The 72089-nt window shown below is 35.9% G+C and overlaps 2 protein-coding genes across 4 annotated transcripts; one reads left to right on the top strand and one right to left on the bottom strand.

Moving 5' to 3' along the window:
* Window positions 1-16234: 16234 nt before the first annotated feature.
* LOC113296922 (probable serine/threonine-protein kinase WNK6) lies at window positions 16235-19943 on the bottom strand. The gene is made up of 8 exons (XM_026545287.1): window positions 19754-19943; window positions 19407-19557; window positions 19263-19300; window positions 18905-19132; window positions 18589-18809; window positions 17791-17948; window positions 17290-17719; window positions 16235-17184 (listed from the first exon to the last, which is right to left on the bottom strand). Exons 2-8 carry the CDS (start codon window positions 19500-19502, stop codon window positions 16418-16420), a joined length of 1938 nt encoding a protein of 645 aa, XP_026401072.1. The 5' UTR covers window positions 19503-19557; window positions 19754-19943; the 3' UTR covers window positions 16235-16417.
* Window positions 19944-61859: 41916 nt separating this feature from the next.
* On the top strand, window positions 61860-64400 carry LOC113296921 (F-box/LRR-repeat protein At4g14103-like). Of its 3 annotated transcripts, XM_026545286.1 has the most exons (5): window positions 61861-62058; window positions 62619-62790; window positions 62896-63574; window positions 63714-63869; window positions 63971-64400. In XM_026545286.1, exons 2-5 carry the CDS (start codon window positions 62633-62635, stop codon window positions 64121-64123), a joined length of 1146 nt encoding a protein of 381 aa, XP_026401071.1. In that variant the 5' UTR covers window positions 61861-62058; window positions 62619-62632; the 3' UTR covers window positions 64124-64400. The 3 variants fall into 3 exon arrangements, with proteins under 3 accessions (XP_026401070.1, XP_026401071.1, XP_026401068.1); XM_026545285.1 differs by having other exon boundaries at window positions 61860-62058; window positions 62629-63574; XM_026545283.1 differs by having other exon boundaries at window positions 62619-63574.
* Window positions 64401-72089: the final 7689 nt, after the last annotated feature.

The following is a 72089-nucleotide window of genomic DNA, read 5'->3' as shown; positions in this document are numbered from 1 at the left end:
CCCTGTGGTGATTTGGCTTTAAAATTCTTTCGTAGGGTTTCGATTTTGTGATTTGAATCGATTTAAAATCTTAGTGGCATAAAATGAAAAATGAAATTGATGGCTACAACTATGAATCACCAGTAATCTGAATAAGAAAAGAAAAAGATAGCACGAGAGTATGATTTTTGTCTGAAAAACTAGGGCTCATCCCGAACAAGAAATAGGAGAGAGAAAGAGTTATTTTTCTGGAATGACCTATTTTCAAATTTATATGGTCATAGTTTTTTGCGATTACGTTGCGGCATTAGTTTAGGATATACACGGTACTAATAAGAAAGATACTACCCGGTTTGGGAAATATTCAAAGCTCGTGGTATTTATGTAACTTCATTGAAGTCGTGGTATTGGACATAAATATACCCCCAAATGTGCCTTCCAAACATAATTTAAACCGCCTGCAATCACAATACACAATGACAGAATAAAAATAGGAAGAAGATAAATGAGAATCAAGATATTTTCTTATTGAAACTCAATACTCAGTTCGATCTTCTGAGAACTGGTGACCCTACCTTATATAGGTGTTTACAGAACTAACTAATCTAGCCAGTAGAAACAATAAGAAATTGACTGCTACTAATACTCCTAGTCTATTGGAACGTCTACTGACTAAGAAACAGAATTATTCAAAACAATGAACGGTAAACTTATATGTTGGGTTTGGCTTAAACTCCAACATCCTCCCTTAAGCTCAAACACAACACTTCTCATAGCTATAGACTCTCAACAACTTCTTGAGACTGAAAAAAATATCTGCTTTCAATGGCTTGGTAAATATATCTGCAATCTGCTGACTTGCAAAATTCCAATCCAATTTCACCACTCTTGACAAGATCGCGAATTTTGTGAAATTTAACTGAAAAAGCGGGGTCTAACAACACCACCCAATATTTCGCTTAGCAATCTGTATGGACTAACTCCGAAATACTTTGCTAGAGAATCAACTAAACAGTCAGACTCAATCTAGATAAAAGTATCTCAAGAAGTTAATATCTCTCTCTTGCTTTGATTTTTACTCAAGCTAAAAACAATAACGAGTCTTTATCAAATACAAGGAATAACTTGGACATTACCAAAGACCAATGTCCAAGGATCAATCAATATCAATCAACAACCAAAGGTTGGATTTCCAATTGATGATCACGAACGCACAACCTGTATTATTTCAATTATATAAAATATAATGCGGAAAAGAAATAAAACAGACACCGGAAGTTTTGTTAACGAGGAAACCGCAAATGCAGAAAAAACCCTAGACCTAGTCCAGATTGAATACACACTGTATTAAGCCGCTACAGACACTAGCCTACTCCAAGCTAACTTCGGACTGGACTATAGTTGAACCCCAATCGATCTCCCACCGGTCCAAGGTACAGTTGTACTCCTACGCCTCTGATCCCAGCAGGATACTGCGCACTTGATTCCCTTAGCTGATCTCACCCACAACCAAGAGTTTCTGTAACCCAAAATCACAGACTTGATAATAAACTGATCTGTCTCACACAGAAAAGTCTATCAAAGGATAAATCTGTCTCCCACAGATAAACCCTAGGTTTTGTTCCGTCTTAAGATATAAAATAAAGGTGAACATGAACCAATTGATAATCCGGTCTTATATTCCCGAAGAACAACCTAGATTAATCAATCACCTCTCTACAATCCTTCCTGACTACACAGGCGGTTTGTCGAGGAATTACAAACAGTGAGACGAAGAGGTTTGTGACTTCTTTATCTTCCCTATCGAAGAACTCTCACGATCTCAAACCAATCAATAGATTGTACTCATACGATAGAAGATGCAAGATCAGATCACACAACTACGATAAAAGTAGTTTCGGTCTGGCTTCACAATCCCAATGAAGTTTTTAAGTCATTAACCTGGTTTTAGAGAAGAAAACCAAAGGTTAAAGGAGAATCGACTCTAGCGAGCGCACTAGTATCACACAGACGTGTGGGGATTAGTTTTGCACAATGCTAGATGTCTCCTTTATATAGCCTTCAAATAAAGGTTTTGCCTTAGTTACAAAGCAATCCATATTCACCGTTAGATGAAAACCTGATTTAGGTTCAATCTAATATTTCTCAACCGTTAGATCGAAAACTTAGCTTGTCACACACACTTGGTAGACGTTTGGGTTTGTGAAAACCATGCCCAAACGTGTACGTGTATGTTGGTTCAACATAGTAACCCAAAAGGTTAACCATATGAGCATTTCATATTAACCTTGTTCTTCTTCACCATAACTAGTTCGATTGACTCAAATGAACTAGTTAGAGAGTTGTTCAATTGCTATGAGATCTTATGTAACTACACAAGACACAATTGAAACAAAGATGATTCGATTCGACTGAATCGGCTCATGAACTTTATAGCCACGGTTTGCATACAACATTCCTTAGTAAATTAAGTTTCATGTTCAGAGCATATCTTTAGATCATAACCACTTAAGCTCACAAACAAGTTCGCAGACTTAAGACAACCGGTGGAGTTTTCCAAACTCAGTAGAAAATCTCGGCAAAGCCAATTCCTCCGGTTTCTCTTCAATCAACAAAGTTCGAAAACTTCGAATTAAGGAATACATGGTTATGGAATCTAAACTCTCATTCCAATCATTGAGACATTCTCAAAGGACGTTATATAGCCGTTATTCACAGACCATTTCGCGTCAGAGCAATTCTCAAAGTAATTGAAACTTTTCATGACTTTCGTCACTAGGTGAAGATAAACTTGGTCAAAGTGAAACGCTTTACCAACACATGATTTCGAGATATATATATGCGAGATATACTCGGCTCGAAATATCAAATGTGTATGATCCAGTCTATATAGCATACGACTTTTGTCTCATAAGAAGTAGGAGATAGAAGAGATAGACTTTTGAGTGATAGATAAGTTCAAGTCTCCACATACCTTTTTGTTGATGAAGTTCCACGGTTCCTTGAGTAAATCAAAACTATGAGTCTTGATTTCTAGCCTATGATGAATCGCCATGAAGTCCTTGAGATCAACTACACTTTTCTATCCTAGTCCGAGACTTAGCTATATAGGCTAGAAATCAAGACTCATAGTTTTGATCACTAACATTGAAAAACATGCTTGAGATAGCAACGCATGCGAGGTCGACCGAGCTATGCTCTAACAATCTCCCCCTTTGTCAATTTTAGTGACAAAACTATTAATACATATGGAATACAAAAAAGATAAACTTTAGTGGCTCCTATTTCATAGTCTAATCTTCAACGTTCCCTGAAATCTTCGTCCTTTCAAGTACTCCAATGATCCCAAAGGTTGTAAGTTTAGCATCACCGTTGTTGAAGATACGTAGCTATAACAATGATAGAAATCGAGATTCTCGATCATCATTATACAGTGACATAGTATTATTATGTAACATCAAAGTCCAATTGCATCACGACATTAACAATAATACTACGGTGATATGTATCACTCCCCCTTAGTCAATACTCCATCTCGATTATGGAAACCACTCCCCCTTACACAATGACCCGAAAACCATATGTATTTGTAGTGTGAACTACATTATTTCTCCCCCTTTTTGTCAATAAAATTGGCAAAGGTACAAGAACGGGATCATAATGAAATTTCCACAAGAGACATTTCATATACTAAAAGAAAAATACATAACAACTTAATTTAGATGCAATCATAAAGACGAAGCTAAATGCATTCATCAAGGAGTTTTAAGATACAAGATAACCCCTATAAAATTCCACAACCGCACACCCCGCAAGATATTACCATTAAGCACTAGTTCAAAAGAATTCTCTCCCATTTGATGTCATTCCCGAAAGAACAACAAGAGCGACCTTAATTTCGAAAGAAAAGAAGGATTTTTTAATTGGATACCAAAAACCATAGAAATGATTTTCTATATCCAAAACTCAACCAAATTGATCACAAGAAAACCCATGATTAATTTAATTGGAATACACAACTAAATCACACCACAAAAGTGATCAATTTAATTGAAAGTGCTCAACATAAGTAAACTTACGGATCTACGACTAAGGTAATCATACGGAGATGACTAACTTAATCGTTTACATACTCAACATAAGGAAAACCTTACGGAATATACGACTACATTAACCAATAGAACATGATTTGTATAGCCGTTCATATACTCAACACAAGAAATTGTGGAATATATGAAAACTCAACTAGACTAATTACAAGAGAACCCATGATTAATCTAATTGGAAAACAAATAACCAAACTAATCACAAAAGTAATCAGTTTAATTATCAAAAGATTTTCTCGACAAAAGAAGACTTTCGGAGCAAATAACTAAATAACCAACCAAGATGATTAATTTAGTTTATGATGCTCAACATATATCATCTTATGGAACAACCAACAAAGCCAATAAGAATAATCGACTTAGTTGTATCGTGATCAACATAAGACACACAATGGAGCCCTCACGGTAAAACATAACAAAATGGATCAATGAAGATAAATACCATGGATAACATACAAGGATCTATTCTATTTTCCATCATAATGACATAATAGACTTTATCCTTGTCAAACAAAAGATTTTATCCTATTTTCCATCAAATACATGACTGCATAGGCATAACTTTTGTAATTGTCAAAAGTTCATTCGTCATTTCATCAATATGAATACCAATTCATGAACGACTTTACTTTTGACAGCATATGGGACCTTCAAGTTCACGGACGCAAACAATACATATCCCATAATCAAATTGCAATATCACAAAATTCATAACGATCAATACTGCAATAACATCATCCTCCAAATATTTTTAGAATTTAAAAACCAATAAACCTAAAAAATAACATAAGAAGATGAAAACAAAAATAGTTATGCGTAGTCACAATCATCGCTATTGAAAGCACTAGTTATTTTTCCAACTAAACCAAAAAGAACACATACTAGGCAACAAAAACAAAAACAGACTCTTAGGCCAAAACCCAGACACTAAAAATCAGATGGACGGTTTTGGAGACTCATGAGCCTTGTGATCATCGAGCTTATGAGTGACAACAACCTCATCAACCTTTGAGGAAAAATCCTTTTTGAGAGTTTCTTTAACGCGGTTCTTCATGAGAGCAAGGTTATAGTTAACCTTTTTCAACTCAGCTTTTACAGCATCAAGACACTTCATAGTTCCAACAAGTTGTTGTGAATCAATGATCACTTTAGTTGGAATCTTCTCCCCAGTATCTGAGTAAGAAACAGGAGATTGAAGAAAAGATCCTTTAACTTCAACAAGAGTTACCTTTTCTTTATCAAACTCAAAGTATATACCATTATCAACAAAGTCTTCAGGAAAATCCCACGAAGAAGAAGTCATTTGACGAGAGACCTAGAGTGGAAGATTTAACTTAATAAGAAGGGTATATAAACGTTTTTGAGGAAATTAGGGTTTAAAAAGTAGGTATAAGAAACTCAGTCTAAAACTGTACATATACCCTTACGAGGGCCCAACACAAAACGTGAAGTTTTTTTTTGAAAGGCAAGACAAAAACAACACAAGCAATACAAACAGGGAAGATAAACTACTCATGTAGAAGTATGTGACTGATTATCCATCTAAGAACGATAAGAAAATAGTTAGATGATCACAGATACTTTGCGTAGAGTATACCTATTCAATTCTCACACAACTAGGATTTTTGGTGGGTGTGATATCAACCTTGTGATTAATTTACACAAGTATGAGCATTCAGCTCATTAAATGAACATTGATTTTGTTTGGCCTTCCTTCTTTGATTATCACTCAGTTTAGAAAAATAAGACATAGCTTGTTCTGCATATTATTCTGAAGGCTTTCTCTGAGGACTAAATCTAGGACCTCTTGTAATCGGTTCAAGGGGATCAGAAAAGATGAGAATCCATTTTCTAGATTTAGATTTACCAAAAACATTCTTATAAACACTGGGAATACATTCATCAATAATATGAGAGTTAGAATGTACCCGTGTCCTGTGATGACTTCTAGGAAGAATTCCATGTTTATAAGGTTCTTGGTTTTCTGTGGATATACGATTCACTGCTGTAGTCGTCTGACTATTTGTTCCATTGATAGTGGATAAAAACAAATTACGAAGCTTATAAATTTGCTTCTTTCTGGAAAAACAATGGAGAGCATAGTGATTTCCTTTTCCACAGAAGGTACAGGTTCGTGGAGGAGAAGTAATAACAGGCACTTGTTTGAACTTCATAGCCACCGGAGAAGATTGTAAGTTATGAAAACTTTTCTTGACACAATCTTCATCTGGAGAAAATTTCATTCTGTACAGTAACTCATGAGAATTAGTTTGTGCAGAAGAACTTTTCACTGAGACAAAGTTTTCCTTCTCCGGGGACTTGCACTGTCTATGGGCTAGAACAAGTGAGGCTTCAAGTTTCTCTTTCTCAACACGAAGTCTGTCTAGGTCGGATGAATGCGTCTTGATCAAACATTTCTCTCTAATTGAGCCTTCTTTAACCAGCTTTTCAAGATCACAAATATTTTCACGTTGTATATTGTTTTCTTGAAGAAGTTTCTCAATTTCCTTAGAGAATGACCCTATAATGTTGTAGAGTACTTGTTTACGATCAATAGACCTCTCGAATTCATCAATGAGTTGTACATGATCCTTGAGATCAATAAACTCTGTAGAATTTTTTTTAATTCTGGTGAGCTCCAATTCAACTTTAGTTATTATGTCTAATGTCTCATTGGAGGAAGAGTGGCTGACACAAGATGAGACAGTCTTCCTACCTCGGGATTCGGAAGAATCAACTAAGGAGTGATCCTTTGAGGTATTTCCGAGACACTTGACAAATTTGACAGCTTCAGGAGGCATTTTGGTATGCATATGAGATTCTTTCCACAGACTTAGATTGCCACAAACACAGACTTATAAGGTCTTTAACGTGTTTGCCCGCTCTGATACCAATTGAAAAAGCGGGGGTCTAACAACAACACCTAAAATTTCGCTTAGCAATCTTTATGGACTAACTCCGAAATACTTTGATAGAGAATCAACTAGACAGTCAGACTCAATCTAGATAAAAGTATCTCAAGGAGTTAATATCTCTTTCTTGATTTGATTTTTACTCAAGCTAAAAACAATAGTGAGTCTTTATCAAATACAAGGAATAACTTGGACGGTACCAAAGACCAATGTCCAAGTATCAATCAATATCAATCAACAACCAAAGGTTGGATTTCCAATTGATGATCACGAACGCACAACCTGTATTATTTTAATTATATAAAATATAATGCGGAAAAGAAATAACACAGACACCAGAAGTTTTGTTAACGAGGAAACCGCAAATGCAGAAAAACCCTGGGACCTAGTCCAGATTGAATACACACTGTATTAAGCCGCTACAGACACTAGCCTACTCCAAGCTAACTTCGGACTGGACTATAGTTGAACCCCAATCAGTCTCTCACCGATCCAAGGTACAGTTGTACTCCTACGCCTCTGATCCCAACAGGATACTGCGCACTTGATTCCCTTCGCTGATCTCACCCACAACCAAGAGTTGCTGCAACCTAAAATCGCAGACTTGATAATAAACAAATCAGTCTCACATAGAAAAGTCTATCAAAGGATAAATCTGTCTCCCACAGATAAACCCTAGGTTTTGTTCCGTCATAAGATATGAAATTAGGGTGAACATGAACTAATTGATAATCCGGTCTTATATTCCCGAAGAACATCCTAGATTAATCAATCATCTCTCTACAATCCTTCCTGACTACACAGGCGGTTTGTCGAGGAATCAGAAACAGTGAGACGAAGATGTTTGTGACTTCTTTATCTTGCCTATCGGAGAAATCTCACGATCTCAAGCCAATCAATAGATTGTACTCGTACGATAGAAGATGCAAGATCATATCACACAACTACGATAAAAGTAGTATCGATCTGGCTTCACAATCCCAATGAAGTCTTTAAGTCGTTAACCTGGTTTTAGAGAAGAAAACCAAAGGTTAAAGAAGAATCGACTCTAGCGAGCACACTAGTATCACACAGAAGTGTGGGGATTAGTTTTGCACAATGCTATATGTCTCCTTTATATAGCCTTCAAATCAGGGTTTTTCCTTAGTTACAAAGCAATCCATATTCACTGTTAGATGAAAACCTGATTTAGATTTAAGCTAATTCTCAACCGTTAGATCAAAAACTTAGCTTGTCACACACACTTGGGTAGACGTTTACTGGGTTTGTGAAAACCATTCCCAAACGTGTACGTGTATGTTGGTTGAACATAGTAACCCAAAAGGTTTACCATATGAGCATTTCATATTGACCTTGTTCTTCTTCACCATAACTAGTTCAATTGACTCCTATGAACTAGTTAGATAGTTGTTCAATTTCTATGAGATCTTATGTAACTACACAAGACACAATTGAAACAAAGATGATTCGATTCGACTGAACTGGCTCATGAACTTTATAGCCACGGTTTGCATAAAGCATTCCTTAGTAATTTAAGTTTCATGTTCAGAGCACATCTTTAGATCATAACCACTTAAGCTCACAAACAAGTTAGCGGACTTAAGACAACCGGTGGAGTTTTCCAAACTCAGCAGAAAATCTCGGCAAAGAGACTTTCGCCAGTTCGCGTACTTACACGCAAACGAGTTTTTGGAAAATCCCAGCAGTAATTCTCGGTACGAGAACTTCCATCAGTTCGCGAACTGGGTTCGAGGACTTGGAAAATCCAATTCCTCCGGTTTCTCTTCAATCAACAAAGTTCGAAAACCTCGGATTAAGGAATACATGGTTATGTAATCTAAACTCTCATTCCAATCATTGAGACATTCTCAGAGGACGTTATACAGCAGTTATTCACAGACCGTTTCGCGTTAGAGTAATTCTCAAAGTAATTGAAACTTTTCATGACTTTCGTCACTAGGGGAAGATAAACTTGATCAAAGCGAAACGCTTTACCAACACATGATTTCGAGATATAGATAGGAGACATATACTCGGCTCAAAATATCAAATGTGTATGATCTAGTCTATATAACATACAACTTTTGTCTCATAAGATGTAGGAGATAGAAGAGATAGACTTTTGAGTGATAGATAATTTCAAGTCTCCACATACCTTTTTGTTGATGAAGTTCCACGGTTCCTTGAGTAGATCTCCGTCGTTGTATGATGAATCGCCATGAAGTCCTTGACCTCAACTACACTTTTCTATCCTAGTCCGAGACTTAGATATGTAGGCTAGAAATCAAGACTCATAGTTCTGATCACTAACATTGACAAACATGCTTGAGATAGAAACGCATGCGAGGTCGACCGAGCTATGCTCTAACATTAACGTTGATGTGTTTAGCTCTTCCATGAAAGACTGGATTCTTGGTTAAGGCTATGGATGACTGGTTATCACAATATATTAGTGTCGGAGATGTTTGATTCTCATTCAATGTTTCAAGCAAACCCCTCAACCGAATAGCTTGGAAAGCAGTTATAGTTGCTTCCATGTACTTTGCTTCAGAAGTAGAATGAGCAACTACCCGTTGATTCTTAGAAGACTATGATACTCCTCCATACCCAATATAAAATACAAACCCAGAAGTACTTTTATGATCTATATCACCAGCCCAGTCGTTGTTGGTGTAGCTTGTCAGTTCAGAGTTATTAGACAATGAATAAAGAAGACCGTTATCTTGTGTACCTTTTATGTATCGCAAGATTCTATTCGCATATTGAAGGTGTACTTGACTTGGTGCTTCCATAAATCGACTGACCAATCCAACTCCAAACAGAATATCAGGTCTGGTAGCGGTTAAGTAACGCAGACTCCCAACTAGTTGACGATAGTGAGTTTGATTTACAAGATCACCTTTACAAGTGTGATCCAAATGTACTCGACCTTCCACTGGTGTTTTTATAGGAGTGCAATTTTCCATCTTAATCCTCTTCAAAATATCAGCAGCATACTTCTTTTGACATGTAAATATTTTATCATTTTCATGTGCATTCTCAAGTCCAAGAAAGTATGACATAAGACCCATGTCAGTCATCTCAAAATGACTAACCATTGGCTCCCTGAATTCAGTAATCATATTTGGGTTAGTTCCAGTAAAGATCAAATCATTTACGTACAAACAAACGATAAGCATATCTCCGTCTGTAATAGTTTTGATGTATAAACTGAGCTCATACGAGCATTTCTGAAAACCATGTTCAATAAAATAAGAATCAATACGAGTGTACCAGGCTCGCGGTGCTTGTTTAAGCCTGTAGAGAGCTTTCTTCAACCTGAGTATTTTGTCTTCTTCGCATTTCTTAGCATAACCAACCGGTTGGTCTATATACACTTCCTCTTCAAGTACCCCATTAAGAAATGCAGATTTTACATCCATTTGATAAATTTTCCATTTCTTTTGAGAATCCAAAGAAATAACAAGACATATAGTATCCATTCTAGCTACTGGTGCACACACTTCGTAGTAGTCAATTCCTGGCTTTTGCTTATAACGTTTGACAACAAGTCGCGCCTTCAGTCTGTCCACACTTCCACCAGGCTTGTACTTCATCTTGTAAACCCATTTAACTCCAATTGATTTCTTTTCTGGAGGAACAGTAGTCAGCTCCCAAGTGTCATTCTTCTCGATGGAATGAATTTCATTATTCATTGCACGAACCCAACCACCATCTTGTACTGCCTCTACATAAGTCATAGGATCACAATCTGCAAACAATGCAAAACTAACAAGTTCTTCATCAGACGCGTCATTATCGTTAGTCATAAAATAGGCATACTACGAGTTCATGTTGAGACACGAGTTGCTGAAATTTGTTGTGGTGAGGAGTCAGATTCAGAAACATTTGATTTAGTAGGACTATCTGGGACTAAAGGTGAATTTGGTTCCTGAACTTCTGCCTCGGAGTGTAAATATTCACTGTCGATGACGTCTAAATTAACTCCCAACTGTACCTTTTCAGTTCTTGTCCACTGCCATGATTTGTCTTCACAAAATTCAACATCTCTACTAATAATAAAGTCACCAGTGACCGCATTATATAACCCGTACCCTTCAGTTCTATCTCTGTAACCTAGGAAGATACACTTTTCACCTTTTACATAAAGCTTTTATCTTTTTTCAGCCGGTACATGAGCATACGCCACACTTCCAAACACACGGAAAGCTGCAACATCAGGTTTAAAACCTCATGCTTCTTCTAGGGTCATGTTGGGAACACTACTTGTAGGACTCCTGTTAAGAATGTAACCAGAAAATTTTAGGTAAATTTTTATAATTCAGCATGCTACGAGCCATTTCAACAATAGTCCGGTTTTTTCTTTCAGCAACTCCATCTTGTTGCGGAGTATAACTAGCTGTAAGTTGATGCCTAATGTCATGCATTATACAATAATCACCAAAGGTATTTGAGTTATACTCTCCACCTTTATCGGTGCGAAGCACCTTCAAATTCTTTCCACTTTGTTTCTCGACATAAACTTTAAATGCGTTAAATGTTTCAAAAGCATCAGATTTATTCTTCAAGAAAAATATCCAAGTCTTTATATTATAATCATTAATGAAAGTAAGAAAGTAACGTTACCTCCATTTAATATAGTCTCCATAGGGCCACAAAGATCAGAATGCACTATCTCCAACTGTTGTGTTGCTCTTCGAGACTTTCCAGCTGAAAACGGAAGTCTGTGTTGCTTACCCACGATACAACCTTCACATACTCGGTTAAAGTCTTCCAATAAGGGTAAACATGTAACCATTTCTTTCTTTGCCAGTGAACATAACCCATTAAAGTGAAGATGACCGAAACGAAAGTGCCATAACCAATTATCATCAAGAACAATACCACTGAAAGTACAAACAATTTCTGATTGTATAGGCAAAGGAAATAAACGACTCTTAGTCATTTTAACCTTAGCAATCAACACCTTATTACGGTTCTCAATAGTGCAAACACCATCATCAATGATAAAATGAAGCCCATTCACAGATAATTGACCCATACTAAACAGATTCCAATGCAGACTTGGTACATAAAGAACATCACAGACACAATGATGAGAATTATCGGCTAAAACAATGATAACTTCACCTCTACCCAAAATAGGAACCTTGGTTTTGTTCCCGAAGTTCACTGCTCCACGAACAGATTCATAAAGGTGGGAAAATAGTTCCTTTCTGCCACACATATGATTACTACAACCGGATTCCAGAAACCAGGTATTCTTACTGTCACCGTCTTCTTGCGAAATACTGCAAGCAAAGAACAACTTTTCTGGTTCCTCAATCTCTACAAAGTTTACCTGCTCCGTCTTTTTATTTGGCTTAAAGTTTTTCCACAGTGGTAGCATTCAACTTTGGACTTATCTTTCTTGCGTGGGGAGTCGCTTTTTCCTGAACTTGATGATGTTCCTTTACTGGAGCTTCCTTTTCGGTGATAACATCCTTGATTTTCAAATCATATTCCAAAGAACTTGTCTTTCTCTGCTTCATCCTATACTCATAAGCACAGAATGAACCCTCTAATCCTTCAATGGTTAGAGTAGACATATCCTTTCTTTCTTCTATTGAAGCAACAACATAATCAAAACTTTCGGTTAAAGATCGCATTCAACAAAACGGGAATTAGCTAAAGTCTCACCATTAACCCTCAAGTGGTTCACTACAACTTGAACTCTAGAAAAGTAATCAGAAATAGATTCAGATTCATTCATAGATAGAGATTCGAATTTACCTCGTAAGGTTTGCAACCTTACGCTTTTGACATTGTCATCGCCTTTGTAAGCTTTCTTCAAGATGTCCCATGCTTGCTTAGATATTATTGCATCTGAAATCTTTTCAAAAACTGCATCATCGAGGGCTTGGTGTATGAAGTACAACGCTTTCTTGTCCTTCTTTTTGTTCTCTCTCAAATCATCCCTTTGGGGATGAGGAAGAGCTGCACCAACTGCCAGATCATCTATATTGAGAAAACCTGACTCAACAATCTTTGTAAGCTCCTAAAAACCAAACAAGACTTTCATATGGATGCTCCATCGGTCGTAATTCTTCTCACTGAACTTTGGAACTTGAGGATGTAGTGATTCTTTCGTTATAGCTTTTTATCGAACATCTAATATGCAAGACTATTAACGTCGAAATTTTAAGGATCGCCTCTAGCTCTGATACCAGATGTAGGATCTAACTAGTGTTAGTCCACCTGCAATCACAATACAAAATGATAGAATAAAAATATGAAGAAGATAAATGAGAATCAAGAGATTTTCTTATTGAAACTCAATACCTAGTTCGATCTTTAGAGAACTGGTGACTCCACCTTATATAGGTGTTTACAGAACTAACTAATCTAACAAGTAGAAACAATAAGAAACTGACTGCTACTAATACTCCTAGTCTATTGGAACGACTACTTGTTGATACATGAAAAATAATACCCCTTAACGGGCTTGGGGTGCCCCCAAAGGGGTGGCAAGCCTAACATGAGACATGGAGACTTGGGGACTAAGCCCAAGCCCAAATAAGAAAATACCCATGAGATGGAAAGGACAAGGAAGGGATTAATGAATAAGAAGGAGGTTATATTAAGGAAAGAATGACATTAGAAATAATTAAGGAGGTTTAGGACATGTGACATGATGTCATAAAAGGAAGGGCTTTTGGAAAAGTCTATATAAGGAAGGACAAGGTACAATGGAAAGAAAACTCTCTTTCTCTTACTATTCCTAAAAAGCTGAGATCACTTGGTGTAGCTAGGACGGGTATAACCAAAACTAAAATCACCTATCAACAGTCAACACTACTGACTAAGCAAAAGAAATATTCAAAACAATGAACGGTAAACTTATCTGTTCGGCTTGGCTTAAACTTCAACAAGTTAGTGCTTTTATCAGTGGGAAACTGCTATGGCGTATTAAGGTTAGATGGATAAGATTAAAGACAATGTACGCAAGAATTATGATTAGATATGTTTACCGAGAGATCAACTTGTTTAGACATGTCTACGGAGAGATCAACTTCTCAAGCCGAGCTTCAACTTTAGATAAGGAGATAATTTTAACGTTCCAAAGAATGCCAGTACTCTTAACTGTTAGAAATCCTCGGGCCTAACTAACCTCGAAAACCGGCTTGCAAGGTTAAGATTGCCCAAGGCTCATTAAACATGGGACCTAGGTTGTCCTAGACGATGTGGTACTATTTAACATTAACTAACACCCAGAGTGCTGGAACTAGTTATATTAGACTTGAATAGTAGTTTTTTGGGCATGCAAGCCCCTAGGTATAGCTAGGGGGAAAACGAAGAATAACGAAGAAGATATGGGCATCTGATTGAGATTAAACATTGTTGATTAAAATGGAAGTACCGATACTTATACATTCCTTAAAACTCCCTTGGGCCAGTGTGGCAGCCCGTTAGTTCAACAACAAACCTTGATATTCATTTTCAAAATTTTCATGTTCATCAAAAACGCCACTAAAGCTCCATAGTCCATTGAGCACCTTGTTGAGGCGTTTTTATGTAATGGTTTCTATATAAGAAAATTTTCTGAGCATTCATTCTAAGAGAAATTTTGTTTTAAAAGAACAATTTATTAATTACACCTTTTGTCCATCCGTTTCCTTCTCATCTAGCTTATTTCCTTCTTCGGTGCAAGGGACTGTATCAATGGACGCCTTTCCTTCTGTGGTGCAAGGAACTAGCTTATTTCCTTTTTTTGGTAAGAGGGACTGCTTTGAGGGACGCCTTTCCTTTTTTGATGCAAGGGACTGTGTCGATGGACGCCAGTTACAAGGGACTGTATCAATGCACACATCGGTTTGGCCATCCCTGTTTACAATAAACAAACTAGCAAGTCAGAACTCATGAAGCTGTTTACGTCATTACGTGGATAAACAAACTAGCAAGCAGAATACATGAAGCTGTTTAGGTGAATAAACAAATCGAGATCACACCATAGGTGGGACAAAAGACACCATCAAACACCCATCCAGGGCTTCACAAAAACTGCACCCCTCCAGTGGGGAAGGGGTACAACTGGCAACTCAGAATATATGAACCATCTCTAACAGGTAATTACCGAACAAAACGAATGAGACAAGAAATAACTTACTCAAGCTTCAACACGTCATCCTCCGGTATATAAGAAAGAACAATCCGATGAATTTCCTTGCCTGGTATCATTGCCCAAAGGCAATATATAAAAGCTTTGTGACCGACCGCAAAGGATATTGGTTCATTGGTGGGCACTATAACACTCATCTGCTAACAGAGAAAAGAAAGGCACAACAACTTTAAAGGAAACCAGAGAAGTACCAAAAAAATTTATAAAAGTACCCAAAAAAGAAAAGAAAAGAGAATGTACCTTGCGAGATGAGATATTTACTCGAGAGGCAATGCTTATTTTGCTGTTGGATAAGCAAATATTCAGTAAATTCAATTCACGAGAAAGTTTTTTTTTTCCCTTAACAGTTTATGCAATCGTTTGGCAGATAGTCTAATGGAACAAATAAACGTTGCTCGAGCATCATAAGGCCCCTTTGGAGTGATCGGTGGTTTAGAATCTGGTTCCAACAGTGGCAGCATGTTATCCATTTTTCCTACAGATAAATTATCCATTGTACCTACAGAATCCGATACATTTGTCAGAAACCAAGACAGGGAGTTTCAGTTCCTAACGGAAAAAAAATAACATCACCTATAATCATCAGCATATATTCATAACAGTTACGAGTAATCTTGAACGTACAATAATTACTAAACAGAGAAAATAAAAACCCTAACCTGAAACGGCGATAGACAAGCGCTTCTTCCCGATACAATACAAGGGGAGACAATACTGAAGTTTCCCTGTTTCCAAAAACTATTACATGGGCTCGTGTCGCGGCCCAACGACCCCATCCTCGCTCCGGTTACATATTTGGGCGTGTTCTACATTTTCTTGTTAATCACAAACGCCATTAAAGCTCCATTGTTGTACACCTTGTTGAGGCGTTTTTTTTGTGAATCTCAAGCTTAAATAACTAATAACAAGAGGTATTCATTTTTACAGAAACTTTGTTTAAGAATATGACTTGTAAAAAGAAAAAGAAAAAAAAACACATTTTGATCGATCCCCTCCAATTAGGAGGGGAGGAATGTGCACCCTGTTTTGGGCTCTGCAACACAGGCCAAAAGTAATAGATGATCCTTGCTATCTTAAAATATGAGGAAACAAGAGGGAAGAAATAACAACTTCTGCTACTTCCACTCTTTAAAGATGGATTTATAGACATGAGAAGAAATGTGAATACTTCACCAAGTAAATGTGTTCTCTCCCATAAGAGAACAGAGATTTGTACAGATTGAAAGGGAGTAAAAAGAAGTTGAAAACTATGAAACTTAAGACTAGTAACCTGTAACCATCTTCTTTTGTGATACCCGGTTTTTAAGCATCATGATAGCTTCATCCCTTTTCCTTGAGATTTCCTCCATAGCTTGCTTGTACTGTAACTCAATCATCTCCAACGCCAGTCTAGTCTCTTCATCCACACCAGTTTCGTCATTATCATTTACAGAAGAACCGTTACTCACATCGACAGAAGAATTTTTGACACCTGCTTCAACTTCAGATAGGTTGTCTATAACTATTCCATCATTAACTTCACACCCATTGTACTCCATGAATCCTAAATCGGCACAAGCACATGTATTGATGTTATAGTTATCGTAGTTTCCTTCAGAAGATGTTCCAGAAACCATCGACATATCAGAATCTCGGTCTTCTACAGCAGCTTTATTTCTCGTCCCATAATCAGCATGTGCTATAATCTCGTCAACCTTTTTTGTGCCAGAAGCTTCATGACTGGCAATAGAATCAACACTTGGAGCATGACTGGATATGTTTGTGGCTTCGAATTTGTTGTAGAAAGATCCAAAAGAGCTATCTTTTTGCTTGGGCTCCGCCAATTGTGAGAACTGATTTGCATTCCTAGTTACCAGGTGATCAATTGGAACACAAGGTTTCCAGTTTGGTATCAAGTTCAGTATCGACACATCAATCAACTCTGCGATGAACAGGACATTCTGAGCTGCCAGCTCTAGGTGCACAACCATTTCACTTGCAACTGAAAGGGCTGTATCGCTTTTGAGGAAAAACATGAAATGTATACGCTCTGCAAGTAAAAAATGAAGGGTATTGTAAGTTTGTACTTACAAATCTAACATTCTGAGAGTAGATTAAGATACTAAACATAAACAAAAAATAGTTAGTTGATTACCTTTTTTATCAGCAATCTTTAAGTTTAATGATACAGAATTTTCATCGAATCTTTCCCCTTGTAACCTGAATTCATTGCCTCTTATTACCCTTCGGACCTCAAGAGACATAAGATGGGATCCACCGGAAAATCTATTCTGGAGAATAGTGATGACAGCCTCATCAACAGAATCAAGATCCATGGCGGAAACCTGCCTTGTAATAGTTCGGTCTTCCGATATCACGCATTGTTCTGCATAGGTTTCCTTTTCGGCTGTCACACCACCAGATAACTGTACAGGGCAATAAGCAGCACAATCTTCTAATTGGAGAAAAGGGTCGTTCAAAAGTTCCTTAGCTGGCAATCTTTCAGCTACTGGGCCTAAACACTTCTCTATAAACTGCTTTGTTTGTGGGTCTTTAACCTTTGAAAGGGCGGCTGGCATGATTCGCTGTAAAATAATTAAGATATATGAGCTCCATAAAGGAAAATAAGAAAATGACTAGGTACCTTAAGCCTTACATTTACGACTTTCTTATATATCTGAGCATAGTTTGCGCATTCGCTATAAGGGTATTCAGAGGTGATCATCTCTAGCATGCACATGCCAAAAGAGTATATATCAGCCAATTCATTGTAATCCTCATCGTAGAGTTCAGGTGCCATAAACTCTGGAGTACCTATAAAGCTCAAACCAGACACACAATCAATAAGCATAAGGATGCGATGCAAAAATATGTAATTTGGCATAAAAACCAAATAAAAAACGAAGAAGGAAGCGAAACCAGAATTTGGATGGACGCATGTGCTCTTTCACATAAATAAAACAAATATTGACTCTATTATATCTTTTTTTCACACTCATATAATACTGACGAATCACTTGCACAAACACATGACAACTAGCGCAAAACCATATTTATCGCCAAAAGCTTTTCCTTTGAACTCATTATTACCAGTTTTTTACTTCAAACGAATTAACAATATAGGAGTAATATCCCCAAAAAATAACTTTGTATTCCTCCCTTCTTATCCTTAGTTCAAATCCTAGCATGCTTGTCTTTACAAAAGCTCGATACTGAATTAATATAAATATGCTTCAACAACATTTTGAAATGCTTTAAGCAACTTAGCTACGAGTTCCGCATCAACCAATGTAGTGTTCAGAAATGCACTTCTTTGGCACATTGGTCCGGCTAGTAAACCAGATTCTCAATGTTCAAGCCACATTTTAGTCGCCATTTCTCCTGGTTAAGCTTACAATGCATCAACTAAAACCTACGAATTCAAACAGCAAACAGGAAAGGAAATATTTTATACCGAGAATGCTTTGTTGACTAGCTTGTTCCATGACAGTGGCTAAGCCCAGGTCCCCAATTTTAACTTGGCCGTGATTACCATTGATAAAGATGTTATCACACTTCAAGTCCCTATGTATGATAGGAGGATTGTGACTATGAAGGTAGGTCAACCCCTTCAGTATCTGTCTTGCCCATCCTTTCACGGCCTTCATGTCAACCTTCTTGTGTTTAATGCGGTATCTAAAACCAAATTAGTTTTAGAGACCAACAACATTCAAAACAAAGAAGTAAAGTAGTATCACCCAAAACAGAGAGAGTATGGAGAATTAACTTACTGTCTCAAGCTACCCGAGGTAAACAATTCAGTAATTATGTTAACCGTCTTCTTTTCATGATCTACCCAAGAGTTGTAGAGTTTGATTATGTTATTATCTTTCACAGTTTTTAAGATATTTACTTCAGCATACAGCCTTTCCAAATCCTGATCACTGTGAATAACTTCACCAATCCTAACTTGATTCCAAGCCACTTCAATTCCATCAACTTCATCGAATCCCTTGTAACTATACCAATATAAATAACAATAACGCTCAATCATACAAATCAAAAATACCAGAATATCACATGTTCAACAAAGATAATTTTGAACAATAAATTATTATTTAAAGAATAAAAAAGGAAAAGAAAACATACACTGTTTTGAAAGCTCCTCTACCAAGAATCTCTCTATACTGCTCAGCTCAAAATTAGAAACGAAAATGAATTCAATAAAATTCTAACAAAAACACTTAAACAAACACATCAAAAATATCAATTTCATGATACGAAAATGTTTACCCTAATATAACGACCAGAAGGATCTGTTTCAACAACATCAGGATCAGGAGGATCATCACGATTGTCTTCATCAATTGATTCAGTCAAATCCATCATTCAAAGAGGAATAAGGAGAACTCGACGAGCTATAAATAGCTCGAACGAGCCTTCTCTGAAAATATAAAAAAAAAAATGCCCTAATCAACAAGCCTTCTTCACCCAAAAAAATTCAACTGTAAAACCGCAAATGTTGATTTATAATAATCGAAACCCTATAATTTACTAAAATAATCCAATTCCAAACACAAAACAGAAAACCTAAATAACGAAAAGAATGAGGAGGAGACAGAGATGTTTGTTTTACTTACCTTGGAACAGAAATCGGTTTGTTTCGGAACTGTTTTGGAATTGAACCAGGAATTATGCAGTGATTAAACCTATGCAACAGGCATGGAAAACGGAGAGCATATACAGGTGTTTGTTAGGTGGTTGCAACTTTCTTACGCGCGTCTTGAGTAACAGCGAAGCATAAAAGAGTCCTTCTCTATCTCTCTAAATTCTGGAATGTCTAGAAACTAAAAGCAGTCTCAGCTGTCCTGTCCTATGTTTATCCCTTGCACGGCTACAACGCCCTGCTAAAGGGAGCAATCGGCGTTTGTAAACGTTGATATTAACAAAGATGGACCTCCTGGCAGACTTAACCCCCTGGGCCGGGATTCTTCTTTGCTCCCACTCTGTTTTAGCTTTTTTTAGTTCACAATCAACCACCGGTAAATATAAAATGACATTTACTCGATTCATTTAATTAAAACAAGTTTTTATTTATCAAGTATTTGGCAAGTATCAGTACAACCATTCATATATTTAATGGTTGGTAGTAATGTCGCTAGATCAAAAATATTCACGAGCAAAAAAATATCTGGAGAAGGAGGACCTATTTGAATTTCCTTAACTACCTAGATTATAATCTAGATCAGTCCTTTCGAAAAGGAGAATTTATTTGAGTATGCATGGGGATTAAAAGTTGAAACCTCGACCCCAACCTTCAATTTGGAAGGAAGGAAGGAAGGAAGGACGGTAGGAATCTACTGTCCTAGTCACTTGTTTCTCGAAAAAAAAAATTCTATTAGGAACGTAACTTATAAATTTAAAAAGTAATAAAATAGGAGTTGAATCACTAAATTTGGGAAAATTTAGATCTAATGAGTGGTAATATAGAGTTGAATCTCTTACCTCCACAAACTCAGACAAAGTTTTTACTAATAATTTTAAAACAACAACATTACCATCACTGGTCATTTATTATATGCTCTTTGGTCATTTTGTTCATTCTCTTATGTGAACTAAAAGGCCCAATTTTTTTTATTTATACAAGTTTTATTCCTTTCAATCAACAACTTTTTTTAAATTCGTTATTAGTAGAAAAAGATAAGTTGGTTGCTTAGTTGACTCGTTGCAGGTTTCCATACGAGGTGAACTTTCTTTCATATGTATATGCCCCATATTGAATGAACCGAGGCTACCAGCTGATCAAACCCTGTCGGCTAAATTCATAAGATGGGTGGGAAAATTGAAAGTCAAGTGACTTTATACATCTACCTGATATTTGACCATCTACTTACCCTACACATTTATCCGCTCCACGCTCTTTTTTCTCCCGATGCAACTCGGAAATACTTTCAATACCTGTTTTATTCCTTCAATATAAAAGTTTCCCCAAATCAAATCTTCAGTTAAATTCAACCTCAAACTGAAATTAACTATCATTATTCATTTGGTGTTCATCAATAACATTGTTTCACTATTGGCCGGAACCCTAATTGATTATTTGATGAATGTGAATGAGAAAATTAAAATTTTAGATGATTAAAAACAAAAATAATTAAACCATAATTAATAATGTTTGGATTTGTTGATTATATAAAATGAGTGTTGTTGTTCAATAAAAAAAAAATCGCAAAAGAGGCAGGTATCGACATTTCATTAATAATTCAGATATAAAATAAAGACCATTACAAGAGTCATTACAGATCACATCATTTAAAAAAACATCACAAATCAATACACCAATGTCATGTTTACTCCACAAATACTGATTATAGGATTCTACCTTTATCACCAATTCTACCATTCCATAGCTCCAAGAACAAGGTAACATGACTAGGTTAAATGGTCTTATCTGTTTTGTTTGAAACAAAAACAAACTACACATAGCTGCAGATTACAGAGGTGTAGGGATCATCAAATGATCCAACCATTTCTCGGGGGTTTTTAACAAATTGTGATTGAATAAACTAACTAAGCTAAAGTGACATGGAATTACTGGATCGGTTGGACTCAGTGAAGAAAAGTCTGAATCGGTCTGAATTTGCATCTGAGTTGGAGTCTTAATGTCTGATTTTGTTATTGGTGTCTGCTGCTGCGGTCTTGGTGTCTGTTGCTGCTTTTATAATTGCCATGATCTGAGTTGTTGCCAGAACTCTTGCTTTTGTTACTTATATTGATGAATACTACTAAAGATATAAATCCTTTACTGTGAACTGATTCAACTTTTGAGAATCAAAACAATTTTTCAAAACCCACAGCAAAAACCCAAAAGAAAATCTAAACAATAGAGATGAACTCTTGAGAACAACCGGTATAAGTCAAGCAAATACCTAAGAAAGAAGGATCAAATCTAAAAACTAGAAGTAATCCACAGAGTAGCAGACCTAGTATTTGGAGAACAGTAAAATCTAAATCAGGTAAGAAATAAGATTAACAGGGAATAGATAAAGACAGGACAGAAAGGAGATTCTGTAGGAGAAGATTTGGCGAAGATCGAGAACCGACCGGAGCAGCGATGCTTTTAGGGTTTTTGAGTCCCTCTTATTTTATGAAAGACAAAGAGACATGGTTTTTGAAATATCAATTATTGTTCTCCAAAATAATTGATATTTTATTGATATTTTAAGGTTGTTTTTCAATAATAATTATTGATACTTTATCAAAATTTCTAAAGTAAGAATGATGATCGTAATCATGATTATTTACTTGATGATCATTATTACTTGTGTAAAGAGTTGTTTGATCATCAGATTGAAAAATATTATATTTGGTGAAAAGACGAGGTATACCATCAATTATTTTGATTTTAACCTATACAAACAAACCTTTTATAATCTTTTCAATCTTATAAAGATTAAAGATTAACCAGCAGGGTGATAATCTAAGTTCAGCTTAAGAACATATCAGAAGATATGCCAAAATATTGGTTAATATATAAGTGTATTTACTTTATTTATAATTATTATACTAAATTATAATGTGGAAAGATAAAGTAAAATCACATGATACGCAAGATTTTGTTAACTAGAAAAACTGTTTGGAAGAAAACCTCAGGGACCTGGTTCAATTTTGAATACTCTCATAATTAATCTGGTGCGCAACTTCCTAAATTCAACCTCGTGTAGTTAAAACCAAATAAAACACCCATAGTGACTCAGTTTCCTCAATATCTTTGCTCCTATAACCAATTTATCCAACCACGAGAATCCCTCAATAGAGTCCGCTGTCTATAGTTGTTTCACTGTTGTGAAGACTTCTGCAATCCAATCCTTTAAGACTTCTAAACAGTAAAGAACTAACATGTTTGTTAACCATTTGTACTAATTACAATACCAAAGATATATAATGATTAAGTTTAGTCAAGGTTCTTCCATTTAAGATCTACGATACCAAGATAAAACAAGAAAATCACAGATTCAAAACTCCTTGATAAGATCAATCAAGATTTACGATTACCGAAGTAACCCACTTGATTACAAGCCTTGCGTTTGAAGCTTGTTGATTAACAAGTTTTATGTTTATCAAAGATAAACTACTTGTTTGTCCCAGACTATCAAGTTAAGCAGATAATGGCACTAGAAACAAAATATCAAAGTCTTCAATCTTCTTATTTTTCAAAAGTAACAACATGCACTTGATTTCACCAGTGATTTGTCTCACAAATCTGCTATAGTCTGGTTTAAGAAGTTCTTGGCTGGTCTTGTTTTATATGAGAAAGACCAATTGACAAAGCGGGGGTATCACAACCACACCCAATATTTCGCTTAGCAAAGAGAATCAACTAGACACTCAGATTCAATCTTAAGAAAAGTATATCCAAGAGTTATATCTCAATTTCCCAATTTAATCTGCAATCAAACAAATAGGAATTTGCGAGCCCGATTGAATATAAGAAATAACTTGGACGGTATCAAAGACCAATATCCAAGCGTCAATCAATTTAATCAACAACCAAAGGTTGAATTCACAATTGATTGAACTTACGCACAACCTGTGATATTTCAATTATATAAACAAATATAATGTGAAAAAGAAATAACACAAACACCTGAAATTTTGTTAACGAGGAAACCTCAAATACAGAAAAACCCCGGGACCTAGTCCAGATTTGAACACCATGTCGTATTAAGCCGCTACAGACACTAGCCTACTCCAAGTTAACTTCAGACTGGAATGTAGTTGAGCCCTAACCAATCTCACACTGATCAAGGTACAGTCGCATTCCTTACGCCTCTAGAACCACGTCGGATTCTGCACACTTGATTCCCTAGCTGATCTCACCCACAACTAAGAGTTGCTACAATCCAAAGTCGAAGACTTGATAAACCAATCTGTCTCACACAGAAAAGTCTATTGAATAGATAAATTTGTCTCCCACAGATATACCTATGAGTTTTGTTCTGTCTTTTGATAAATCAACAGGAACCAATTGATACATCGGACTTATATTCCTGAAAAACATCCTAGTAATATCAATCACCTCACAATAATCTTAATTGTATGGTAGCAAAACAAGATATTGTGGAATCACAAACGATGAGAGGAGGATGTTTGTGGCTAATTTTTATCTTGCCTATCGGAGATTAAATCTCGAGAAAATCTTAGAGAAGATAATACTCAATCACGATAGAAAATAGCAAGATCAGAACACGCAACTACAGAGAAAATAGTTGGGTCTGGCTTCACAATCCCAATGAAGTCTTCAAGTCGTTAACCAACTGGGTTTTGGAAAAACCTAAGGTTAAAGGAGAATCGACTCTAGTCGCAACTAGTATCACACATGAGGTGCGGGGATTAGGTTTCCCAGTTGCTAGAGTTCTCCCTTATATAGTCTTCAAATCAGGGTTTGCAATCAATATTACCTTGGTAACAAAGCATTCAATATTCACTGTTAGATGTAAACCTGATTAGACTCAAGCTAATATCTTTCAACCGTTAGATCGAACTTAGCTTGTTACACACAAATGAAAAGTGACTTCATTTAGATATGAGTAACCGTACCTAAACGCGTGTACCTTGCTGGCTCAACAATAGTTAACCGAAGTTAGCCATATGAACACTTTCAATCAACCATATTCATTTTAACCATAACTAGTTCAAATGACTCAAATGAAAGTAGTTATAGAGTTGTTTAATTGTTTACATTCTTATAGAAGTATACAAGACACAATTGAAGCAAAATCGATTTTGATTCACTCGAATCAATTCATGAACATTATAGCCATGATTTGCAAAAGATTGCATTCCTTAATATATAAATGTATTAGTTCATGAACAAACCGATTTTAGAACATAACCTACTCAAGTATGCAAACGGGGACGCATACCTAAGTAGCCGGACTTAGTTTGGGTTCGCCAGTATGTGAACAAGTATGCATACCTTCCAAACTCAGTTGAATTTCCGGAACTTGAACCTCACGCTAGTATGCATACCGGTATGCATACTAAGTTCCCGGACTTTCATTAACCAACCAGTGCGCATACGGGTATGCATATTATGGTTCCCGGACTCGGAATAACTTGCAACAGTTAGCATACAGGTATGCATACTGTGCTATATCCAATCATGGTTAATTGTTCTAAACTCCCATTTCAATCATTGAAACATTCTTGAAAGACGACAATAGATGTCTCACACAAACTATTAGCTTCAAAGCAATTTTCAAGTGATAGAATGATCAATACGAAATATTCCGAGTCTACATCAAATGACTGTCTCACACAAATCATGTAAGATGTTACAAGGCGATTTTCACATGATCATCTTTTGACTTTCGTCAAGAATATAAGATGAACTTGGTTAAAGCGAAAGCTTACCAACATATATTTCGAGAAATATGTGAGTGATTTAACTCAGCACGAAATATCAAACGTGTATAATCGAAGTCTGTATAGCTATACGACTTTTGTCTCAAATAGGAGATAGAGTATATAGACTTTTGAGTGATAGATGAATTCAAGTCTCCACATACCTTTTGTTGATGAAATTCCAAAAGCTTCCCTTAGTAGTTCTTCGTCTTCAATCGATGAACGTCGTGAAGTCTAATGCTCAACTACACCTACTACCCTAATCCGAGACTTAGCTATAAGTAGACTAGAAATCAAGACTTATAGTTTTGACAACTAAACTTGAAAAACAAGCTTGAGATAGCAACGCTTGCGAGTTCGGCCGAGCAGTTCTCTAACAATCTCCCCCTTTGTCAATTTTGGTGACAAAACTATCAATACATATGGATTACAAAATAGATAGACTTTGTAGCTTCTTATCCAAATGCTTGATTTCCTTGGTTCTTCAACATTACTTGAAATCTTCGTCACTTCCAAGAACTCCAGTGATTCTGAACGTGTTCAACTCAACATCATAGTTGTTGAAGATCCGTATCTATAACAATATATAAAAAGAAGATGTTTTCTAATTGTTATACACGTCATAGTATTATTACACAACATCAAATTCCAATTGTATCACAACTTTGACAACAATACTATGGTGATATGTATCACTCCATCTTAGTCAATACTTCATCTCACATGAAAACCACTCCCCCTTACATAATGATCCGTAAACCATATGTATTTGTAGTGTGAACTACACATTAATTCTCCCCTTTTTGTCAATATAAATTGGCAAAGGTACGAAAAGTAGTGGGATCATAATGAAATTCTCATAGATACTCTTCATGACTAGAAGAAAACATATCAACTTTGTTTAGATGCAATCATATTGTCGAAACTAAATGCATTCATTAAGGAGTTAATATAGATACAAGAAAACTCCTACAATATTCCACAGCCGCACTCCCCACAAATATTTGACAATTAAGCACAAGTTTAAATAAGAACTCCCCCCCCCCCTTCCATAAAATGTCATCCCCGAAAGAACAACAAGAGCGACCTTACTTTTGCAAGAAAAGAAGGATTTCTTTAGACATTGACAAATCACATGAAACATGAATTTTTATCCAGAAAACTCAATTAAATTAACCACAAGAGAACCCATGATTAATTTAATCGAAAATGCTCAACATAAGAGAACTTACGGAGCCGCACAGTACTTTCACATAGAAGTGGATCAGGGAAAGATCAATACTGCGGAATATTCAAAGATTCATTCTATTCTTCATCAATATTTGCATAAAGACAAATAATAGACTTAATCTTTGTAATCAAAAGTTCATCTTATCTTTCATCAATATTTGCATAATGACATAATAGGCTTAACTTTTGACATAAATTTAGTTGGACTTCTCATGGATTTAACACATTTAGCAGTTTAATTGAAGGATAAAATCATTCAAGGCTAAAATACCATTAAATTCATTACAACCATTAAGAATAATAGTTTAACAAGTTCGACATAAGAAGTTCATCAAAAGACAATAAAGACAAAATGAAGAAACTTAACTATGCATGATTGTGATTGTATTTCTCAAAAATCTTAAAGACAGGTTCAGTCAGTTCAGGATGAACTCCAAAAACATAGTTCAGTTGTTCCCGCAAGCACTCAATTCTTTCATGAAGATGAGTAGTTTCAGGATTGGAGGGTTTCTTCATTTTGTTGATGTCTGTCTGAGATAGAGGAGTAGCATGACCAATGCAGGTACCAACAGGAGGGACTCCAAAGTGATTGCAGAATCTGCTAATGAGACATGGAAACCCAAGATTTTTCTTTTGTGAATCCATATGAATGATTTGACGGATAATCAGGCCACAAAAATCAATCTCTTCACCAGAGACAAGATAACAAATCATCTCGGCAAGGGTCCTGCTCCCCATATTCTTATCAAGCGTGCTTGGAATCAAATTTGCAACAGCAAATTTTCTAAAAACTTTCAAATGAAAGCTTATGTTGTTGACAGACAACTTGCTGCCAGACCAAGATTCACTCCTATTTAGTAATATTTCGGATAGTTGTCTCTGAGATGATCAGGTTGAGGAATGACAAAAGAGCGATCAAGTGATAGATTTAGCAAATATACAATCACGCTACGATTTACCTAAAATGATGTCCCACCAACAATTGTTTTAAAACAACAATTGGTCTTGTTGGCTTCATGCCGGTTAGCATAAAATGGACAAGTCATCTCAGGATGAGACGAGCCCAGACCATCATGAATATAACCCCATTTATATTCTTGAACATTTCGATCATAAACTCTTTATGTAATGAAATTACCTTTAAGAAACTTGACATATTTGTTCCTAGCAATCATACTAGTAAAGCTAATTCGAAGGGCTGGATCATATACAATAGGGTTGGAGAGCATCTATACCAACATCATCATCATCAAATTCATCATCACTATCCACAGTTCTTCTACTTGAGCTATCACCACTGTTATACTTCCTTTTAGACATGCTGATATAGGAAAGAGCAAATAAATAACTCTAGTTGTTTGAGAACTTACTTGGATAACGAACTGTTGCAAATTGTGAAGTTCCGAAACGATGACCAACACAAAATCCGTTCTTAACACATAGCATAAAAGATTCTCCTGATTTCAATGGAACAAACTAAACACACAATCGTTAAGAAACGAGGGAGCTATATGATGGTATCCGAACCTTGAGTTTTTCTTTTTCGTTCTCGAACTGTTGAAAAATAGAGGTGAAAAGAACGAATAGAGTTATTTATCTTTTTATGTGTCAAACGGTGGTACATGAACCGGCTAAGAAGGTTCTGGAACACGGTTCAAACACATAACGGTTACGAGTTCAGAGTACGTGAACCAAAAGTGTGAGACAAGGACTCGTTTGTTTTGTGCTATATCATATTTTGATTTAAACAAAATACGAAAAAGATATTTGAGGCAAAACACAACAGATCTCTCATGAGAAACTCTTTGAAAGCTCATAATACAAAATAGCCTTGCATAACATGAAACCAAGAGAGAGCTTCTTTCCAACTACTATTGCATCTTGCAGTATTGAGGAATACCCAAGGAACTGTTGTTACAAGTTTTTCAAAGAACTTTAAAGAGACACAAGAGAATTTGTGTTCCTGATTTCTTCGTTTATAACTTGTAACACACAGTCTCTGCAGATAATGTTCAGTACTACACAGGGAAACCCTTTTGATAAAAAGAGGCATCCTGACTTTCTCACAAAAGAGGGCAATAACATTTCAATCATAAACTCTTTCTGTAATGAAATTACCTTTAAGAAACTTGACATATTTGTTCCTAGCAATCAAACTAGTAAAGCTAATTCGAAGGGCTGGATCATATACAATAGGGTTGGAGAGCATCTATACCAACATCATCATCATCAAATTCATCATCACTATCCACAGTTCTTCTACTTGAGCTATCACCACTGTTATACTTCTTTTTAGACATGCTGATATAGTAAAAAGCAAATAAATAACTCCAGTTATTTGAGAACTTACTTGGATAACGAACTATTGCAAATTGTGAAGTTCCGAAACGATGACCAACACAAAATCCGTTCTTAAAACATAGCATAAAAGCTTCTCCTGATTTCAATGGAACAAACTAAACACACAATCGTTAAGAAACGAGGGAGCTAGATGATGGTATCCGAACCTTGAGTTTTTCTTTTCGTTCTCGAACTGTTGAGAAAAAGAGGTGAAAAGAACGAATAGAGTTATTTCTATTTTTATGTGTCAAACGGTGGTACATGAACTGGCTAAGAAGGTTCTGGAACACGGTTCAAACACATAACGGTTACGAGTTCAGAGTACGTGAACCAAAAGTGTGCAGACAAGGACTCGTTTGTTTTGCGCTACATCATATTTTGATTTAAACAAAACACGAAAAAGAGATTTGAGGCATAACACAACAGATCTCTCATGAGAAACTCTTTGAAAGCTCATAATACAAAATAGCCTTGCACAACATGAAACCAAGAGAGAGCTTCTTTCCAACTACTCTTGCATCTTGCAGTATTGAGGAATACCCAAGGAACTGTTGTTACAAGTTTTTCAAAGAACTTTAAAGAGACACAAGAGAATTTGTGTTCCTGATTTCTTCGTTTATAACTTGTAACACACAGTCTCTGCAGATAATGTTCAGTACTACACAGGGAAACCCTTTTGATAAAAAGAGGCATCCTGACTTTCTCACAAAATAGGGAAATAACATTTCGATCATAAACTCTTTCTGTAATGAAATTACCTTTAAGAAACTTGACATATTTGTTCCTAGCAATCAGACTAGTAAAGCTAATTCGAAGGGTTGGATCATATACAATAGGGTTGGAGAGCATCTATACGAACATCATCATCATTAAATTCATCATCACTATCCACAGTTCTTCTACTTGATCTACCACCACTGTTATACTTCCTTTTAGACATGCCGATATAGGAAATAGCAAATAAATAACTCTAGATATTTGAGAACTTACTTGGATAACGAACTGTTGCAAATGGTGAAAGTTCCGAAACGATGACCAACACAAAATCCGTTCTTAACACATAACATAAAAGCTTCTCCTGATTTCAATGGAACAAACTAAACACACAATCGTTCTCGAACTGTTGAGAAGAAGTGGTGAAAAGAACGAAGAGAGTTATTCCTCTTTTTATGTGTCAAACGGTGGTACATGAACCGGCTAAGAAGGTTCTGGAACACGGTTCAAACACATAACGGTTACGAGTTCAGAGTATGTGAACCAAACGTGTGCAGACAAGGACTCGTTTGTTTTGCACTACATCATATTTTGATTTAAACAAAATACGAAAAAGAGATTTGAGGAAAACACACAACAAATATCTCATGAGAAACTCTTTGAGAGTTCATAAGACAAAATATCCTTGCACACTATGAAACCAAAAGAGAGATTCTTTCCAAATACTCTTGCATCTTGCAGTATTGAGGAATACCCAAGGAACTGTTGTTACAAGTTTTTCAAAGAACTTTAGAGAGACATAAGAGAATTTGTGTTAATGATTTCTTCGTTTATAACTTGTAACACACAGTCTCTGCAGATAATGTTCAGTACTACACAGGGAAACCCTTTTAATAAGAAGAGGCATCCTGACTTTCTCACAAAAGTGGGCAATACCATTATCTTGAGAAAGTGTATCAGGGTTTGATTGATAAACATAATCCAATTCGGAGATGAAACTGAAAAATGGATGAGGTTTAGATACTTCTGGTATTATTTCCAGTTTGTCAGAGACACATGAAGGAGAAGGAATATCCTTATTGATAAGAAGATCAATATCAGCCTCAACAAGAGAATTATTCATCATAACTTGATTTTTCTTATCAAGAGATTCTTGCTCTTTCTGAAGATATGACTCGACATCAAGATATAAGCCCTTAAGACTTTTTTTCAAGCCCTGAAAACACTTCAAGGGATTTTAAACCTGAAGGAGGTTTAGATAAAATTTCTTCTACAAAATTTATTAAATCAGTCATGGAAGAGAATTCTGGAACCCCTGGATCTGGTGGTGCATTTAGTGAGATAAAATTACTGTCCATAGAGTCGGATCGCTACAAACACAAACTTATAAGGTTTTGAACGCGTTTTCCTGCTCAGATACCAATTGATAAAACGGGAGTATAACAACCACACCAAATATTTCGCTTAGCAATCTGTATGGAAAAACTCCAACATACTTTCAAGAGAATCAACTAGACAGTCAGACCCAATCTTAAGAAAAGTATATCAAAGAGTTATATCTCAATTTCTCAATTTCATCTGCAATCAAACAAATAGGAATTTGCGAGCCTGATTGAATATAAGAAATAACTTGGACGATATTAAAAACCAATATCCAAGTGTCAATCAATTTAATCAACAACCCGAAAAACCTGTGATATTTCAATTATATAAATAAATATAATGCGTAAAAGAAATAACACAGACACCCGAAATTTTGTTAACGAGGCAACCGCAAATGCAGAAAAACCCCGGGACCCAATCCAGATTTGAACACCACACTGTATTAAGCCGCTACAGACACTAGCCTACTCCAAGTTAACTTCGGACTGGAATGTAGTTGAGCCCTAACCAATCTCACACTGATCAAGGTACAGTCTAGTTCCTTACGCCTCTAGAACTACACCGGATTCTGCGCACTAGATTCTCTTAGCTGATCTCACCCACAACTAAGAGTTGCTACGACCCAAAGTTGAAGACTTGATAAACCAATCTGTCTCACACAAAAAAATCTATTGAATAGATAAATAAATATGTCTCCCACATATATACCTATGAGTTTTGTTTCGTCTTATGATAAATCAACAGGAACCAATTGATACATCGGACTTATATTCCCGAAGAACAGCCTAGTAATATCAATCAACTCACGATAATCTTAATCGTACGGTAGCGAAACAAGATATTGTGGAATCACAAATGAGACGAAGATGTTTGTGACTACTTTTTATTTTGCCTATCGGAGATTAAATCTCGATCCAATCTTAGAGAAGATAGTACTCAATCACGATAAAAAACATCAAGATCAGAATACGCAACTACAGAGAAAATAGTTGGGTCTGGCTTGACAATCCCAATGAAGTCTTCAAGTTGTTAACCTACTTGGTTTTGGAAAAACCTAAGGTTAAAGGAGAATCGACTCTAGTCGCAACTAGTATCACACATGAGGTGTGAGAATTAGATTTCCCAGTTGCTAGAGTTCTCCCTTATGTAGTCTTCAAATCAGGGTTTGCAATCAATGTTACCATGGTAACAAAGCATTCAATATTCACCGTTAGATGAAAACCTGATTAGACTCAAGCTAATATCTTTAAACTGTTAGATCGAACTTAGGTTGTTACACACAAATGAAAAGTGACTTCATTTAGATATGAGTAACTGTACCTAAACGTGTGCACCTTGCTGGCTCAACAATAGTTAACCGAAGTTAGCCATGTGAACACTTTCATATGAACCATATTCATCTTAACCATAACTAGTTCAAATGACTCAAATGAAACAAGTTCTAGAGTTTTTCAATTGTTTATATTCTCATAGAAGTATACAAGACACAATTGAAGCAAAATCGATTTTGATTCACTCGAATCAGTTCATGAACATTATAGCCACGGTTTGCAAAAGATTGCATTCCTTAATATATAAATGTATTAGTTCATGAACAAATCGATTTTAGAACATAACCTACTCAAGTATGTAAATTGATACGCATACCTAAGTAGCCGGACTTAGTTTGGGTTCGCCAGTATGCGAACGGGTATGCATACCTTCCAAACTCAGTTGAATTACCAGAACTTGAACCTCACACCAGTACGCATACCGGTATGCGTACTGTTCTCGGACTTTCATTAACCAACCAGTACGCATATGGGTATGCATACTATGGTTCTCGGACTTGGAATAACTTGCAACCGTTAGCATACAAGTACGCATACTGTGCTATATCCAATCATGGTTAATTGTTCTAAACTCCCATTTTAATCATTGAAACATATTTGGAAGACGACAATAGCTGTCTCACACAAACTATTAGCTTCAAAGCAAATTTCAAGTGATCGAATGATCAATACGAAACATTCCGAGTCTACATCAAATGAATGTCTCATGCAAATCATGTAAGATGATCATCTTTTGACCTTCGTCAAGAATATAAGATGAACTTGGTTAAAGCGAAAGCTTACCAACACATATTTCGATAAATATGTAAGTGAGTTAAACTCAGCTGGAAATATCAAATGTGTATAATTGAAGTCTATATAGCTATACGACTTTTTTCTCAAATAGAAGATAGAGTAGATAAACTTTTGAGTGATAGATGAGTTCGAAGTATCCACATAACTTTTGTTGATGAAGTTCCACAAGCTCCCCTTAGTAGTTCTCCGTCTTCAATCGATGAACGCCGTGAAGTTTAATGCTCAACTACACTTACTATCCTAATCCGAGACTTAGCTATAAGTAGACTAAAAATCAAGACTTATAGTTTTGACAACTAAACTTGAGAAACAAGCTTGCGATAGCAACGCTTGCTAGTTTGACCGAGCAGTGCTCTAACACCAATGAATAAGCGAGAACATATATTGAAGATAACTATATGTTAGTTCAATAACAAGTAATAAACACAAAAAACTAAATAACGATCTTAGTTTCCCACCAACAGTAGTATTAGAGCTTCTTGATCCCAAAGAAGTCTTTACACTAGTTAATCATGCTTTTGTCCAAATTAAATCAGACTACTTCTGACAATTACCTCACACTTGTTCCAGGAATTCACTAGGATGAGTTTACCAGAAAAGCCCCACTATTTATAGTGTTATGACCAAGGCTTGTTTAGAAACGAGATCTACCTATTTCGAAAATTTAAATCATTCCGAGTATAGCAAAGATCCTGATATTATATGGTTATATTAACTTGTCTTGTTTCTAAGACATATAAATCATTTGTAATTGTTGATGGTGAGTTTTTGACAAGGTGAAACTCGTAAAATCACATTTTCCAGACAACAGAAATATAAAATATATACACTTTTGAACCTGTTCCAAATTGCAACAATTCATTAGCTGAATTCATTGAACTCGTTCCATGTATCCGTGTTTAGATTCCCATCGAGTAATATTAGACCTGTATCAAGTCACACAACTTTCACGGCTGAATTCTTTGAACTTGTCTTGTATGTGCTTTATGTTCAAATTTTTATCTGAACAACATTATTTTTTAACTATCTCCGCAATAAAGGTAACATCCAAGCATAAAAGAGGCGTGCCTGTCTACTCTCAAAAGTTCAAACAATAACCACTGAAACATGGTGCCAATCCATGCCAACAACGAGATAGGTGTTGCACCACAAACACCATGGCACTATGAGGGTCGAAGTGTGCGCAGTGCCAAACTACCTTGCATGACCAAACATTCCACAGCTCTAGACACTATCAAGCAACAAACATTTCCCAACAACAGAAATTGCCCAACAGCAGGCACTGTGCAGCGCTAGACACTGCCTAGCAGCAGGTATTTCGCAGTAGCAGAGAGACACTGCCTAATAGAAAATATTGCGCAGCGCTAGGCAATTCTTAGTTCCCCTGGTCCAGATACATACTTAGGCATACACGACCACCCATTTCACGCTCTATACACGTGCAATATATGCGCCTGAGACATGGAGTTTAGGGAATGTCTAGCGCCAGACTCCTCCGCAACCCTCACCTTGCATGCCAAGGCATGTCACGGCCATGAAAGCCTATTGGTGATGCTATTAAATGACAATCTCTTTGTTACTTACGCGTATTTTGAGTTTGAGTTATCTCCTTCAGCCCCGAGTCATAAATATTCTATGAAACAGTCTTTCAAGTTAAGGTAGTCAATATCGGTTGTACAGGCCGATATTTTAGGTTTTTATCGGGTATTGGAAAATACCTATACGATATCGAGAATATCGGCGATACAGAGATGGAACGATAAAAACGTTTGTATTGGCCGGTACAACCCGATACATCGGTTTTACCTATACACTGATAATATCGGATTCAGAAAATAAGTTTTCCGACCAACATGCATCTAGTTTTTACAGACAAGTACAACGACAATTTTGAGAAAGGTAAAAATCCCCGATATATTTATGATGTAAAATCAATGACTATATGGTAGGATATAAGATGAAAACCATACTTGAGGTGAAATTTGAATGGATTTGGGTTTTGTTGTGTACAGGGGAAGATAGTGGAGAATATGAGCGGTTGTTATTGATTTTAGGATATGGATTGAAGGTTTTTTTAGTCCTAGTAGTGATAGAATGCATGGGTTTGTAAAGAATTTGTTTTCGATGCATGAATGGAAAGCCTCTAGAAAGACCCTTGATTGCGGTTGGTTTCAAAAGATTGGGAGGTCATTTTGAGTCATATAGTCTACTTAAACTCTCATCAAAATGGAGATAAAATATATAAGACATTAGGAGAAACTATCTTAGCAGATTACCGCTTATTTTGTGCAGGAATACCATTAGGTACGTCATGTCTCAAAGAGTCCATTTTCAGAGACGCTTTATACAAAGGAAGACTAATGGTGGCCATGTATTGATTCTAGACTCTAAAAATTTGGAGATATTGTAGATTGTTTCGACTGAAAGGAAAGGAAATATAAAAGATAAAAGTGAAGGATAACAAGGGACGACAATCACAATGCTTGCTAATAAACCACCTTGTATTTTGGAAATTTTATATGTGTGTATGATTCTTGTTATTTTTTTATTATGGTTCTATAAATATTTGAAATTCTAGTTCTAATGATGTATCACCGATATAATCTATTGTATAGGTGTATCGGACCCGACCGTTACGATACCGATATGCGATATTAACTACCTTGCTCTCAACTGAGATTGCATAAAACTCCCAGTTTTAATGCAACTCCAAGCCCTCATACTTGGTGACATACCAAGCCCCCAGCCTTGGTGCAACACCAATCCCTCATAATTGGTAACATACCAAGCCCTCGTCCTTGGTGCAACACCAAGCCTTTGTCTTATTCACAAATGTCTCGAGTATGAGATACCTTCTTGAAACCATGATTCATAAATGTTCTCCAATTAAATATCCCAACTGAGATCATCACTAAGAAATATTCACTTAAATAACCATTAAGTATCATCTTGCTAAGATGGCCATAGCATTATTGTTAGAGCAATGCTCGGTCGAACTTGCAAGCGTTGTTATCTCAAGCTTGTTTGTCAAGTTTAGTTACCAAAACTATAAGTCTTGATTTCTAGTCTACTTATAGATAATTTTCAGATTATGATAGAACGTGTAGTTGAGCATTAGACTTCACGGTGTTCATCGATTGAAGACGAAGAACTACTAAGGGGAGCTTGTGTAACTTCATCAACAAAAGGTATGTGGAGACTTGAAACTCATCTATCACTCAAAAGTATATCTACTCTATCTCCTATTTGAGACAAAAGTCGTATAGCTATATAGACTTCAATTATGCACATTTGATATTTCGAGTTGAATTTAACTCGCTTACATATTTCTCGAAATATGTGTTGGTAAGCTTTTGCTTTAACCAAGTTCATCTTATATTCTTGAAGAAAGTCTAAAGATGATCATGTGAAAATCGCCTTGTAACAACTTACATGATTTGTGTGAGAAAATTATTTGATGTATACTCGAAATATTTCGTATTGATCATTCGATGACTTGAAAATTGCTTTGAAGCTAATAGTTTGTGTGAGACAGCTATTATCGTCTTCCAAGAATGTTTGAATGGTTACTTTCATATGTGTGATCCAAGTCCGGGAACCATGCTATGCATACCCGTATCCGTACTGATTGGTTTAGTAAAAGTCCGGGAACTAAGTACGCATACCGGTACGCATACTGGCATGAGGTTCAAGTTCCGGGACTTTACTGAGTATGGTGGTATGCGTACCCATTCGCATACTGTCAAACCCAAAGTTAGTCCAGACACTAGGGTATGCATACCCGTTTGCATACTTGAGTGGATTATGTTCTAAAATCGGTTTGTTCATGAGCTAATACATTTATATAATAAAGAATGCAATCTTTTGCAAACCGTGGCTATAATGTTCATGACTTGATTCAAATGAATCAAAATCAATTTTGCTTCAATTGTGTCTTGTATACTTCTATGAGAATATAAACAATTGAACAACTCTAGAACTAGTTTCATTTGAGTCATTTGAACTAGTTATGGTTAAGATGAATGAGGTTGATATGAAAGTGTTCATATGGCTAACTTCGGTTAACTATTGTTGAGCCAACAAAGGTGTACACGTTTAGGTATGTTACTAATATCTAAATGAAGACACTTTTCATTTGTGTGTAACAAGCTAAGTTCGATCTAACGGTTGAAAGATATTATCTTGAGTCTAATCAGGTTTTCATCTAACGGTGAATATTGAATGCTTTGTTACCAAGGTAACATCGATTGCAAACCCTGATCTGAAGACTATATAAAGGAGAACTCTAGCAACTAGGAAACCTAATCCCCACACCTCCTGTGTGATACGAGTTGCGACTAGAATCAATTCTCTTTTAACCTTAGGTTTTTCCAAAACCTTGTAGATTAACGAATTGAAGAATTCATCGGGATTGTGAAGCAAGACCCAACTATTTTTTTTGTAGTTGCGTGTTCTGATCTTGTTGTTTTCTATCGTGATTAAGTACTATTTATCTAAGATTTGCTCGAGATTTAATCTCCGATAGGCAAGATAAAAAGTAGTCACTAACATCTTCATCTCATCTTTTGTGATTCCACAATATCTTGTTTCACTACCATACAATTAAGATTATTGTGAGGTGATTGATATTTCTAGGCTGTTCTTCAGGAATATAAGTCCGGTATATCAACTGGTTCATGTTCACCTTGATTTATCAAAATATGGAACAAAATTCATAGGTTTATCTGTGGAAGTCAAATTTATCATTTATCTATTCAATAGAATTTTCGGTGTGAGACAGATTGGTTTATCAAATCTTCAACTTTGGGTCATAGCAACTCTTAGTTGTGGGTGAGATCAGCTAAGGGAATCAAGTGAGTAGAGTCTTGTTGGTATTCAGAGATGTAAGGAGCGCAACTGTACCGTGATTATTGTGAGATTAGTTAGGGCTCAAATACATTCCAGTCCGAAGTTAACTTGGAGTAGGCCAGTGTCTGTAGCGGCTTAATACAGTGTGGTGTTCAAATCTGGACTAGGTCCCGGGGTTTTTATGCATTTGTGATTTCCTCGTTAACAAAACTTCTGGTGTCTGTGTTATTTATTTTTCGCATTATATTTGTGTATATAATTGAAATATCATAGGTTATACGTAAGTTCAATCAATTATGAATCCAACCTTTGGTTGTTGATTAAATTGATTGACACTTGTATATTGGTTTTTGATACCGTCCAAGTTGTTTTTAATATTCAATCGGGATCGCAAATTCCTATTTGTTTGATTGCAGATTGAATTGAGAAATTGAGATATAACTATTTGATATACTTTTGTTCAGATTGAGTCTGATTGTCTAGTTGATTCTCTTGAAAGTATATTGGAGTTTGTCCATACAAATTGTTAAGCGAAATATTGGGTGTGGTTGATATACCCCTGCTTTTTCAATTGGTATCACAGCAGGAAAACACGTTTAAGACCTTATAAGTCTGTGTTTGTAGCGATCTGACTCTATGGATAAAAGTGCTATCTCTATAAACGTACCAACAGTCTTCGATGGCTCGAATTACTTGTGGTGGAAAATTGATATGCGTGCTTTTCTTCAAGCACGTGATTTTAAATCATGGGTTTACGTTGTTAATATCTATGATCCTCCGGTTGTTGCAATAAGCACTGTAACTGTTCCAAAGGATATTGGTGATTATGATGCTATCGAGATTCTTGTTGCAAAGTAAAATTCTGACGGATTGGATGCAATCATCCATGCCATTACCCCAGATCTTTAGCACCATGTGACTACGTGCACTCGGTCTAAAGATGCTTGGGAAATCTTAGAAACCGTAATTGAAGGGAATACCTGTGAAAAAGAAGCTAGGATTTAAAACCTAAATTTTGATTGGGAAAACCTTCCTATGATAGATGAAGATTCATTTGATGAGTTTAATCAACAAGTGTCTGAAATTGTTAATGCATCTTTTATGTTGGTTAAGACTATTCCTGAAAAGGACATTGTGATGAAAATTCTCAGACCATTACCATCTAGATACAATTCTAAGAAACATGCCATCGTTGAAGGAAATAACCTTGATACACTTTCCAGGAATGCACTTGTTGGAAAGTTAAAAATTCTTGATCAAAATACAGTCAGAACATCTGCGTTCAACGCTGTGACCAACATAAGTGAATCTTCTAACTTGTCTTGGGCTGATGAATGTTGTTCCTATCATGTTGATTTTGATAAATCACTGATTACACAAAAGATCAAGGATATTGTAAGAAGAAGCAAAAGATGTGAGAAAAGTCTCTCTATGATTAATGCTTCAGATGATTCAATACAAGAAACATCATCCCAGGTTGTCAAAATCGTACATACTTCCAATGTGTGCAATGAACTTTCAGCTCTCGCAGCAGAAACTTCTTCCTACTCAAATTCTGATTCAGACTTTGAGTCTGACACTGAGATTTTTGAATTCTTGGATAAACGTGGAGAATTTCACTAAGAAAATCTCCAACTAAGGCTTCGTTGGAGAAACTTGAATCATCACTTCAGGTGAAAAATATTGAGATAGATTGTCTTCATGATGAATTCACCAGAACCCTATCTATGAAGGAAAAAGAGATTAATACCCTTAAGTGTGACCTGCAAAGGTTGTCTGGAAGTTATGACAAATTTCAGCAATGTTATTCGGTCAGAAGTCTTTTGGAAACACAAATGGTTTAGGGTTCAAAATCAAAACTATGAGCACAAACAACTCATTTGTTCCAGCCGGTTTTGGAATAATTAATGATGAATTTTGTGATAAACATGAGGCAAATAAGAAAGACAATAAATCTTCTTTGATTTGTTCGTTTTATGAAAATGTAAATCATGTCCAAGATAAGTGTTGGAAATTCAAGAGGAATAACAAAAGGATTGCCAAACTTCAAAATGACATTCAAAGAATGAATCTGGACGTGGGTAATCAACAGGGTACTCCTGAAGACAAGAAAAAATCCAAAAGAACCAGATTCATACGAGGTAAGAAGTTTGTTTATACAACGAACCTTGATATGTCACTGTGTGATAAAAGATGTGAGCATTCGACTCACTCTGTCACTATTTAATACTAGTGATGTCTCTCATCTTTATCTTGAGAAAATGAGGATTGCATCAAGGTTGTTCAAGTTTTGTATTATTATTAATTTCTTATATTATTTATGTTAAGAAAATTTCTTCTTGTTAAAATAGATAATGGATCATGAACCGTAAAAGACTTGTTCAAAGTTCTTCTAGGGTTTGGCTGTCCATAGGTCTATTTATATTCATTTGTGATCAAAATTCCTTTCACTTCTCTTATCTTTGAAAAGATACAGTTTCATGGCTCCTGTGTCTAGAGATACCACAAAAAGGGATGCAGTTGAAGGAGTTAATGCGTATCTTTGTGAAGGAATATTTTCCTCAATAAAGAATAAGGAGAGATCCACAAATAATGAGGAAGGTTCTTCCTCTAGCTGCCTCTTGTATGTTTGTCATTTTGATAATAACTTTAGAGGTATGGTGAAGGATTTCATCAATAAAAGAAATGATTTAAGATATCAAATCATTTTATCTTTAGAAAAGATAGCTCACTATGAACGTATGTTGTCTCTAACAAATAACACCTTGTGTGGACTAAAAAGATAACACAATGAGTTAACTGATATTTTTGAAGATCTGGAGGAATTTAACGATCCCATAATCAATGGGTTTTTCAACAATGATAAGGAATTCTCAGTAGATGCTCTGAGAAAGCTCTACGATGCCTAAGAAACTTCTTATGGGAATTTATTCTTGTGTTTTAAGAAGGATAACTAGGGTTTGAAATAGCAATTATTGTGAGTACACATAACTATTTCCAACGATTTTCATCTTGCAATGTTTTTAGATTTATTTATTTAAATTCTAAAGTTTATTTTGAAGATGATTTTGCAGTATTAATCTTTATGGTTTTATATATTGTAACTTGTTATGGGATATGCGTGTTTGCGTCCGTGAACTGTGATTGCCCCATATTTTCTCAAAAGTTAAGTCTATCATATGTCTTTATGCAAATATAAATAAAAGATAGAATGAACTTTTGACAACAAAAGTTAAGCCTATTATGTCATTATGCAAATATTGATGGAAGATAGGATGAACTTTTGTCCACAAAGATTAAGTCTATTACATGTCTCTATGCAAATATTGATGAAAAATAGAATGAATCTTTGAATATTCCGCAGTATTGGTCTTTCCCTGATCCACATCCTTGTGTAAATACTGTGCGGCTCTGTAAGTTCTCTTATGTGAGCATTTCCGATTAAATTAATCATAGGTTCTCTTGTGGTTAATTTAATTGAGTATTTTGGATACAAATTCATGTTTCATGTGATTTGTTAATGTCCAAAGAAATCCTTTTTTCTTTTTTTGTGAAAGTAAGGTCGCTCTTGTTGTTCTCTCGGGAATGACATTTTATGGGGGATAGATCTTAATTGAACTTGTGCTTTATTGCCAAATCTTTGTGGGGAGTGCGGCTGTGGAATACTGTAGGAGTTTTCTCGTGTCTTTATAAACTCCTTGATGAATATACTAGTTTCGGCTATGTGAAATCATCGAAACAAAGTTGATATGTTCTCTTTTGGTCATGAAGTATCTCTATGGAAATTTCATTAGGATCCCACTAGTTTTCGTATCTTTGCCAATTTATATTGACAAAAAGGGGGAGAATTAATGTGTAGTTCACACTACAAATACATATGGTTTACGGATCATTATGTAAGGGGGAGTGGTTTTCATGTGGGATGAAGTATTGACTAAGGGGGAGTGATACATATCACCATAGTATTGTTGTCAAAGTTGTGATACAATTGGACTTTGATGCGATGTAATGATACTATGACACTGCATAACAATGATTAAGAGCAATTGTTTTCTCATTGTTATAGCTACGGATCTTCAATAAATATGATGCTGAGTTGAACACGTTCAGAATCACTGGAGTACTTGGAAGTGACGAAGATTTCGATTAATGTTGAAGAACAAAGGAAATCAAGCATTTGGATGAGAATCTACGAAGTTTATTTATTTTGTAATCCATATGTATTCATAGTTTTGTCACTAAAATTAACAAAGGGGGAGATTGTTAGAGCACTACTCGGTCGAACTCGCAAGCGTTGCTATCTCAACCTTGTTTGTCAAGTTTAGTTGCCAAAGCTATAAGTCTTGATTTCTAGTCTACTTATAGCCAAGCCTCGGATTAGGATAGAAAGTGTAGTTGAGCATTAGAATTTGTGGCGCTCATCGATTGAGGACGAAGAACTACTAAGGGGAGCTTGTGGAACTTCATCAACAAAAGGTATGTGGATACTTGAACTCATATATCATTCAAAAGTCTATCTACTATATCTCCTATTTGAGACAAAATTCGTATATCTATATAGACTTCAATTATGGACATTTGATATTTCGAGCTGAGTTTAACTCGCTTACATGTTTCTTGAAATATGTGTTGGTAAGCTTTCGCTTTAACCAAGTTCATCTTATATTCTTGACGAAAGTCAATAGATGATCATGTGAAAATCGCCTTGTAACATCTTACATGATTTGTGTGAGACAGTCATTTGATGTAGACTCATAATGTTTCGTATTGATCATTCGATCACTTAAAAATTGCTTTGAAGCTAATAGTTTGTGTGAGACAGATGTTGTCGTCTTCCAAGAATGTTTCAATGGTTGATATGAGAGTTTAGAACAATTGGATATAAGCACAGTATGCGTACCTTCATATGTGTGATCCAAGTCCTGGAACCATGGTATGCATACCCGTAGGCATACTAATTGGTTTAGTAGAGGTCCGGGAAATAAGTACGCGTACTGGTGTGAGGTTCAAGTTCCAGGACTTTATTGAGTTTGGTGGTATGCGTACACGTTGGCATACTGGCGAACCCAAACTTAGTCCGGCCACTAAGGTATGCGTACCTAATTGCGTACTTGAGTGGATTATGTTCTAAAATCGGTTTGTTCATGAACTAATACATATATATTAAGGAATGCAATATTTTGCAAACCGTGGCTATAATGTTCATGACTTGATTCGAGTGAATCAAAATCGATTTTGCTTTAATTGTGTCTTGTATACTTCTATGAGAATATAAACAATTGAACAATTCTAGAACTAGTTTCATTTGAGTCATTTGAACTAGTTATGGTTAAGATGAATGAGGTTGATATGAAAGTGTTCATATGGCTAACTTCCGTTAACTATTGTTGAGTCAACAGAGGTGTACACGTTTAGGTACGGTTACTCATATCTAAATGAAGTCACTATTCATTTGTGTGTAACAAGCTAAGTTCGATCTAATGGTTGAAATGTATTAGCTCGAGTCTAATCATGTTTTCATCTAACGGTGAATATTGAATGCTTTGTTACTGTTCCAATATTTTTTAATTGTTGTAGTAAATAGGATTCGAACTCTAAGACTTGTGAAGATTAAATTTAAAGATTTAATAAAAATAAAAATATACACAAAATTAATGTAAACAAAAGCGAGAGCTACTGGGACTAGGATTCCACCGAATTTATATCATAAGGCTCAATTATTTATTCTTCAGCAATTATCGCTCAATAAATAAAATAACATGGACTCTGATTTTGCCAAAGTAGATTTTCAAAATATTAGTTATAAATCGTAAGTATGGGACATCAAAATATTTAAGCAAGCATGACCCATCAAATGAAATAATAACTAATTAATTCAAATCATAAATCAATTTAAAATAAGTGCAAAAGTCATAAAAAGAATAAAATAAATTTACCCATGTATGAAATTCAGATTCCTCCATCGACCCAGTGTTTGGGTTTAGCTCATTATGTTGGAAACACACTCAAAATATAAATTCATCGCTCAAAAGTGCTTACAAATAATGAAAAGGAGAAAAATCAAATAAACCAGGAATTTACAACAACTAAAAAGGTTTGCAATCCTCTGTTAAAGTATACGATAAATAGAAAGTGGTGTAGTCGATGTTCAACTGTCGCTGGAAAGACTGTTGCAATACCGAGGAAAGACGACGGTTTATTAACGACAGGCTTTCTCATCCTTATGTTCTTCATGTTCTTAGAACAACAACAACAATAGAAATTTCTGCAACTTGATTTTCTTGACTCTCTCGTCTCTGCTAACTCCCCCAAACTCTCTATATCCTCTTCTGTGATTCCAGCAACCTTTATATACCCAATTCGACCGAGAATAAATCCTCATAACTCCACATAATCTCATCATAACTCGGTATAATTCTTCACTCGAAATATTTCCTTATTCTTCTCTGCATTACGTTTAATCTGATTTTGCAAGACTCAGACAACGTCAACCATACTGTAGTCACACGAAAACTTTCTCCAGCTCATGTAAATCCCGTGAATATTTCCATCTCCCCTGTTTTCTTCAATCCTGCCAGTCGTGAGCTTCACACCATTTGCATGCGTCTTTGAGTTGTCAATCCTTCCAAAGATAGAGCAAAACATTAACAAAGAAGATATACTCCCTCTTTCATCCTCAAACATTCCATATACAGCTCACAGTAACCCGAGAACAAAAGCCTTTCTTGTTTAACGAGATTTCGTGAAATCTTCCCCTCTGATCAAATTCAAAGCACTTACCAATCCTGTCGTGGTATAACAGGATGGTATATAACCAAACCAAGTGAGAAATCCAACCAAATCTTGCCCAAAATCAATACAGGGTATATCGCAGGTGACACACAATTTTCCCTATTTTATCTTCAAATTAGATATCCTGCCCAAACTGGTTGAATCGAACGGAGTTATCATCCCTTTCCAGTCAATCCAAGTCCATCCCAGCCATATTCTCTGGTTGAATCTCCCTAGAATAACTCCAAAACCCGAACCCTAATCTGGTTCGTTGCTGCCAGAAATTCCCGCCAATTTGCAGAATTTGAATTTGGGAAAAAGATGTCCTCCCCCTAATCCTGTAAGGGCATCCCTTTAGCACTTTCTTATGGGGTGTAAATAGTAAGGAAGGTGGCCCTTATCCGTTGAGGTGCCCCTTATTAATTGACGTATCCCTAAACCAACATTGAAAGTCCAAATAACACGTGTCCTCCTAGTGCAAATAACATTTTTCGAGCCAATTCTCCACAAGAGCTTATTCTTCCAAAAACAACTAAAACAAGTTTATTAGAGAAATAATGAGTCATAGCTATTGTAATTATGGGTGAAAAAGCATTTTCGTGCTTATCAGTTACCAAGGTAATATTGATTGCAAACCCTGATTTGAAGACTATGTAAAGGAGAACTCTAGCAACTGGGAAACCTAATCACCACACCTATTGTGTGATAATAGAGTCGATTCTCCTTTAACCTTAGGTTTTTCAAAACCCTGTAGGTTAACGACTTGAAGACTTCATTGGGATTGTGAAGCCAGACCCAACTATTTTCTCTGTAATTGCGTGTTCTGATCTTGTTGATTTCTATCGTGATTGAGTACTATCTTCTCTAAGATTTTCTTGAGATTTAATCTCCGACAGGCAAGATAAAGAGTAGTCACAAACATCTTCGTCTCATTGTTTGTGATTCCACAATATCTTGTTTCGCTATCATACGATTAAGATTATTGTGAGGTGATTGATATTTCTAGGCAGTTCTTCGGGAGTATAAGTCCGGTATATCAATTGGTTCCTGTTCGCCTTGATTTATCAAAAGACGGAAAAAAACTCATAGGTTTATCTGTGGAAGTCAAATTTACCATTTATCTATTCAATAGAATTTTCTCTGTGAGACAGACTGGTTTATCAAGGCTTCGACTTTGGATGGTAGCAACTCTTAGTTGTGGGTGAGATCAGCTAAGGGAATCAAGTGCGTAGAGTCATGCTGGGATTCAGAGACGTAAGGATCGCAACTGTACCGTGATCAGTGCGAGATTGGTTAGGGCTCAAATACATTCCAGTCTGAAGCTAACTTGGAGTAGGCTAGTGTTTGTAGCGGCTTAATACAATATGGTTTTCAAATCTGGACTAGGTCCTGGGTTTTTTTCGCATTTGCGATTTCCTCGTTAACAAAACTTCTGGTGTCTGTGTTATTTCTTTTCCGCATTATATTTGTTTATATAATTGAAATATCACAGGTTGTACGTGAGTTCAATCAATTGTGAATCCAACCTTTTGTTGTTAATTGAATTGATTGACACCTGGATATTGGTTTTTGATACCATCCAAGTTATTTCTTATATTCAATCGGGATCGCAAATTCCTATTTGTTTGATTTCAGATTGAATTGAGAAATTGAGATATAACTCTTTAATATACTTTTCTTAAGATTGAGTCTGACTGTCTAGTTGATTCTCTTGAAAGTATATTGGAGTTTGTCCATACAGATTTCTAAGCGAAATATTGGGTGTGGTTGTTATATCCCCCGCTTTTTTAATTGGTATCAGAGCAAGCTTAACATTCATGTTCTTGTTTTTCATACTTTACGATAACTCCATACTCTGAAATACATCACCACTGATTTCCTCAACTTTCTCTGCTTTTCCTCCCCTAAGATCAACTAATCTACTCTCTTTGTGATCGAATTAAGACGCCAATGACCGATTTTTGGTTTAGGCTCATCTTGTACGGTGTTTATGTTTGGACCTAAAAAAAGTTCTTCACAGTACATTGTTTTACCCTGGAACCAAATTTTAGGTACAACCAATTGAGAATCGAAGCTGGGGATCAACCTCTCGGTTACAAATCCAATTCTTCAACCGTCTGAAAAAGGTGTGAGTGAACTTCAAGAGAATATGAATTTACGAAAAAAGAAACTTCTCGAAGAACACCATAGTCTCTAACTGTAGATTTGAAATTTAATCAAAATCATTGAATATATTAACAAGTTTGGTGAGTTTGTTAATCTAAAAATCTAACTAACAGTACTTATTTTTCGAATCACTATATACTCAAATGCTCGATATTCTTTCTCTGCTTATTTAAATTTCATACCAAAATGAAAAATCACCCAACATCATATTTCAAAAAGACATTAGCATAATAATCTATTTCTTCTCATGGTAGGAAAAACTCAAAGCAACTCTAAAAACAAAAAAACCCTAAACAACTTCGGTTTTCAAAATATATATATTAATGCTGAAGTAACAATTCTAATATAAATATCAACCTGGTTATGATTTTGAGAATAATAGGGGTATTGTGGTAAAGGCGTTGGCTGATGATATCGAAGACCTGAGTTCGAAACTCGACAACATAGGGGTGAGTAGATTTTTCTTCAGAAAGTAAACAAAGCTCCTCAAATTAATAAACTCCTCAAATTAGGATGGCCGAAATATACACCCTGGTTTTGGAGGGGAGTACAAATTTGGACTTGAAAAATAATACAACAGAATTCAAAGTATTACTATATTTAAATTATTCATGTATTCAATTAGATTAAAACAATTTTTTCATGTTTATAATCATAACTTGAAATTGGTTTATACGTATAAGATAAATAAGTTATAAATGAGTTCTGGAGTTTTCAGATATAATAACGGTTATTGTTGGTGATCATCAGATATTTTTCCCATGATTTTTTTCTATGTTTGGTGACCCGAGGTTAGGTTAAGTTAATACATGTGATTTTGAAGGATGGGTAATTTGGTCCAGAAAAAACAAAATTCACTCACTAGAAATTAGCCTAGTTGGCGAATCAATGACGATTTTTGCTCTTTTTTCTTTTTTTTTTTTTTTTTTTTTTTCCTGTGCTTCTCAAATCCCCTTGCATTGCCCCCTTTGTCTCCTAACTAAAATCACATTCCATACCTTTTCTCTAAGCAAGCAGCTTGTGGAACTAATTTAACATGGTGTTAGGTGGTGGATAGATATGACCGGTTAGGCTAGTGAACGTCCAAGATGGCACATTACAACATAGTCGGCCTAGTCAGTGAAAGACCAAGATGGCGCTACAGTGCATAGACTGTTAAGCGCTGATATAACGATACCCTGCAGGGCCAGTGAAGTACAAATATGTCACTGCACTGTAAGGACATTGGCCAAGTTATGAAGCTTATTATATTGGCCTACACAATGAAACTTCATTGAGGGAAAGGCAACACAAGGCCAAAGTGATAAATGCAACATACGATGTTGGAATTGAGGCATATCCATGGAATTAAGTGTGCTGAAACTCAAGGATGGTACGAGAGTGTAGAATAACTAAGAATTAGCCTATGAATTAGTTCAAGGATGGTCAAAGCTTGAACAGCGCAAACAAGCTAGTAATGCAAGAGTAAGCATTGATATTGTTGAGCAAATTGGCTAAGTGAAGCATATGACGCATGAATAACGAAAATGAGCTAAAGGAATGGCCGAGAGGATTGTAGCGCCATGTTAGCTGTACATTGTCTTAGGACAAAAAAACTACAATTCCATTTTTGATGAGTATTGATTCAAGGCCAAGTTCAGAAATGCGCAAAGTTTGCACGTTATGGCTCAAGTGACGGTTAGGAGTTAGTTATTGTCTTTAAAAGCGTGCCAAAGGTGTGAGATAAGGAAAACAGTAGAGAAAATTTGTAGCCTAAAAGGTGTGTCCATAACCGTCTCGCAACTGGTGTATATGTATGGATCGTGTTAGAGAATAAACTGGCCAGTTAGCACAGTTATTGGCGGTTATTGAACTGCCTTATGGGACATATGGCTGTCCCATGCGTGTGCAAGTGTAGTGCACGGTTTTTGGCCATTTTAACTGCTATGTAAATAGTGCAAAGGCATAGGAAATTCATTAGGCTTACATGGTTGTGAGACTCAAATTGAGAGAGTTTTGGTAAGGTTAAGGCCTGGTTCAAGAGGGACAAGTCTGTGTAAGTTCCTAAGTGGGAAATTTTTGTATATATTCCCTTTGATGCGGTAAAATGGGTTAATTGTGTCATGTTCCAAGTGTTCTTGGTTGGCTTATTGTGTTAGTGAACGTATGGCAATGTTTGAATGCTTTATAGTACACATTTGAGAAGAAAAGATAAGTGAAAGAAAGTCAAAAGACTTGCGTTGCAGAAGTGTGTGGAGTTGTTGTTTGCATTGGTGCAAACCTATAAGGATGAAGTAATCGTAGGTGAAGATTGATTCACTGAACTACGTTACTGTCGGGTATATCCATGCCAAAAATTTGCAAGGTGCATTTGCGGGTGTGACAATAGCCACCATACTCCACGTATTTATAACAAAAAGGAAATCCTATTAAGATTTTTTTTTAAAATATAACCAACTTAAATTAATCATAAGGAATTTAAATTCCTGGGATATTTCACCCCATTCGTGTCATTCATTACAATGTTTGAAAGAGACTCTGGACAAATGTCCTGCAAGTTTTTTGCTGTTGCATTTGTTGGGTGTTCTGTTTGGTGTTTGAACACCTGTTTGGCTTCTCTGTACGCATGGGATATCTTTGTAGATAAAATTTGTTGTATTAGTATCCTAATTTCTGTTAACATGTCTTGCACGTACCAAGGTGTGTTATGTGGTTGTTGGAGTGATCATTGTAGTAATTTGGAATCTCCATCGAACTATACCTTAGTCCATTGTTGTTGTATTACGATTCTTGCTGCTAACAAAAGACCCCATGTTTCTGCCATCATTGATGTTGTTATTCCTAATGGTGTTATCATTGCCAATAGACTTTTTACCGTGCAATCCCTATATATGACGCCTGCTCATGCTGGGCCTGGATGTCCATTTGCTGCTCCGTCTATATTGATTGTAATCCATTGCTCCTTTGGTGTCTTACATCCTACTAGGATTGTTTTCTTTGATGTTATGTAGATAGGTGCGTTGGTTGTTGCTGGCATTCCCGGATATAAAGGAAAGATGTGATGTTGCGCCCAAATGTATTCTTCAAACATTACTTTGATGAACTGAGTAATTTGAGTTGGTGTCAGTGGTTGATTCTTACAAACCCTAGCATTTATGGCTAGCCATAGATGCCATATTGTGAACCTGAAGATTGCTTTGGTTGTCTCTGGTAGTCGTTTTTTTGTTATGTCTTATATGTTTGCGAGTATCTGAATTTGGTTGTTCGGGATTTGGTTTTGTGGGGTTGTATTGTTTGTTGTGTTGGGTGAGTTTTAGTTTATGGACGGGTTAAGATGGAGTTGTGGGGATTGTATGATAAGATGCCATACCTGTCGTGCAGCTGTGCATTCGAAGACTATGTGTTGAGAAGATTGTAAGTTGCATGTTGGGCAGAGGTTAGAAGTGATGACATGGATGTGCGCAAGTGATATGAAGGCGGGTAGATCCTCGATGCTGACTTTCCACGAGAAAAGTCGAATTTTTGGTGGACATTGTAATCGTCAGATGGTTTTGAATGCCACAGAGGAGGTGCTGGTGGTGGACTGGTGGGCTGTATTGGTGGTTCCTTGTTGGACTATATTTTATGAGGTGGTATTTGCACCTTGATGTTGACGTTTTGTTGTTGTGGCTTGATTGAGTAGTTTGTAACCTGTTTTTGCCGTGTATATGCCTGTTTTTTAAAACGGTCGAATGATGTTGTTGGTTGTGGGTATATGGGTAGATGGATGCTAGTGATGTGGTGAGTAATGTCAATACCAAACATGTAAATTATGATATCGTGTTTCCACGTATTTGATGCTTGGTCTATGAGGTGTGCAACCGGGATGTCTGGTGTGTAGACTTGAATGATGTTGTTGAGGTGGTTGGGTATCCAGTTGCTGGCTATGGAGGTATTTTGGCCATTCCCAATTTTGAGGAAAATGTGTTCCTGCAAAAAAAAAAACTAGGTTGGCTAAACATTTCCAACTATGACTGGATGATGATTGAGGCTTTGGGTTCCGTCGAGAAAAATTGATCTGTTATGAAGGTATTCCCGTATATGGAAGAATATAGGGAATTATCATAGTAATGTATTTGCCACACTCTTTTGAGAAGTAGCACTTGATTGTGATGTTTATCTTATGCCTGCTCCACCCAGGGACAAATCTACAGTGGGGCCAGTGCCACTAGTTTTTGAAAAGTAAAAATTCCTATGTAATTTTCATTTAAAATTACTTTGTGCCCCCAAAATGTTGATGATAAATACTACCGGTAGAAAACCATATTTCTAAAACAACTTAAATTCTTTTCAAATGTCCAATTCCACGGGCTACAAATCCACTCCAAGATTAAGGAACGGTTGTAGATAGAATCCATATTTTCCCGAAACAAGATGATTTCTTTATGTTTCAATCTATACCGGTTATATTTATAAACAAGGATTTTACTCCTAAAAACTCAAAAATCTAAATTGTACCTTTTCTTTTTCTTTTTTCAATTACTAAATTTAAACATTGTTTTTTACTAATTGATAAAACTGGTTTAATTATGATGACGGGTTATGGATATTTATTTAGATTCGAACAATTCTAGTACATATTTAACTTAGTTTTATGTTGGCATATAGGATTTTCTCCCATTATATTTATAGTGGTGGTCTTCAAAAATAGGTTGTGCCCTCATTAAACTTTTCTTTGTAGATTCGCCACTGGATCCACCCTCCTCTTTTGGTTTAGCTAGGTTGTCCCAAGCAATGGGAAGAAATTTTTTGATGTGCTTGTCATGCCCCCAGAAAAAGTTGTGAACAATTTTGTCCATGTTCTTATGGATAAGAACGTGTGCAGGTAGCAGTTGGGTCTGCATAACATGGTTCGCTGTAGGTGTGAGCGAAGAATTGATGAGTAGTAAACTGACTGCTTGATTAACACATTCGCATATGCAACCTCTGGCCTTTCTTTCAATCCTTTGGAGAAGTTCAGCGAACATGTGTGAGTTTTTTCTTCCATTCTTGAATTGAATACCCCAAATATTTTGGATGGTGTGAGGTGGTGGGTATTTGGAAGGTTGTGGTTAACCATTGGGTGGTTTCTGGTTTGTTTTTTGTTCAATGGATGGGATGAGACTTCTCCCTGTTGATAAGTTGGCATGCTGAGGTTGTATAAGCTTGTAGAACCTTCTGGAGTGTGTTACAATATTATGGGTCCGCCATGCGTGTGATGAGAAGATCATCGGCATACATGAGGTGTAGGATAGGTACAATATTTTTGGATTTTTTTAACCCTCTTATATTGTTTTATTACTCTTGGTATCCAATATTAGAGGATAGTATCTCTGCACAGAGAATTAACAAATATGGAGATAACGTGTCCCCTTGACGTATACCTCGCTTTGACTGGATGTTTCCATGCGGGATGCTATTGGCATTGATGGAGTATGTCGCTGATGTAATGCACTGCATAATATAGCCGATGAACTGTGGCGGAAATCCTATCCTTTTCATTGTCATTTCAATGAAACCCCAATCAAGACTATTGTATGCTTTTTTGATGTCCAATTTTAATGCAATTTTTGGGTGATTGCTGGGGTTGTAGTCTAAATGTGATGAAATGACTCAGTTGTTATTGCGATGTTATCATGGATGACACAATTTCGCACGAAGGCACTTTGGAAGGACTTATGATGAATTGTAAAACGGGTATGATCTTATCTACTAAAATCTTGGCAATGATTTTGTAGACCACATTACAGAGCCCAGTGGGTCTAAAATGTGATGGTTTGGTTGGGTTTGGGATTTTTGGTAGGAGGGTTTATTGGCTCATGTAGATGGTTATGTTGGAATAAATGTACCACCATATCAGTTATTTGTGGGCATGTAGTCTCCCGGAGTAGTTTTAAAAAATTATTAGTGTAGCCATCTGGGCACGGTGCTTTATCCGATCCAATGAAGTGTAGAGCTTCTTTGATTGCTTCCGGTGTTACTGGTTGCAATAACTGTTGACACTGAGCATTCGATATCCTTGGTGAAATGCAATCGAAAAGTTGTATATCAATTTTAGTTGGTGGATCTCTGTATTGGTTGGAGAAATGGTTGACCAGTAGATCCGCTATTTCCACCGGTGTATGAAGCCACACATTGTTATCATACTATAACTGTTGAATGTGTTTTATTCTTCAGTGGATGGTTTCCTTGGTGTGAAAAAAGGTAGTGTTAAGGTACCCTTGTTTTATCCATTGGACCTATGACTGTTGCTTGGAATATGCCTCATAACAGTGGACCAGGACTATATGCATGTTTCTAGCATCCATCACATGTTGTATCCTGAATGATAATTGTGGTCCGCTGGTAGATGCACAATGATGTTGGGACTGTGCAATTTGGGCTTCTGATCCTTTGATCATAACTGGTAGATGCCCGAATATATGTTTGCTCCATGTATGCAGGTTCGAAGCTGTATTGTGCATGTTGGAAAGGAGATTTTGAGGTGGCAGTGGATGTTGTATTTCTTGCTAAGAATTGTCGACCACTTGTATGATCTTGGGGTGAAAGAAACAGATATGTTCTATCTTGAATTTATTTATTTGGGGTTTGATTATGGATTTTTCTTGTAGAAGCAGAGGCACATGATCTGATGCTATTCTTGGTAGATGTTTGACCAAAGCGTGAGGATGTAGTTGTACCCATTCTTGGTTTCCCAGTGCTTGATCAAGACGTTCCAATATAAAAAAGAAGAAGGTTTCATCTGCTTGTTGGACCATGTAAATGGTTCACCTTGGAATCCCAAATCAATGAGACCATTAGAGTTGATCACTTCTTTGAATAATTTTGCTTTGTTGAGTATCACAGGTTGGCCACCTTTCTTCTCGCTCTGATCAATAACCTCATTGAAGTCCCCTATCAATAACCATGGAAGATTATGATTAAGGATGATGGTGTTGAAATTCCTCCAGAGATCCCATCTTGCGAGTGGTTGTAGGGTTCCATATATGCCAAAGAATAAACAAGGAGATTGTTGTGTTGGTGAATTGATGTAGGCGTGAATCATGCTTTGATTTGCAACTAATATTTGGATTGATAAGTGGGAGGACCACATCAAAACCAACCCACCTTTTCGTCTATTACATGAAATAGTAAAACATCATCAAAACCTAAAGTAGTTTTTAGTGCATACGCACGAGAGTATTTAGCAAGAGTTCTGACAAAAAAGTAACATTACTCGGTGAGTTCGAGTGAGTTCACGCAGCTTTCGAACTATCAAGGTGGCACCTAGGCAGTTTCATGCCATGCAATTCATGATTCATGCGAGTATTGGTGAGCACCAGCAGCTCGCGGGATGCGACTTGGACATTAGCATCAGTCTCTTCATCAAGAGATAGTTTCCAAGATGGTTTGATTGTAGCTTGAGTAAAGTGAAGATCAGATATGGGAGGTGGTGTTGTTGTTTTCTTCTGCTGAAATTTTCCATGTTGAACTTGCCAGACCAATCTTTGTTTACGTGTTCTTGGTGTAGGCACTTCATGCTGAGGTTTCTGTCCTCTAAAGTGTTGTAGTTCCAATGTGGATAAGCTCATGTACTTCCTTATTTTCTCTGGAGGAAGGGGTGCTACAAACTCTGGTGTTGGGGCAATGTTGAGATGTTGTGGTGTGTTCTTCCTCTGATGGGTACCCTTCCTCTTATATGTTTTCGACGGAGGTATGTGAGCTGGTTTTAGGGATGGCTCTTCGATGTAGTTGTGTGTTATCGTTATTTATGGTAGGCCATATTTCTTAGTCACAACAATACTGACTAGGGAGTCCTTATTGTCGAGAAAGGACTCAAGTACCTACGAATACTGAGGTGTGAAAAAAATTGTCAGTGTATTAACACACCCCTGAGTGGAGGGATAAAAGATTGATAGTTTTCTTGGGCCAAACTTTCAGTGAAGTGTTGAGCATGAGGAGGTTGGTAGGCCGCGTTTTTTTTTTAAATAAACACTTTTATATTGATCCAGACATTGATACAAACTTATAGATACAGGACAAGGACAAGTACTGCAAATACAAAGCTAAGAAAACAAACAAACTAACAACCCTGAAGACTTAGAGAACACTGACAAGGACTACAAGAATAACTAAAGCATGATCAGACTTAGATCCACTGGCACAAGAACTAAAAGACTAAAAGCTTACAAGCACCAGTCAAGGAAATTAATCCTCCTGAATAACAACATCGTGCTGAAGAAAAGTCAGAATGCATTCTGGTGGATTGATATCCCAATGATTAGTACAGTTATTTGAACGAGAAAACTTAGCTAAAGCATTCGCTGCCTTGTTACAGACTCTATTAACAAAGCTAATTTAACATCCACTATGTCTTGGGAAAAACTTATACATTCATACATTATGAGTTGATCTTCCCATCTAATAGATTAATTATGTTGTTTTTTAACAGCTTCCATAACCCATTTGTTATCACCTTCCACTTGAATTCTACATAAACCTTTATCATAAATCCATTGTAACACCCTCAGCACAGCCAGAACTTCTGCCTGATCGATATCTCTTACATTCTTTGTCCAGGCCATGGCTTCCAAAAATTCTCCTAGATGATTTCGTAACACAAGAGAGAAACCAGCAAAGTTAGAATCTGGTAAAATAGAAACATCAAAATTTAATTTCAACCAATCATATGGAGGTGGTGTCCAAGAATTTCTAGGGTTTATAGCTATATGAAAGCTAGCATAACTATGTGAACTGCAACTATTATGTATGCATATGCGATGAGAATAGCAAAATTGAAAATTTTGTTGAATAATGACTGCAAGGTACTGAATTTTTCCCCCAAACAGGTTCATGCATCTACTTTTCCATAAGAACCACATAGTTATGATTGCCAAATTCTTGAGATTTCTTCTTTTCGTGGAAAGTTACGATCTTTTTTATCTGTCCAAGATTGAATCCATTGCGTGATATCTTCATAATTGTTAGCATCTTTAAGTATTGCAATTGAGACAGCAGACCAAACCTCTGAAGCAAAAGAACATTGAAAAAGAAGATGTTTGGTCGTTTGAATTCCATTAGAACACTGAACACATATAAAATTCTCAGTATTAGGTATTCTCTGAAATTTCTTCGCCACTGGTAACACATTCTTTGCTAGCTTCCATAAAAACATCTAGCATTTATAAGGAACTTCTACATGCCAAATCATTAACCACATTTGTTAGTGTTGAGCTGCGAATACTTGATTGTTCTGCTGCATGAGAATGGCCATATAAGTCGAGTTAACTGTAAATTTACAATTTCTAGTGAGAGACCATCGAAGCTGACTCTGAAGTTGACTGCTGAGGCATGATGATATTTTTGATCTGCTGAAGTTGATCAGGAGAACAAATTTGCTGGAGGTTATCAACCTTCCAACTTCTTGTTGAATGATTGATATACTCAGCCATTGTAATTTGAGAATCTCGAACATTGATAGGCTGATGTTGATAATCCTTATTAGAAATTCTGCTAAACCATTGACCTTGTATATTAATTTTTGACCCATCTCCAACTTCCCAAATATGATATCTTCAAATCCAACTTAATCCTCTTTGAATTCCATTCCATATCCAAGTACCTTGTTTCTTAATTTTGCCATACAAAGGATTATCATTATGAAAATATCTCGCTTGGAGAAGTTGCAACCATTTAGCTTCTTTTTCAGTCAGCATTAGTCATGCCAGTTTAGTAAGCAATGCTTCATTAAAAAATTTCAGATTTTTAAAACCCATCCTTCCAATTCTTTTAGGTTTACTTAAATCATTCCATCCAACAAAGTATCCACCTTGCTTAGAGTGCTTGTTACACCAGTAATTACGCTGCAAAGACTCAATTTTCTTGACTGATTTCTCTGGAATGTGCATACAACTCATCTGATAATATGACATGGTTCCTGTGACAGCTTGAATCTTAGTGCTTCTACCTGCTTGATTAACTAATTTACCCTTCTATGATTGTAGTCTACTATCCATTTTATTCACAGTTTCTGTAAAACAAGCATTCTTGTTACGACCCACAAACAAAGAAATGCCCAAATATTTTTCTGCCAGTGGCATTCTTGGCATCTGAACCATTTCTGAAATATTCTCCTTAGCTGAATCACTCAGATTATTGCTAAAATGAATACTGGATTTATTTAGACTAACCATTTTTCCCGAAACCATACAGAATTAAGAAATAATCTGCATCATGTTATTAATTGAGCTTCCGGAAGCCATTGAGAATAAAATGCAGTCATCTGCAAAAAAAAAAGAGAGGAATACTTGGACCTTTTATGTCTGGCTTTAATGGCTTGATTAACCCTTGGATTTCAGCTGCCTGCAACATTCTACTAAACGCTTCCATGCACATGATAAATATATAGGGAGAAATAGCATCACCTTGGCAAATTCCTCTTGTTGGTATAAAAAGAGGAGTAGGAGAGCCGTTGAGTAATATTGAAATAGATGGAGTGTTGATACATTGATGTATTAATGAAAACCATTTGTCATGAAAACCTAAACATTGCATAATTTTGATTATAAAACCCCGTTCCACACGATAAAAAGCCTTCGCCATATCCAATTTAATCGCTACTGCCCCTGGAAAAAATTTAGTTCTTTTCATAAAAGCAATGACTTCATGTGTTATAATGTTTCGACCAGGAACATATGCTGCTTACCATGGAGAAATAATCTTTATAAGCAACTTCTTCAATCAGTTAGCCAAAATCTTTGAAATAATTTTATATGAAATGTTGCAAAGACTAATGGGTCGAAAATCTGATGGAGTTTCTACACATAATTTCTTTGGTATTAAAACTTGGTAAGTGAAATTAATCTGTGGAAACATTTTACCAGATTGAAAAAATTCTTGTACCATGGACACCAACCCAACAACTTCATCCCAACAAACTTGATAAAATCCTGCTTGAAATCCATTCGGGCCTGGAGCTGCCCAAGCATTGATATGATGAACAACTTGTCTTATTTCTTCTCTAAATGGAATCTGTATAAGCTCTTCATTTTCTTTCAAATATATATATGGAGTGATTAAGTTAAATATTGGTGAGTCTTGTGATGGGTTACAAGAAGTAGTGACGGAACTGAAATGTTGTATGAGAAGCTTTTGAACATCCTCTATTGAAGAATACCATTGACCCTTCTCATATCTGATAGAATCAATTTGGTTCTGTCTCCTTCTGTAATTAGCTTGAGCATGAAAAACTTTTGTATTTCTGTCCTGACTACGAAGCAAATTGTTTCTTGACTGTTGATGACTAATATCAGCTTTGACATTGTACCAATTTTGAAGAGCTTTTTGCAGGTCTATCATAGTGTCTTGAGATGTACTTGAAGATGACTGAGATTCTCTAATTTGCTGCTGCACTGTTTTAATACGATCATCAATATTACCAAAATATCATTTCTTCCATTTACTGATACCTCTCCGAACCTACTGATGTTTCTTAGCAAACTGCATAGCCGAAGAACCAAAATGCTCCTTTCCCCATTCCTGCTGAATCAGATCTTTAAAGGTCTCATGTTAATCCAGGTCTCATACAACCTAAAAGGTTTATAGGTTCTGATAGATTGAGGTTTAGTGGATAATAAGATGGGAGCATGATCTGAGCCCAAAGGAATAAGATGATCGATAATAACATCTGGAAAGAATGAAATCCAATGGGTGGATGCAAGAGATCTATCTAATCTGGTTTGAACCAATTGAACAGTTTTACGCTTATTGGACCAAGTAAATGGATGGCCAGAAAAAGGAATTTCTTGAAGACCACATATATGAATAGTATCCTGAATGATCTCTAGTGTATAATATGTATGAGTAGAAAAGGAGTTTCTATCATGACAGGACAGAGTGACATTTAAATCCCCAATGATGATCCAAGGCAAATCCGTTTGTTTTCCCATATCCGCTATAGTCTGCCACTGATGTTTTCTTTCTTCTTGATAACAAGAACTATACAAACAAGTTAGAACCCATTATTAATTTTCTGGACCATTATGTAGAATAAAATTGACCATATAATCCGTAAAATGCATGAGTTCTATTTTAAAGTTATCTTTCCATAAGACTGCAAGTCCTCCAGCCTTAAACTTAGTATTATGACACCAGATATTTGGGTGATGCATACTTTGTAATAAAAAATATGCATTTTTATTTTGTTGTTTAGTTTATGAAAGAAATATAATGTCAGGGCTATATTGATGAATGCAATCTTTTAAATGATTTCTAATATGGTTATTCCCTAAGCCCTGAACATTCCATGCAAGTATACGCATTTTCAATCCTATAGTAGGCTGATTGCATATACTCCTCTTGCTGATATGCACTTCAAATTTGTTCTTGATCTGGATTATCTTGAAGTGGAGCACTGACATAACTACTTGTAACTGATCCATCTCTAGTACGCTTGTATTTCCTTGCTGTAGAAGATTTAGCCCCTTGATCTGATGCAGTATAGATAGTTGAAACATGAAAACCATCTTGTGGAATCTGAAATGGCTTCTTTTCCAACCTCTTTTTACTCCTAGTCTTCTTAAGAGAGATAAAGATCTTTTCACCCTTCTTATATTTAGAATTATTATCCCTAGGATCAATAACCTCACCAAAATCTTCTCCAAATTTGAAGATATAACTAGCAATAGTCTGCACATTTTCTGCTTTGTCTGAACATTCATTATCATCATGAGCTAGAATAAGACATGCAGGACAAAGTTTTTTAGGTTGTCTTTGAAATTAAATGGGAATCCATTGGGTTACTTTTGCTGCATTCTCTGACATTAATCCTCTCAACATAGGATTGTAAATATTAAACTCGATAAGAACACTTACAACATTTGTATCAGTAGGATTACCTTCTGGAATTAGTTTGAGAGGATTACCAAGGATGCTTGCAATTTTATTTTCAACTTCAACATTAAGAAATTCCGGTGGCAGCTTTTTGATGTCAATCCAAAATTGCTGAGTTGAAAAATCAATCTTTTCTGGGATTAGTGATGTATTCCACTCTCTAAAGATAGCTAAGGGCCCTCTTTTAGCACCGTGTTATAGCTTTGTCAATCATAAAACCTGAAGATAAACATATTAGTATCATGTCTTCTCATTTGAAAATGACCATGACCCCAAGCCATTGTAAGCTCCTGCTCTACTTTATCAGTCGTCGTTGGAAATTCACAGATTATTTTGCCAATGAGACTAACATCCCATTTCTTAATAATCGGGTGTAACTTGATGTGAGGATATCTAATGACTCTTCTAGTTTGATCATCTTCTTCCAAGTTGGTATTTTTGATCCGTTCTATAAGTTCAGATACTTCTCCTATGGATTTTCTAGTTGACATGGAAAAACAAAATAAAACTATAAAGGTAAACAAGTAGAAAAGCCAGTGCTGGTATAATTTAAACTTGAAACCTCCTCTATTTAAATAGAACTTACATATTTTGTGTCGAATACGTGTTGAGCATTGCAGATAACTAGTGCCACTTCTCATGAAAGAAAGTTGATGATTCATCATAGTGTGTTGGTCTTGATATCTGCAATCAAATTTATAAATCTTGCTTGTAAAGTCGGGCCATGAAGCATCACTTCTGAACACTTTGTCTTTTGCTATGTCGGAATGTAACAAATGCATCCTTATCACTTTGAACGCTTGAATACAACCTTTGGATGAGAACCTTTATCAAAGAGAAAGATCAAAAGTCTGCTAGCAATACCTGCTAAACATGACCAAACAACACCTTGAAATATGAGATAACAAAAAACAATGAAAATTATTTCAGATTGAAGAGGAAAACAACAAAATTAAAGAGAAATCATTATAAACTGAGATGTAGACTAAACATAAATCCCTTTTAAAACATTGCAGAGCATTGAAATCGACAGATTTGAGATAAGATTTAAAGAAAAATTGAAACTCAATTAGCCGATCCGGTCGCCGAGTTAATCGCCGATTCAGTCGCCAGAGCCTTCATCCTGAGTGATTTGATTTTTCAATTGTCTTTATCGGATAGAATGATGTCTGCTTCAACGAGTTGAAGAACACAACAATACTTGAAGGATTTGCAAATTGATGATTATCTTGACCTTAGTCAACGCGACGGCCGGTATTGATAGGGGTGGGACTTGGGTTGGGTCAACCCACCCAACCCATGCCCAGCCCGAATGTTTGGCGGACATGGGCAACGTATTTCAAAATTTTGGGCAAGCTCAGGCATAAATTTTATGAACCCGTGTTAAATTTGGTCAAGCATGGACACAAATGTTTCTAACCCAAACAACCCGCCCAACCCGAAGAACTATATATAAGATATTTTTATAATTTGGTATTATCATCTATTTAGAGAAATTTAAGATATTATCTTCAAATCTATTAATGAAAATATAAATTATATCTATCTCATTAATCATTCAATATGAAAAAAGTTTATATTATTGTAAATAATCTTCAGTTATTTGGAAATTTAAAATAAATGGAGCAATTAAATTTTAGTATTACTAAATTTATCATTATCACATTAACAAACTTGTATGTCTAGTGGAACTTGGGCCAACCCGAGGAACACGGGGAACCCGAGGAACATAATTTGGGCGGATTTGGACAACACCTCAATGGATTCCACGGGTTCGATGGGCAATCTGGACAAAGAATTCCTAGCTCGGGTCTGCTTCAGCCAACCCTTCAAACCTGCCCAACCAACCCAAGTCCCACCCCTAGCCCGTAGGTATCGATCATGAGAGAGAAAAATTTCCAATTGAACCAACATTCTCGAATTTCACTCTTATTAAGCTGTTCGCTCTCTTTATCTTTTGTGTCTATTCAATTGTCTCGTTCTCTTCATCTCTAGTTTCAAAAATCTCCCGTCTCTGCTACATCCTTTTGCCTGTCGTGATTTTCCTATACATTCCGAGAAAGTATCAGTACTTGGTCGAATCTGATCTAGAGGTAATTCACAGTTTCCTACCATTACTCACTCATATGATTGTTATTTTCCCTTTCCATTTAGTTAAGTTATTCCGCACCAAAAAAACCATCTTAAGGAGAGAATTGTAAAACCCATGCTCTAATAAAGTAGCGTTATCGTTTGTTGTTCATACAAAATGAATGATGTAGAGAATACATGCAATCGCTCTAATGTCTGAGATGAAATTGGGGTTTTGTTGGGACACCAACACCAATTAGGAAGATTAGTTATTTTAGGAATGAGTTTGTGTTTCCTTATTTGTTATTTTCTTAAGATTCAAGCTAGGTTCTCTATATAAATTCATAGTTTATTCTAGGGTTTATTCAATCAATTCTATCAATATTATTAAGAGCTTTGCTTAAACCCTTGGCTAATCCCCAATTCAAAGGATTTCTATCTTTTTTATATCGTTTTGGTCTCGAATCTTAACAGGTTTTCAAAATAAATAATGAAAACTGGATCTTAACAATAATTTTCTTCCATTAAAATGTGATAATTCAATATTTTTTGTTTTGTTTTGTTTTATTTTATTAATTTGAAGAGCATCACAGAGTAATGGATATGAAAAGGCAGAAGCTACTGGAGGGCCATAGTGACATGGATGAGGGTGAGGATAGAATTAGCAAGTTACCTGATTCCCTTGTTCATCACATCCTTTGTTTCCTTCCTACCAAGTCAGCCATTTGTACAAGCATTTTATCTAAGAAGTGGAGGTACAAGTGGATTTCCATTCCTAATCTTGATTTTCGGGTGTGGCGTTCTGCTACTAGCGAAGATGTTTATTTGGAGACTGATAGATTCATGGAATTTATGGATAGGGTACTGCTTCTTCGTGATATGTCAAAACTAAAGAAATTTTATCTAGTATGTGATGGACGTTGTGATCGAACTCGCGTAAATGCATGGATATCTGATATAGTAAAGTGTAAAGTTGAAGAGCTCATTGTCTGCAGCAAATCCCAAGTTCCATATAGTCCTTTTTTGTCTCCCTCCAGTATTTTCACTTGTGATTCATTGGTTCGTTTGACCATTAGTATGCTATGTGATCTCAAACTCCCTACATTGATTCATTTTCCGAGACTCAAGTTACTTCGACTTATGCATATCACATTTAGAGATAAGAACTTTTCTGAGGAATTCATATCCAACTGCCCAGTCCTTGATGAGTTGAGTATAGAATACTGCACCTGGGATGCGATGGAGGATTTTATAATGTCAGCTCCCAATCTAAAGACGTTACGCATTCAGGCTCCAAAAGGAGTGATCAGGATTAATGCACCAAATTTAACTCATTTTGAATACGAAGGTAGAATTGCAAAGGAATATGACGTGCATGGATTTTCATCTCTAGTTAATGCAGAGATTGACTTTTGCATGTACCTTGAGGACAAAGATGATATCGAAACAAGGAGAGAAGAATTAGGTTATGCTGTGATAAAACTTTTCGAACGCCTTTCGAGTGTTCGATTCTTAAAATTATCTTTCGAGACCCATAAGGTATGCTTGAGTACGATGTATACTTTCTTGCTTGTGTTGGCTTTAGATTGGATATACATGTTGAATTAGTTATTGATCTGTTCTGTGGTGTTATATGAAATCAAATGACTTGTATATATTTGGTATGCTTTGTGATTAGGCCCTCTCCCTTGTAGACAATCTCAATGCAAGGTTACCTGCATTTAACAACTTGAGATATTTGGAAGTGAGTTACATATGTTATTCTCGGTATTACAAGCCATTACTGTGCTTGCTCGAAATATCGCCTAAACTTAAATCAGTCAATTTTACGCATGTAAGTGCTCGACCTCTCAAGTTTTGAGTTTTCAAAAGAACTGTTATTTAAAAAGTATTCTCTAATTTTTGTCTAGACTTGTGACTTTTATTTTAATTCAGGGATTCGGTGGACGTCTATCTGAAAATGGCATTGAAGTAGTATTGCCTCCTATTGTGTTTTCAAAACTGAAGAAAGTAACATTTGGGTCATTCAAAGGGGACAAGATGGAATTGATTTTAGCAGAATTTTTTTTGAAGAATGCTAAGATTTAGAGAGCATGGTCATTTATACTTGTTTCAAGTCGCAGCAGAAGAAAATGAGAACTATGGAGCGGATGCTAATGTTTCAGAGAAGGTCCCCAAAGTGTAAAATTGTCTTCTCCGACGAAAAGCGATAGATATTGAAATCTCAAGTGAAGAACTTCTCTGGTAGACTTATAACCTTTTCTGTTTTGTTGCGAACTTGTTTTTTCGTGCATCCTGCTGTTATATTTCTGCCAAAGTGCACTTTCTCGGTTGTTAATCTAGTGTGTTTATTATGCTGTTGCAAGTCTTAATGTCTTATGCTTTAGTTTCTTTATAATCAGTACAACTTAGTTTTAGTATTATCTTCTGCTTCTTGCTCTTATTCTTCTGACCTTGTTATTATCTAGCTGATGCCACACCTCAACTGGTGCTAGTTTCTACAGTTGTCCTCATTGAAACCTGTGCTTAGCTAGCTGATACCACACTACTAAGTACTCTTTGAATTCTGCAGTACCTTGGTCGAATGTTTGCAACCCCGCTTCCTGAATTATCACCTTTGCTAACCTTTGTTGCTTACATAACACCACACCTTATTTTCATAGCGCACTGTGTGTTTGAATTCAATTTATTTTGTTACCTTATTTTCTTAATAGAATCAGAAGTCAGAACCACAAACTTCATTGATTTTTACATGAGTACATATTAGTTGCCGCAATTGTGCTTCTAAATGATGCCTCCCTTAAGAGAAACACATCAACAGCAGTAGAAGCTTATGATGCAACAACAGAAAGTCACCTATTATTACATTCCGAAACTAGCAGTTAAAAAAAATGAACAAATCAAAGAAAAATCTCAGGAAACTATAACTGAACAATTTCTACAGATAGGAGTCTAAACCTTAGTTCCATTCATATGCACACAGTATGCTGTTCAGAAATGATATTGCACCCCTTTGGCGAGGCCGATGTCTGTATCACTCTGCAGCATTCCACAGTTCTTCATCCATTATCCCTTGCGTCCATCGGCAGCTGAACCAGAGAATTCCCCGGTCTTCATTAAATCAAAACAGCACAATTAGTTCCTTGTTCATACAATGAATCTGTCTAACAAGTAAAGTAACTACGGCACATCATAATTACAACAGAAAGCAATTAGTTAATCACCTCATCGACTCTTTGTGGTTTCAGGTCTGGTTCTTGAATGACAGATTTTACAAATTCTTCAATCTGCTCATCAGATAGCTCAGTCTCTTTTACAAAACCAAATTTAGATGAAGTTCTTGCAGAAATATTGAAGGAGAATAAGAAGAAGAGGAAGAGAATTAGAAATGGAAGCAAAGATTGAACATTAACATATGAGCATTACCTTTAATGTAACTTCTTGAATGAGAAAACAAATGGTACTTGACTACCCGAATTGTCTAGAAACAATTCTTTGAAGGATTAATCGTTAGGGTTCTGCAATTATGAACCAAGGGGGAGATTTTGAAGAAAATTTTTAATCAAAAACCTAGAAATTATTATACGAGAAATCAAGAAGACAACAGAGTATACTCTGTTTTGAAGAAGAAGCTCGGAGCGGTTGTAAACTTAGAGCGAAACCTTTTGTGTGGGGCTTTAATTAAATATATTGACTAGTCAACAAATTTAACTGGGTTGGTACCAGAGCCTGAGTGCCACCTCGGTCATTCCCTCTCTGCGTCTTTCCGGCTACTTTGTTTGGTAGTAAATTTTTTAGAATGCATCGAAATGAAAAATATTGTGACTTACGGTAAGGCCCGGATCTTGAACTCGTCTAGGTAAGGTCCCTATTCCCTAACACCCGGATAACAATGTTTCCAGAGGAAACTCAACAAAATTTCAAAGTCATTTTTCGAGTCATTTTTTAAAAATTGTATTCGGTATGTAGTGTATATATATGGGTCGAGATCGTCTGTGCCACTGTTTGTGTGTGCCCTATGTGCCATACCAATAGAAACACGCCACATCATTCCTCTCATTAACCATGACTAACTAAATAGATTTTTTATTTATACAACACTAATCGATTAGGAAAGATAATTAATTAGTTAAAGAAGATATTACAAATCCAAGAGAAAATACCGTGTTTCTATTGGTGTGGCACATAGGGCACACCCAAGCAGTGGCACAGACGATCTGGACCCTATATATACTGGTCGCTAACCTTTTTATATATATATATATATATAAATACACATTTATATTGAAGATTAGAAACTATCACATAAAAAAGGAAAGGTTCCTGTTTCATATATCTTAGCAAAAAAAAAAGGAGGACTGCAATCCTCAGATAGATTCTCAGCAGAGAAGGAAATAATTTTGTTTTTCCTAACCTCTTTAGCTATTTTATCAATTACAAACAAGGACTTTCTACTTAGAAATTTAAACACACTAATGTTCACAAACTTAAACACACTATTATAATATTATTATAAGCTTCCCAATGAGTCTTCAGATAAGGATTTAAGTCTTCCTTAAGATAATTAACCAGATTCTGGCAGTCTGATCGTAGGATGTAGTTGCTCACCCAAGTCCTTAATCCATTTGAGAGCTTCAGAACACGCTTTTGTTTCAGCATTTAGGGGCAGGCTTCCCAGCTTGACCCTGCTTTAATGCATCTTCTTTCGCCTGTTGTATCCATAATACAAATTGCAAAGCCCATGGTATAATCAGCTTCAGAAAATGATGCATCAAAATGAATAATCCAGTCTGAATTTTGAGGATTTTCATCAACAATGTCTTGTCTTATTATTATGTGCCTAGTAGGTTTATCACTAACATGTTCAAAGACAACTTTACTATTCTGTATTGCCATATGTGCCAGATGATTGCAAGTAATTTTAGGACAAACTATCACTATTCTGATTATGATTATATCCAGAAATGTATGTATATGCAGAGCTAGCAGTAACTTCTCTAGTAGGATTCGACTTCCATCTGATTATATCTTTCTTAGTTATATTAGGAGTTATCGATAGAATTTTGTAATCAATAGATTGATAAATGTATCTGTTTTTAATGTCTAGCTTCCAATTTTCACATTTATCAAACAGATGACAAACAAATTTAGGTGTGTTATCATCAATGATTTTTAGGATTAAGAGAGACTCTTGATTAGGTAACCAGAAGTCAAACCAAATTCTTATATGTTCACCATTTTTAACTTGTCAAATGTGGTTTAACTGATAATTTGTAGACCTTTCTTGATACTACTCCATATCCAAAACAAGTTACTTTTTTTTAGTTTTTATAAGTGGGTAGAATTGGGATAATGTTTAGGTTTTAGAATTTTAATCCATAACAAATCCTCATTATTAATCATTCTCCACACAAACTTTGTAAGAAGGGCATGGTTTTGATTACGAGGGTTAAGGATCCCCCACCCACCCCATCTTTTTTAACACAAACATTATTCAAAGCTTTATTGTAGATCCCTTTTTTAAGGGTTTTTTTTCCTCTCCAAAATTCTCTTTAAGTTTCATCGATTTTATCAAGAACTTTTTTACGGAATGCCAAACACTGCATTTGATAAGTAGGATAAGAAGACATAGCATTCTTGATGAGAACAGACTTCCAGTTTGGTTAAGCATTTTAGATTTCCAACCCTGACCAGAGTTGTAGTATCTTCTTAATTTAATATTTTAGATATGATTTTGGTATATTTATTAGGTAATTTAGGGGAAAAAAAGACCCCTGATTTTTGTAGATTAACTACATGGCCAGAATGTCTCCAAATTTATTAAGGATATCCATTAAGTTTTTAGCATCTGACATACTTTCTTTTGAGAACAGAAAGCGATCGTCAAAGAAAAAAATATGAGATACAGTTGGAGCATTTCTTGATATTTTGATTCCAACTATATCTCCTTTAGATTCAGCTTTGATGAGTAATCTTGAGAAAATTTTCTTTGTTAAGATGAAAAGATAGGGGGAGAGGGGATCACCTTGGAAAATTCCCTTCTCAACAGTGAATTGCTCATCAGGAGAGCGATTAAGTAAGACCGAAAGTGAAGCAGTGGTGATGCATTGCATTACCAAATGGCATTAGTCTTCACAAAAGCCAAACTGAGATGACATTTACAACGAAACCCAATCGACTCTATCAAATACTTTTTAAAGGTCAATCTAAAGGAGATATACTCTATCCCCACGAAACGCGCAACAATGATATTATCAGTTATTTGTCTTCCAAAGATGAAGGAAAATTGGTTAGGTGTTATTTTATCCAAAGTGATTTGAATTTCAAAATAATTTTATAGGTTGTATTACTTAGACTAATTGGTCCAAAATCATTTGAAGATATAGGATTTTGAACTTTTGGAATCATAGAGATATAAGTATGGTTTATAGATTAAAAAAAAATCTCTTTGTTACTAATCATTTATTAGGAAAAATTGAAAAACACTATTTCGGATACCCAAGGACTCAATCGTATAGCTAATCGATGGTCCGCATGAGGAGTAAAGTGATTAGCAGGAATTGGAGGCTTTCAGGATGTATATATTCTTGAAGAAGTCTTGAACTAGACTATTGATATCATTTTTAACAATCTCCCATTGTTCTTGAAAAATTCAGGAGGATATCTATCAGGACTCGGAGATCCCCACTGATTCATATTGAAGAGAGTGTTTTTAATCTCATTTTCATCAGATATTTTACATAAATTAATATTTTCATTAGAATCTATAACCGGCTTAATAAGACCTTTTATTAGACTAATATCACTATTATTAGTAGTAGTTCCTTGTTTTTAAAATGTCCGATTAACAACTTTTGAATTTGGTTATTATCTTCAATCCATAAAGATAATAACCAATTAAAGTATGTATATGTTTATTCTTCTTCTGCTAAACGCTTGTTGATGAAAGTAGGCGGTATTTTTTTTATCATACTCACTTAAATACTTATCTTTTGAGAGATGATTCCAGTAATCAGTCTCTCTATTATTCCATATATCAAGTTGTTACCGAGTATGTTTAATTTCAACTACAGATAAAGGAGAGTGTTAGAGCACTGCTCGGTCGAACTCGCAAGCGTTGCTATCTCAAGCTTGTGTTGTTAAGTTTAGTTGATTAAAACTATATACTTGATTTCTAGTCTACTTATAGCTATGTCCCGGATTAGGATAGAATGTGTAGTTGAGCTTTAGACTTCACTACGTTCACCAATTGAAGACGAAGATCTACTGAGGAGCTTGGAGGAACATTATCAACAAAAGGTATATGGAGACTAAAACTTATCTATCACTCAGAAGTCTATTCTATTATATATTCTAATGAGTCTAAGTCGTATAGCTATATAAACTTTTACATTATACACATTTCATATTTCGATCTGAGTTTATCTCGCTTATCTTTTTCTCGAAATATGTGTTGGAAGCTTTTTGCTTTAGCTATGTTTATCATATTCTTGACGAGTTTACTTGGAAACGATTTATTTGTTGGAAACTAAATATAATGTCAAAGTATGATCATGTGAAAATTACCTTGAACATCTTATATGATTTGTGTGAGACAGTCTTTGACATTCCCAACCTTTTTCTTGGGTTCTCGAGTTTAACTTAACCCGTTGGTTAATTTTTGCACTCAGGGTGCCTAAAACTCCGATATTCGAGTGCTTTTAACACTTTTAGGTTGCCTGAATTCTTAGTGCCTAAGAGAGTTCTTCCTCGTTCAAACCATTGGGTGCCATAATAACTTTGCTGGCATGTTGGCCACATGTCAAATAAGAAGAGTTTTTAGTAGAAATAAAGAGTGAAGTATGGGAGACCTCGTTTTTCTCTCCATGGAATTTTCTGGATCTAACCTTGATTTATTTTTCTCAGCTATGGGGGTAATGGGATAAAATGAAGAAATCTTAACTGTAATTATGCTTGAGAGAATAGGTAATAGTTTAAATACACGGAGTTGCTGCTGGTTTTGGTATTGGGTGGTCGGAGAAAGGGGATTTCTTCGTCTGTTTTCAATTTGAGATTTTGTTTGAGGTAATCATTTTCATACTAAGGCGAAGTGATTCATATCAATTGGGTTGGGATTTCACACATTTGTGTGTTGCATTCAGTACTTCGTGATGTTTTCTTCTTCGAATTCATGGTTTGGTGTACATCATATAAACTAGGGTTTCTACCAATTTTGGTTGTATTTTAGAATTGGATGATTAAACTTCATTTCAACAGATTAAAGCATTGGTTAGTTGTAATTTATGTCAATTTTAGGAACATCAAGTTCAGTTCTGAAATTTGATAAGTTAAGGTTCATGATTATAGAACTATGGTTCTTTAAAGAACAATTAGAGGTTTTTATCAAATCTGTTGACACTGTTTAATTCATGTTCCATGGCTAGTATTTTGGACTGCTAAAGAACTAAGGTAGTGGTTACAGTTGATTGTGGAAGAATCTTACCTATGGTTTACTTTATCTTTCCCCTAGAATTTTCAATTGTTGTAGATTGAGTTTGAGTTCATATATGACGCCGAACTTGAAATTTATTTGTACTGATACTTCTGTTTGAATAGTACCGCCGAATTCGATACTCAATTGGTTATTGATTTCATGTGTTTACCGTTTACACGGCTCACTGTTTATATCTTATAGCATTCCTCTGTAGGTACAATTATTGTTTATACACTTGAATTGGGAGATTAGATTTCGTCTGTGGCTACTTAGACAGGCAATATATACTTTGTCCTTTTTTTTGGCCACTGCACTCCTTATGTACTAATTCCATGTATGCTTAGATTCTTCCGGTAATGAACATGTTTAGATTATATATATATATCTTTGCTAATTGGGACATCTTGAAGAAAATTATTGAGATGCCGATATTATTGATCTAAAGATCATCTGTGCCTTTAAGGAATTATGAATAGTCCTTTTGTCAACAGACGTAGCGTGAGTCCCTGCATGTATGTGTTCTTTATCCCTTATAGTCTAATCTCTTGGAGTTTAAAGGGGCCTAATTTGTTGTTTGTCATTTACCCATCAATTTATAGATGGTGGAACTGAACCTATGCGTTGTATGCCTTGTCATGTTATGTCGTTTTAATTTGATGGCACCACTGCTGATGCTTTGCTATTATAGTATTCAATGGAGATGGAGTCGAGATCCTAGTGGCCAGATACATTGATTGATTTTGGGTAGTATGGGAATGTTCAGGGAGAGAAAGTAAGGAAGAAGGTTTCATTAGTATGCGACTGACACGAGTGGGTGATGATGCTCCGTGTATTGCTTTAAGATTATTGCCATTAGTTTTGGAATTAATTAAGGTAAGCTCTGTATAATTTTGTTTGGGTAGACAATGGTTGGCTATTGCTTGATTGGCCAGGACTTGGAGGTGTCCGTAGTGCATGTTGATTTGGCGATAGGTGTGAGTAAAATTTCTTAAACTTATTAGTATGAACCAAACATATTCAAGTACACCACCATATTGTTATGGTCAGAATTTGCATGTAAACAAGGTTCTGTGTATAATTAACATTTCCTACGGAAATTCTGGAATGGGTACTTTTATAGGCATGCGAGATTTTGTTGTCTACACTTTAATGGGTGATTTGAGATTGTCGGCAGTTCTTATTGGGGTTCCGTCATACGGATGCATATTCGCGTATTTCTCTTTATAATTTCCTCTTTGAATTTACTAAAGAAAGGGAAATATCTTTCGTCATTAGTAACCGTTTTAGCTGTTGGCTTGATGACAAACTTTGTGTTTTCTTCTTGAAGGTGTATCTTTTTGAATTTCGGGTGCAATAACGATCTAAGCCTTCAATTCTTTGTTGTGGTCACAATATGAATTAAAGTATTATTTGAAAGCCTATACGGGCAGTCCTGGTGCTGTGTGCTTAGTGTGTTAGCATATTTTTATTCTTCAACCCTTATTGGTTTTCATTTGCTTTGGCAATTGCTGATACTAGAAAGTTGCACATAACATCATTTTTATGAGTATCTATGGAGTAGAGACTGGATGGTATGAAGTG

This window comes from Papaver somniferum, chromosome 7 (genome assembly GCF_003573695.1).
Source record: "Papaver somniferum cultivar HN1 chromosome 7, ASM357369v1, whole genome shotgun sequence".
In the NCBI taxonomy this organism is placed as follows: domain Eukaryota; kingdom Viridiplantae; phylum Streptophyta; class Magnoliopsida; order Ranunculales; family Papaveraceae; genus Papaver; species Papaver somniferum.
The sequence above is the reverse complement of the archived record's forward strand: the minus strand, read 5'-3'. Positions and strand labels throughout refer to the sequence as shown.

Excerpts from the sequence above, each read along its gene's own strand:
- LOC113296922 (XM_026545287.1), bottom strand. The coding sequence starts at position 19,502 with ATGATGGATTTGACTGAATCAATTGATGAAGACAATCGTGATGATCCT. Across the intron at positions 18,810-18,904 it reads ACCTCGGGTAGCTTGAGACA|ATACCGCATTAAACACAAGA; the intron begins GTAAGTTAATTC and ends ATTTGGTTTTAG. Across the intron at positions 17,185-17,289 it reads AAAGATTGCTGATAAAAAAG|AGCGTATACATTTCATGTTT; the intron begins GTAATCAACTAA and ends TTTTACTTGCAG.
- LOC113296921 (XM_026545285.1), top strand. The coding sequence starts at position 62,633 with ATGGATATGAAAAGGCAGAAGCTACTGGAGGGCCATAGTGACATGGAT. Across the intron at positions 63,575-63,713 it reads TATCTTTCGAGACCCATAAG|GCCCTCTCCCTTGTAGACAA; the intron begins GTATGCTTGAGT and ends CTTTGTGATTAG. Across the intron at positions 63,870-63,970 it reads AATCAGTCAATTTTACGCAT|GGATTCGGTGGACGTCTATC; the intron begins GTAAGTGCTCGA and ends ATTTTAATTCAG.